Raw genomic sequence first — 72,089 nt, forward strand, 5'->3', positions numbered from 1 at the left:
GGCTACACCCCTCTTGCTAGGGAGGCCTTTTATGAGAACCTCCAAAACCAAACTTGACATGTATGATGGAACTTTGACCATGGAATTTGAAGGGAAAGTTTTGAAGTATAATGTGTATGAGACGATGAAAAAGACCAATGATTTGAGTTTTTGCTACTTTCTTGATAAAATTGAACCTTTGGCAAATCGAGTTTACCAATTGAGTCATAGGGACCCACTTGAGGTGGCCCTCACTAACAATGTCGAGAAGGAAGGTTTGCGGTTTTTGTTGTCTCATGATGTGCAGGAAAATATAGAGGCATTGGAAAAAGAAGAACCACTAGAAGAATCAAAGGAAGAAAAAGAAATGAAAGAAATTGAGGAGGAAATGTCGAGCAAAGGCACAGCCTGCGCAAGCCCCATGCGCAGCCTGCGCAATCCTGCGTAGCCTGTGCAGACCCTCAGCGCAGCCTGCGCAATTCTCAGCTCCACTAAGTCTTGTTTTTCTTCCTATTCTTTTAACTACCCATCCAAATTCCTACCCCTTGAAGCCTCCCTTGAAAGACCACTTCCTTCCATCATAAAGCCACCCACTCCAAATCTAAAACCACTCCCCGACCATTTGAAGTACGTCTTTCTTGGGGCAAACAACACTCTACCCCTCATAATTTCAAACCAACTTGAGGGTGATCAAGAAAGGAGATTGGTGGATGTTTTGCACAAGTACAAGGAAGCTTTTAGGTGGAGCATTGCGGATCTAAAAGGGATAAGCCCAAGCGTTTGCATGCACAAGATCCGTTTGGAAGGGGAAGCAAAGCCGGTTCGGCAACCACAAAGAAGATTAAACCCACCAATGATGAAGGTGGTGAAGGAAGAGATCATCAAACTACTCCAAATGAGAATCATTTACCCCATTAGAGACTCTCAATGGGTAAGTCCCACTCAATGTGTACCTAAAAAGGGTGGTGTGACGGTAATCGAGGGCAAAGAAGGATCTTTAATTCCCACCCGGATTCAAACCGGGTGGAGAGTTTGCATCGATTACCGCCGCCTAAATGCCGTGACTTTCAAAGATCATTTCCCTCTACTCTTTCTAGACCAAATGCTAGAGAGGCTAGGGGGAAGGAATTCTATTGTTTCTTGGATGGATATTCCGGATACTTTCAAATTCCCATACGTCCGGAAGATCAATCCAAGACAACATTCACATGCCCTTTTGGAACATATGCATACCGAAGGATGCCCTTCGGTTTATGTAATGCTCCGGGTACATTTCAACGTTGCATGGTGAGTCTTTTCTCGGATCTTGTAGAAAGAGTCTTAGAGGTCTTCTTGGACGACTTCACCGTCCATGGAGATAATTTTGAAGCTTGCTTGGACCACCTAACTATGGTTCTATCACAATGCACGGAGTCACACCTTGTGTTGAATTCCGAAAAATGTCACTTTATGGTTAAAAGCAGCATCGTGTTAGGTCACATAGTCTCAAAGAGAGGGATTGAGGTGGATGTGGCTAAGGTTGAAGTGATAAAAACCTTGCCATATCCTACTAATACTCGAGAGATAAGGTCGTTCCTAAGACACGCGGGCTTCTACCGTCGATTTATTAAGGACTTCTCCAAGATTGCTTACCCCTTATGCAAGCTTTTGCACAAGGATGTGGAGTTTGTTTTTGATGATGCGTGTAGGTTGGCATTTGATTATTTGAAGGAAAAGCTTGTGACGGCCCCGATAATTCAAGCTCCAAGATGGGACCTCCCTTTTGAAATCATGACCGATGCTAGTGATTATGCCCTTGGCGCGGTTTTAGGCCAAAGGGACGGGAAGGTTGCTCATGTGATACAATATGCTTCTTCACTTTTGAATGATGCTCAACGGAACTACACTACCACGGAGAAGGAATTCTTGGCGGTGGTGTATGCTATTGAAAAGTTCCGGGCTTATCTCTTGGGTGCCAAGGTCATCATTTATACCGACCACAAGTCTATAAGACAACTTGTTGACAAGAAAGACACCAAAGCAAGGCTAATGAGATGGGTTCTTTTGTTGAGTGAGTTTGATATTGAGATCAAGGACAAGCAAGGGAGTGCTAATGTGGTGGCCGATCATTTGAGTCGGATTCACATTAATGAGGATCTAGTGAAGACCATGGGAGTAGTGGACGGTAGCTTACCACATGAATCTCTATATTCTATGAAGGCCGTTGAGCCTTGGTATGCTAACCATGTCAACTATATGGTAACCAAGAAATTTCCACCCTCACTCTCATCAAGTCAAAGGAATAGGATAAAGGCCGATTCTAGATTCTACATATGGGATGAGCCATACCTATGGAAGATGTGCCAAGATCAAGTCATTCGGCGTTGTGTGCCGGATGTAGAGATTTCATCCATCCTCAAACATTGCCACGAGTACGCTTGTGGGGGCTACTTTGGACCTCATAGAACGGCACGGAAAATCCTAGAGTGCGGGTTCTATTGGCCCAAGTTGTTCAAAGATGCTCATACTTTCGTCACTACTTGCGATAGATGCCAACGCTTTGGCAATATCTCACGTAGGAACGAAATGCCCCAACAACCGATGCTTTACTTGGAGATTTTCGATGTATCAGGGAATAGACTTCATGGGACCATTCCCTAATTCTTATGGATACCTCTACATCCTATTGGCGGTTGATTACGTTTCTAAGTGGGTGAAAGCCATTCCCACGAGATGTGATGATGCAAAAACGGTGAAGGCATTTGTCAAGAGCAACATATTCTCAAGGTTCGGCTTCCCAAAGGCCATTGTGAGTGATAGGGGAACTCATTTTTGCAACAAGGTGATCTCAACCTTTCTTCAAAAATATGGTGTGCTTCACAAGGTTTCTACGGCCTATCACCCCCAAACAAACGGCCAAGCGGAAGTCTCTAACCGGGAGATTAAGCATATCTTGGAAAGAACGGTCAATCCCGACCGGAAGGATTGGAGCAAGAGGCTTGAAGATGCTCTATGGGCTTATAGAACGGCTTATAAGACCCCAATCGACATGTCCCCATATAGGCTAATTTATGGGAAGGGATGCCACCTTCCCGTAGAAGTTGAACACAAAGCCTATTGGGCAATTAAAGCTTTCAATAAAAATGTCGATGAGGCGGGATTGCACCGGAAGCTTCAAATACAAGAATTGGAAGAGCTTAGGCACAATGCCTATGACAATGCTAGCATTTACAAGGAAAAGGCTCGGTCTTGGCATGACAAGATGGTAACAAGAAGGGTTTTTAAGGAGGGAGAAGATGTTTTGGTTTTTCAAAGTCGTTTCAAGAATTTTCCCGGCAAGCTAAGGTCGAGGTGGTTTGGGCCTTACAAATTCAAGAAAGTCTTTCCACATGGAGCGGTGGAGGTAGAAGACCCGACCTCGGGAAAAGTGATAAAGGTCAATGGGCAAAGGTTGAAGCATTACTTCAAGGGAATTGAGTTGCAAGGTGAAGAGGATCTTCTTTTTGAAGATCCAATTTACAAAAATTAAATCTCCAACAATGACTTTGTCGAGCCATCGACATTAAATAACGGCAAATTTGTAAATATTCTATCCCAATTTAATTGCTTTCTTAGCGTAGTTTATTTCCACAATTTATTTCCACAATTTATTTACTTGCATGTTAATTTCGTTAAATTAATTTAATTTGCATTGACATGTAAAAAGGCACTTGAGGTTTGTTAAATGATGTAGTGATTTGCAAGAACCCTCTTGGAAGGCGTGCCCAAGAGGAGATGAGAGTCGGGTTTAATAGGCAAGATCATTGGAAGAAGTGTTGAAGAAGGATTAAGGGAAATAAGAGCAAAAATGTGGGCTAAGTATTGGAATTACAATTCAAAGAACCAAGAGCAAAACTGCGAAGCTAGGCGCAGCCTGCGCATAAGGCTTGCGCAGGTGCGCACAATTGCGCAGGCAAGACAGAAATTTGCGCAGCCTGCGCAGGACTGTAATCTCGGTTCTTTATTCTTCTAAATCCCGATTTATCCCTCATTCTTCATAAACTCTTCATCGACAAAACCCCCAAATTTCCTCTCTCATTCTCTCCAACACTCATCAAATCCTCTATTATCATTAACAAACCTCCATCTCTTCACCAATTTCTTCACCAAATTTATCTTTGTCATCAAAAACACCTTCAAACATCCCAATTTCTGACAAAAATCCCCCAATCTCCCAAGAACCCTAATTTTTCCGGGTTGATTTGAAGCTATTTCAAGTGGATTTCTGGGTTACCAAGGGATTTTTATGCAACATTCCTCTTCATTCAAGCAAGTTTGGGAATATTCGGGAAGGTATAACAACTTTCTTCACTCTCTTTGTTTTCCATTGATTTAATTCAATTTACATTGTGTAGTTGAGTTGGATTCTTGCTTGTAATTGATTATTTGGGGATTGTTGGCAATCATTTTCTGCTAGGGAAGGCAACATTCAACAAAATTACCTTAATCAATCGAGTTTGCACTAGTGCACACAAGGTGTTTGTTGAATTGCCCATTAGAAAAAATTTCAGACTTTTGGTTGTTTTTGAAATTTTTGAAAGAAAGCAAGATGGTTTTTGGACTTGAAAAGGGAAAATCAAAGAAAAAGGGTGAGTCCTCAACCCAACCTCCACCCGATGCACCACCTAGGCCTTTTAAAGGGGATGAAGGGTTACCCTCGCAAACCAAGACTTACTTTAAGTTCCTTGAGAGTAGACCCTTACTGATATCAAAATTCCTTCACCCGGGGACCTTGAGGGACATGGGTATCTTTGACCAAACCCTTGCCTTCCTCACTAAGGTAGGATTAGATAGGTACATGAACCTCCAACCACACACATACCCCGCCTACACCTTAGAGTTCCTTTCCACCATCCAAATCACGGGGGAAAGAGCGAGTGCAAGGGTGAGTTTTAGGTTGAACAAAACATGGCACACTCTAACCTTTGAGAGGGTGAGGGAAATTTTGAGGATTACTAAGCCACCTTCCTCCATTAACCCACCGGGAATGGCCTTGAACAATACTTGGTGTGCACTCACGGGGAAAACGCACATGACAAACAATGACAAGATCTCCTCCATCACAAACCCCCCCATCCGGATTCTTACACGTATGATTTCGTGCTTCTTCTTTACGATGAGGGAACCTACAAAACTAAATGAGGGGGTCCGTGAGTGCATTTGGGCGATGTTGCCCGAGGGGGAGGGGGTGCCTGATTGGGCAAAGCTTTTTGTGGTTGGTGCATCAAAGCAAAGAGAAAAGAAAGGGAGCATTAATTGTGGAGGTTTGGTCACTCTTTTTGTGGCTAGTTTGGTTGGTGCTATCCGGATGAGCAACCTCGAGTGTGGGGGAATAACCTTTACAATGAATCGAGGTTGGCGGAGACCCATATGATTCATCCCTTGGACACGGTTCCATGGAGTTGTCATTGGTTGGGGGAAGGGGGTGTCCAATATATGAAGCTACCAATGAATGGCCCCCTTCCAAGTGGACCAAGAGCCCGGGATTTCTTTTGCCCCGCCGAGAGCAACCTCCCCAACCCACCCCCACAAAGAATGCGGAAGAGAAGAGCGGTTGAATCTTCCCATGGCTCCCAACAAGAGGAAGAGAGAGAGGTTGAGATCATTGAGGGGGGATTCCATGAGATCCCACACATTCCTTCGTCCTACCAACCGCCTCAAGACACTCCTATGTTTGAGGCCGGGGGTTCCTCCACTCCAACTATGGAACCATGGCAACACAAAATGTTCCAATATTTTGAGGATACCCGAGGGACTTTGCAAGCAATTAGTGGGCGGGTTAAGAGCTCCCATTCTTGGAAACAACAACAAGGGCCAAGATTGGAGAGTTTGGAGCAATTTCGTAGTGCGTTTCAAGAGCACAAAAGGTTGGGAGATGAGGCCGAATTGGCTCAACAAAAGATGCTTGAGGGGATTTCTAAGAGGCAAGAGGAGTCTTATGTGTGGCAACAACAAAGCGCCAAGGCTTGGGCGGAGAATCAAGCAATGTGGCAAGAGCAAAACAAGTGGCGTGAACAAGTGAGCCACCAATTTAGGGTGCAAAACGAAAGGCACCACCAATACCTTGAGGATTCTTAATATGATGCTCAAGCCCATGAAGACTCCTTTGGCCTCATTCAAGGCCTTTTCGGAATGACTCTCCACCAAAATGAACCAACCTACCAACCCACCATTGATGAAACTCAAGTCAATGCGGCCTACATGAGGGCCAAGCAAGAAAAAGAAAGAATAGAAAGAAGAAGAAACAATTGGGAGGCATATGAGTGAGGAGAAGGCTCGGGCCCCTCCAACTAAAACTTTTGAAGAAGTTGGCACTCCTCCACATTGAGGACAATGTGAGATTCAAGTGTGGGGGAGTGAGAAATTGTAACATATGTAAATTGTCCTTCTTGTCAATGCAAATCAAAAAAAAAATGAAAATTCCGGCTAGGTGAAAACCCACAAGAGTGGGCACCTAGGCAAGATTGGAAAAGGTGGCCGAGGACGGAATGAAAACCCGAAAGGGCATTCCGGGCAAAATGAAGAATCAAGTTGCGAGCCACCGATGAGAGGAAAGGAAAAAGCTAAGGTGAAAACCCGAAAGGGCACCTTAGGCAAAATGAGGGATTTTCAAACAAAAAAATCGAAAAATTGAAAAATGCAACACCAAAAAGATGGAGGGATAAGAAGGGAGCAATAAGGAGGGTCTTGGAAGGAGGTTAGATTTAGGATTTAATTTCTTTTTGAGTCAAAGAAAATTGTTTCAAATTGGTGGTTTTTCATGTTGGCTACTTGGTTGTTGATCTTTATTGGTGTTTGGCCAACTTAGTAGCATAACTTGCATTGCTTGGAGTGATAAGGGGGTGATATAAGGGGAAGATGAATGATTTGGAGGATTGTTTAGGTCACTTTGCTATTGCCTTGGGATAAGGCAAGAGTGACCACTTCTACTTTGGTGATATAACAAGGGTGGGGTTGCGTGATGAGTCGGAGTTGGTGGTGTGTCGTGTCCTTGTTTTGAGGGAGACATAAGGCGGGGTAGTGAGTGAAGAGTTGTGTCAAATTTGAGTCAAGTTCTTTTCTTTTGATTGGTGGTTGTGTTTTGAGGGAGATATAAGAAGGAAGAGGAAAGGGAAGAGTGATCATTCACTCCTACACTCTCTTATAGATTTCATGTTTGCTTGTAAATGGGATATCACAAAGATATGTCTAAGCCAACAAATCCAATGATATAATCAATTTCTACTCACAAAGGTTGATACTTTAAACCAAGATATCAATAATCATGAGATGCTTCAACAAGTTATCATAAAAGCAAGGAACTTTGCAATAAACAAGCAATAGATGAACATTAAAGAGGCAAGGGTAATTACTTCTCACAAACAAAACATTCATCATGTCATTAAAACTTAGAAATTGAAATAAATGAAAGAGTAGAGATTAAGGAGTCAATACAATGATAAAGATGAAAGCTTGCAATGGATTACACCAAGTAGGGAAGGATTTAGCCTTCCATAGTTTTCATAAACCCAACAACTAAGGAAAGATTACAACTTTGAATGGAAATTGTCCTCTAAATTATTACAAGATTAGAACCCTAAAAATGAGATTAGATGAGATGATAGGATGGTAGGTGAATGCTTTAGGTCTTCAAACTCTTGGGTATATATACGGCTTCACGAAAACCTAGAAAGATTTCCAATTAAGAAGCCCAAAGAGGAGATTAGAAAACCCGTATAATAGAGGTGCCCAAGAACTGTTCTTGCCTGCGCAATCGTGCGACTGCAAGAGCTTTTGTTTGCAGGCTGCACAAGTGCGCTCGCATTTTTGGACTTCTAATTCCCAAGAGCTAGACCCCTTCAAATGCCTTCATTTCTTCTAATCTTCATTCCTATTTCTCCCAACTGGTTTTCGGGTTACAAGTGAGCTTCTCGTGCCTTGTCTTGAGCTTTGAAAGTTGCTCTATTGCCTCTCGGTTTCCGTGCATTAAGATCGAGTGTCCAACCGAGGTAAAGTGCACAAGTTACCACAACATACCCAATTGCCAAATGCTAGGAAAAGCATACTAAAAGACCCATATTAAAAGACACGAGGGTGATAAAATCACCCTCTTAGACCGACACAAAACATTACTATCAAACTCCCCCACACTTAGACTTTTGCTAGTCCCGAGCAAAACCCGAAACAAGCAAACATGAAGTCTATAAGAGAGTGTAGGAGTGAATGATCATAATCACTGTATTTTTTTTGTTCTAGTATAAGTTACTGTATTTAAGTAATGAAAATAATAAGAGAGATAAAGTGTTAATTAAAAAGATTAGATTAAAAATAAGTGTTGTTAATTATAAAGATTAGATTAAAATAAGTGTTGTTAATTATGGAGATTAGATTAAAATAAGTGTTAATTAATCTTGGGGTTATTCCCAATAATACTCCCGCCAAAACCGAAATATTCCCTCCCATTTTTCCCTCCAGCTTTCCCTCCAAACAAAAAAAAGAATCTTTGACTCACCTTTACACGTGGCAAGCGCTGATTGGCCCGTGTACCAAGGCCTGGTACACGCCGTGTATTCCTAGCATCTTTGAATGGTAACGGAAGCTTTGGCCCCTTGTTTTCATGTTTTTTTTGGGATATTCTATATGGTACCCCTCAATTTTTCGACTTTCTACGTGGTACCCCTACACTTTTTAAAACATACATGGTACCCCTAATTGTTGTCATTATCACTAAGTGTACCCCTAAACTTTATTTTCCATCAATTAAACTCAGTTTTAGGCGTTAGGTAATGACTTGGACGCGTAATCAAACTTGTCATTTATTATCCCATGACATAAGGACTCTATTAGGCTCAATATCTATCTCGATCCTAATATTTATTGATATATATATATATATATGGGCTAAAAAAAATTGACGGAAAATTTATTGATTCCTTGCCAAATTATCACGTCCAAAGATGGATATTGAGCCTAATGGAGTCCTTATGTCATGGGATGATAAATGACAAACTTAGTTACGCGTCCAAGTAATCACTTAACACCTAAAACTGAGTTTAATTTACGGAAAATAAAGTTTAGGGGTACACTTAGTGATAATGGCAACAATTAGGGGTACCATGTATGTTTTAAAAAGTGTAGGGGTACCATGTAAAAAGTCGAAAAATTGAGGGGTACCATGTATAATATCCCTTTTTTTTAGTTTCTACTTGTACTATGCTACCCTAGTACAACTGTTCAAGGTAGGCAGCACGCCACCAACCGGGACGCAGGTGGTCGTTCGTTATAAACGGGATGATAGATGGATGGTGGATTGGTGGATCTACTCTTATACTCCCTCCCATCCACACCAAAGGTTACATTGACTTTATCACACTTGTCGAGGCGCGTTTTGCAACGTGGTTATCTTTAGTTACACATTATTAAAAATTATAAAAATTTGATATTCTTATAGCTTTCATTACGATAAATCAAACAAAATCTCACATGACTATATTTTCTCTTATATATTACAGATAATACAAAATATTTTCTACAGTCATGAATAGTGCCAAAAAGTCAATGTAATCTTTGGTCTGGATGGGAGAGAGTATTCTTTTTTATCAATGTGGATCTTCTTTATTACTTTCTCTTCATTTTATCTCTAATACAATCTTATTCTAATATATTTTCTCTTTCCATTCAAATATTACTTTTATGAAATAATTACAACTACTAGATTGTCCAAAGATTTAATCTGAATCGTTTGAAAGTAACCGTTTTTTTATGAACAAATATACTTGTTTGACACTATTTATTTTCTTTTTATATTTTATTAAAATTCTTCTCATATACTTCCTCCATTCAACTTCATTCTACCATATTTCCTTTTTCATTCATTCAACTCCACTCTACCTATTTTTTACAAGTAAAAAGGAATGTCAAATGACCATTTTGTCCTCATACCCCATTACTTATTTACAATATTTGTCATGATGGAATACATGCTAACAAACTTAGCCAAAATTTTGTTACAAGTTAGTTATGGGTTGTTATTCTCTCCTTAAGTCGGTTTAACAACTAGTATATAAGCTAATATTATCTCATACATTGTATCAACTCTATTCACAATAATCAAAAGCAAGTATAATTCACACAACTCCTTTCTCTCATTGTTCTCATCAATTCTCTCTAAACTTTACAATATGATCAACTGATAATCATGATGAACTATCAAGTTCAACATGGTATCAGAGCAGGTTCAATCTGAACCTGTTTCTGCATAGCTTCCGCATAATCAATTCTACATTCGTTCATCTTCATCTTCAATTTTCTTTATCTTCATCTTTAATTCAAGAAAATGGCAACTGAAACCTCGCTAACAGAAATAAACATGAATGATCCACATTATATACATCATTCTGATACTCTGAGCAACAAATTGCTTGCTACCCCTTTTGATGGTACTGGGTTTGGTGGATGGAAAAGGGCGATGTTAATTGCGTTGTCAGCCAAGAACAAAGTCGGTTTCATTGACGGCACCATTCCCAGACCATCTCCTACAGCTGCTATTGCTTTACTCTGGCAAAGTTGTAATGACACTGTTCTTTCTTGGATCTTGAACAGTGTTTCTCCAGAAATATCAAAATCTATTCTCTTCAGCAGCACTGCCAGAGCAGCATGGGTAGAATTAGAAGAAAGGTTTGGACAATCCAATGGAGCTCAGCTGTATGGAGTGCAGAAGAAGCTTAATGATTTTTCTCAAGGTAATGACACAATAGGATCATATTTTACTAAATTGAAGACAATATGGGATGAAATTGATGGTATGGGAATGAATCCTATCTGTATTTGCACTTGTACTTATGGAGCAAAGGATAAGCAACTTAAGTTTCAAGAAGACCAAAGAGCTGTCCAATTCTTAATGGGTTTGAATTATTCCTATTCAACCATACGAGGCACTATATGTTGCAAAACCCTTTACCTAAGATCACTTCCATATACAATAGTCTACTACAGGAAGAAGGGAAAAGGGAGATTCACAACAGCACTGTCACATTCCAACCAGATTCTGCAGCTTTATATGTCAAGAACACAAATTACAAGGGAAACAATTGGAATAATTCTTCTAATAATCCTGGACAATTCAAGAATTCTGGTTATAATCAGAATAATCAAGGTTTTAATCATCAAGGAGGGGCAAATCATCCTCAGAATGGGAATTACAAGAAAAACAACAACAATTTTGGCAACAACAATAACTTTGGAAATTCAAGCAAAGACTTACAAGGAAAAAATTTCATTCCAGGATACAATCGATGTCTACCGATCGAAATTCACAGAGGCAGAGTCCACCTATTGCATATACTTTGTAACAAAGTGGACACAAAATCGATAATCGAAGCATCTGCAGAATAAGAACAGAAGATTTGCAGCAAATGTGTTTAATCAAGATGGTGTTCAGGGCTCTTATCAAACTCCAGTTTCCAATGATATTGAACAGAATCAAAGTTTAGCCAACAATCAGAATCTAAATAATCATTCTACTGGTCCTGCATCAGCAGCAAATTTTGCTGGTAATGTCACTTCTAACTATTTTAATGCTTTTCTAAATTCATGGATTCTTGATACTGGTGCAAGTAATCATATGTGTTCCAATAAGGCATTATTTTCTGATCTTAGACATTTAGAAAAACCCTATAGCATATCCCTACCTAATGGCCAAATTGTGTATATTAACAACATAGGGTCTGTTCCTGTTACTCCAGGCTTTTCTTTACAAAATGTGTTATATGTGCCTTACTTTCAGATTAATCTTTTATACATTAGAAAACTTACTAAGAAACTTAGGTCCAATGTTAGCTTCACCCATGACATGTGTTATTTGCAGGACTCTTCCAAGAGGCTCTTGGTCCTTGGTAAAAACTACAATGATCTATACTTACTGCAACCTGGTGTCAATCTTACCGACACACACAGTTTTTCCAATTCTGTTGAAATTACCATTAATTTTCTTGAGAACACTAATAAGCATAGTTCTAATTCAGCAACTTCATCTGTTTCTAGCACTGTCTGGCATCACAGATTAGGTCATCTACCTTTGTACAAATTAAGGCAACTACAGTGTAATTTTTATTCTTGTCTCATTTGTGCTAAAGCTAGACAACATAAATTGTCTTTTTAGTTGAGTGATTCTATCTCTTTTGCACCATTTGATTTGATTCACATTGACTTATGGGGTCCCTATCATACTCAGACTTATAATGGCTATAAATATTTCCTTACTATTGTGGATGATTTTAGTAGGTGTACTTGGACTCATCTTTTATCCTGCAAAAGTAATGCTTTTGTTTTCATAAAAAGTTTCATTGCCATGGTTGACACTCAGTTTAGAAGAAAGATTAAGACCATCAGGTCAGACAATGCTTTTGAGTTAGGTACTAGCAATGTTTTATCTCAATTTCTTCTTGATAATGGAATAGTTCATCAAACAACTTGTTTCCATACTGTTAGAAATTTTTAATCTCATTATTCAACATATTCATATATGTTACATTTTAATTTAGTCATAAAATTAAAACTAGATCTTATGCATGCAAACTAAAATAGACAAGAGAAGAAATCGTCATTCTTACTATAGTAGTTTCGGATTTAGGGCACAAGTGAGTTCTCCTTCTCACTTGTTCTTGAGCTTTCCTTACAAATGGAAGAACAAGGATTCAAAGATAGAATCCCTCCTTAAAGCATATACCCAAGATGACCCTTAAAAGACTATTATTATTTGATCTAGAATAATTATAATCTTACTAAAATTGACCCAAAAACTATTGTTTTGATCTCTATTATTTCGGTATAGAGAGGAAGGATTTTGGAGATTTTATCTCTCTAATTTTTCATAAGATGTAGAGAGTAAAATTATATATCTTACACTAGAATTATAATGTAAAGTAGTGAATGAATTATTAGAGAGAAAAATCCTCTATAATGGCCCTTTGAAAACCGGTTGGCATGGGGAGGGTAGAGCCAATGCATGAGCTTGTAATTCTTCTCAAGAAAAACTAGGTTTGCATGGCTACAAGCTAGTTATAATCATTATGCTTTCCACTTAATTATTTGACACAATTTAAACATTATACTCCCTCCATTTCTCGGCACTTACATAAAATGGGAGGTCCATTTTATATTTTGTCATTTGTCAATTGTCACATGTTACTAGTCATGTGAAATTGTCATGTATTTTTAACATATTAAAAATCAACGTATTAATAAAAATACGTCATGTATAAAATCGACTTAGTAATTCATAATTACTTGTAACAAAGCGGTTTATCAATTATAAATCACAACGTCTTGTTTTATAATAAATTATTCATTCATTTCCAATTGTTTCCGTAAACAATAATTTCATCTAAGCAATAGAACAATTCGATCACTTAGACCGCATCTTATTTAATCAAATTACAATGAGACACGTAAATATTACTTCCGAAATCGTCCGTCAATTTAAGTAATTTAATTAACTCGTATCGTCATACGATCAATTAAATATTCAATTAAGAGTATCATCCTATAGGTATGACCTTACGGGATCAACTGATCACCACCGTCGTACGACAGTAATGTCAAACTCTAGTCAGCCAATCCTTATCGATATGTGTGGACCAGTTGACTGTAAAATGTTACTTCCCACATGTATTCTTAAATATGAGATTTAAACATGTGATCATCATGATCAACAGTTGTGATCGCTTTATTGTCGGAGGACACTTATTCCAACACTCTCCCACTTGTCCTCGACAAGTGTGCGTCACCAATTCTCTTGTCCTATTACTATCTCCCACTCAATGCAAGGTGTCTTTCAGGTCGTACTTGCAAGTGATCATATCGAGAGTGGTTTCCTCGATCTGGAGAATAACTGATTGACCGGAATTATCCACCATGGATACCTTCCGAGCGTGGCCACGCATTTCCAGTTCATTACTCCTCGAGTGGCCCTGAGATATTGTTATAACCCTGACAAGGGGTGGACAATTCCTATTGCACTTATTCCCTTCGACTAGCCACAACCATCATAACCCAAAATATGCCCATTTGACCCCATTTACGAAGGTCGTAGTAACATAAATCAAACTTAATCTGAAACTGTGCCACCTTAGGCGAATAGTCTTTAGTCAAAAGAATCGACTCATTAGAATACTATAGTAGCTCTCGCCACGACCAGGCTATATAAATTTGCCAGAACTCTATAAGCGGTCATAAGGCCCGACAAAGTGTTCCTAACAGTCTGCCTATGTGATCGACTAGTCATCTCACATGACTGCATGGCACTTGAACTTGCCATCAATCGCATCACACTCTAGTCACTTCGAGACGTCACTTCATGTAAGTGACTATGGGCGAATACAATGCTAATCCGTGTTCACTTTAACGGGGTTCAATTGTCTCTACAACCCGTTTGGATGTAACAAAGTATATGGTGAGTTAATAACTCAAACGACGAATGTCGACATCATATTCGGGTAGTTAATACCATATTACAACCTTGTGATGTATGTCGTAAGTGTGCAAACACTAGTCGTTTGCAACTTGAGTTTAACATACCATGTGTCCATGTGTTCAAACTCTTGAATTGCATTTTCCTTTATTTTCATGTTTGTCTCACATAGCATGAACCTTACCAAGTACACATCTAGGTTCCCAACCTAGGTTCAGGTTCTTTATCTTGAAAGAACTTTCTTGTTGTTTATCACATAACCAACGAATTATGGTGGATGATATAACTTGTACTGGTCAAGTGTTCTACTAACTCGCAATGCACTAGGTATACGTTTTGTAGGGTCTTGCAACAATTGTCAAGATGATTAGCCTAGCACTTCTCATAAGTCCTAGCATATTAGAAAATATTAGTTTTGAGTAACTTCTTACTATAACAAGTATCTTTTCAAACTTCTTATTTCTCCTTTTAGCTCGAATAGTTTAGGATTTTCATAAATCCTTACGCGTTTTCGAACTTCAATATGTGCAACTTCTTGTCACATAACAGAGTGTTCTGTCAAACACTAGAATATCTCATTAGTTCTCCTCGAAAATTCATGACGATTCTTCTATGGCTTGCCAATGACTCATCATGCTCTTAAGCATATGATTTATTATTGAACATGTGCATGATTATTCTAATGGCGAAAACATTAGTAATCTTTAATCATGTGATCAACCATTCTCAGGTTCAATGAATAACCATGACTGCTTATGGTAATTCCATTTTCATTGACAGGAATAACCTACGTTTCTCGTTGATTTGATGTGTATATCTCAATACCTATCCAACATCCCATGATGTGATTGGATTCATCATAGTCCATTTTCATCCAGAATTGAAAACTCAAACACTTCTTTGTGAAAGATATTACTAGCTCGTCATTCTCAATGAGTAATGAGTTATAAATTTTACAAGATGATTGCTCCCACTAAATTTCATGTCTTCACATGATAATTTCAAACTCCCACTTAATTCCAAATGTTTTGCAATTGACTACTCAATCGAAACATTTGAAGAATTGAAATACATTTTCCTTTGCCAAGTTATTAAGATTAAAACCATATATGTTCCCAACATATCCTTTCAAAATACCTATTTTGAAATGGTTTCCGTCTTAAACTTTATGGATAGAGATTTTAATCTCTAACTCATTCATTTTTATAATGATGCGTAGCAATATCATTATTTAAATGTGAAATACCATTTAATACACGTCCTTCTCAAAATGCCCTTTTCCGGAAGGAGGTTTAACCATTTCATTTTCATAATGAGGTTAAGTAATGACACTAGCGTGGTTAACAATTAACTTAGCTTTTGTAGATATCGGCATATCTTTCTTTGCAACTTTGTTTCATCTAGGCTCTTAAGTAAATATCAATATTGAAACTCTTGGTCATATTTTGTTCATAAACTAGCCAAAACTCTAGTTAAGACTTTTCTTTACTCATTATCTATCTTCTTTAGTCATTTTCTATCAAAACTTTATTTTGGTCTCCTCGTGTAGTTATCTTACGAACATATTCTTTTGATTACTTCACTTGGTCTCTTTTGTCATGTAGATCTCATCAATTCGAGACCATAGATCTCATCTATTCATGTATACTATTTATTTAGGTATACAAATCATTATTTCTTTCGTAGATCTCATTTACTCAAGCATACAAATTATTCTTTGTATTTTGTGTCTCTTCATTTTTCTCCCACTCTATCTTTAAAATAAATACACTAAATATTCAAAGATAGTTTATGAGACACAAGTGATGATTTTGAAGTAGAGGGAGGACTATCTCATAGATTGACTAATAGATTTTAAATTTGATGAGTGTACTTGGTAATTGACATTTCTTTAGAAGAGTTCATCAACTCAACGTCACTTTATAATTGATCATACACAAGCCTTAAGCTTGTGGACATATAATGAATCCCATCATTATAGTTGTCTATTGGATCACTTTAAGTAGATGATCATATGTTTCTATGTGCAAGCATATAAAGACAATTTTTTTAGAACAAAGAAATACGATAAAAGGGGTGACTTGGGTTGCAAACCAAGCCACCATAATCCAAAATACAACCATTGTTTAGAAAGGATCAACCATTTCCATGTCGAACACGGAAATCAAAATAGTTCTAAAAATCCGAAACACAACTTAAAATAAGACAATAATAAAAACCAAGCTTCATTGGAAGCTACTCCTAGCTCCTTGATGATTTCTCAAGCTTGCTTTTCTTTTCCTTTGTCTTTGCTTGGAGGAGGCCCTATTTACAATAAAAAGGGGATACATTATCACAAATTTGTATCAAAATACCATAGTTGAATTAGAAACATAAAAGAAAGGATAGTCATTTACCTACTGGAGTGATTTTTCCAGCTTTGATGTCACCAAGGTACTTGGAACAATTCCTCTTCCAATGTCCAACACCATTACAATAATGGCATTTGTCAAGAGGACCCTTCTTGGTTTTGGAAGTTCTAGCTTCAAAAGTCTTAGCCTTGGTGGACATGGGAGCTTGCCTCTTACCCTTTTTCCCATTCTTTTTGAACCTCCCTTTGCTCTTAGTGCTTATATTAAGCACGTCCTTAGGTAGGTTAACATTTAACCCCATATCTCTTTCGGCTTGTACAAGTAACGTGTGCAACTATTCAAGAGACACGTCCTTGTCTTGCATGTTAAAATTCACCCGGAATTGAACATATGCTTTGACTTTGGATAAGAAGTGTAGAATCCTATCTACAATGAGCTCTTTGGGGATTTCAACCTTTTGAAGTTTCAATGTCTCGACTAGCTCCAACAATTTGAGCACGTGAGGGCTAACCTTTTGGCCCTCCTTAAAATCGAGATCAAAGAATGCCGAGGCCGCCTCATATTGGACGATCCTCGGAGCTTGCGAAAACATTGTCACAAGTTTGGAATAGATTTCATAAGCGGTGCCCATTTTAAAGGCTCTCCTTTGGAGATCCGCCTCCATCGCAAAAATCAACACATTTTTCATTGCGGCGGACTCTTTGTGGTAAGCCTCATATGCTTCCCTAGTGGAGGCACTTGACCTAGCATTAGGTTCGGGTGGAGAGGCCTCGGTTAGGTAACGAAGCTTGTCGTCACCTTGGGCGGCTAATTTGAGTTGGGCATCCCAATCGGAGAAATTTGGCCCATTCTTTTCAAGTTTACAACGATCCATGAAGGATCGGAGCCATGAAACATTAGTGAGAGGTGCGGCGTTGGTGTTTGGTGCGGCCATTTGTTATGAGAAATAAAAGTGGTCTACAAAACGAAAATAGAAGGAATAAAATATTTGTCGTTTTCACAATAATAATAATACTTGTAAATTTAATTTAAACAAGTTTTATTGCATTTATCTAGTGACCTCTACCCAACTTTGATAAATGATTCCAAGACCCAAATTCATATTAACTTGGGCACGGTAGGGCCGATTCATCCCTTATCAATATAACTCGGTGGATTAACGCTTTAATCGATTCTACTTTTAGAACTCTTGGTCGATAAAATAACATTAATATTTATCTTTAGCCCGGAACACATGCGACTACGGTCACAAATACTTCCATTGAGCTCAATCCAAATTTCGAATAAATGTGTCCATGATCCAAATCCACATCAACTTGGGCACGGTAGGGCCGATTCATCCCTTATCAACATGAATTCGGTGGATAGACATTTATCACCCACTTCCCCTACGTAACAAGGCTTGTACCCCGGTAGGGCCGAGCGCACTCCTTCATGAAATAAGTTGTCATGGTTTCTACTTTTTGGTAAGGCTAAGTCTCAATTGTTTATTTTAGCGAGAGGTCATGTCAATTTATTATCTATCACGTTTTAAGTGAACTAAAGCGGTCAACTACAATAATTGTAATTGACACGGTCGATAAACTCGATAAAATGATAATGCATGTTTTAGTTATGGCGATTTAGCAATGCATGCAACATATAAATAAAATCCAAAGCATAAATAAAATCCTAGTATGGTCTTCCTAAAATAGTAAATCTAATAAACTATTACAAATTCGGAAACCAACTCCTTTGGTCCCTTGAACTTCAGTCTTGGCACGCATTTCAAGGCAACATTCTTTGATGGATCGCCTTTTCGAGTGGCACCGTCTTCAAGGTACTCCGGAATAAATAAATTACATAATTTCCTATTATACATTTGTAATTAAAAATAAAAATAAATCTATTAAATTACAAAATGGTGATACGAGATCACAATAAATTACAACCGAATCGATATTCCCATACATTTCGGGTAATACCAATTAAAACTAAGGCCATACTAAGTAAATTTACATAATTCAAAAATTACATAAAATTAAAATATGACAATCATGAATAAAATGCAGCATTATAATATGTATGAACATGCCCAATTTTATGCTAAATCGCCTTTAAAGAGCCAATATCGTATATTAATCGGTTTTTACGGATTTACGTGATTTAACCTTTTAAAAATCACAATGATTACATAAAATCATATTTATGTACAAGTTAATTACCCTAACCATCTTAGGACACAAAATTAGTCTCCACTAACATTTGACAATAATTAACCTAGATTTCATAATATTGTTCATAAATGGACTCAAAAATACAAAATTATGACATAAACTTCAAATTAAATCATAAACATTTCAAATAATTTCAAAATTTGAAATTTAAACTCATGAACATTCTGGAAAAATACCATGACACTCATAATGTTTAAAAACTTAGGTTAAAAATTTCAAAAATTTATCGAGAAAAACAATGTTGCGGTTTATCGGATTTATCTATTTTGACCCTAAAAATATGAGAAAAAATTATATTCATCAAATTTTCACTTTTAGATCTGAAATATATGATAAAATGCAACATGTGACGTTTTTCTTTAGTCATGAAGTATGTTTTAGCATTTTTACTAATTAAAATCACTATTTATGTGATTTTTAATCAAAAATTAATAAATCATGCTAAATTTTCATGACCAGATTGTAAAATTCATAAATTCATAAATCTAAATTTTTTAAAATTGCATGTGACAACATACTAAATTTTCATGACCAGATTCGAAATATAACTCATATTAACCTATTTACACATTTAAATACGATTTTAACTTGAAAAATCCATATCTCGAGCATAACAACTTATTTTATTATGAAAATTAACAGGCCATCAGTAGATAATATATGTGAAAACATATCCAAAAACCACTATAAAAATCGAAGTTTAGCTATTTTTAGTCCAAAAATGATATTTTTATCATAAAAACCACATTTTAATGCCATTATTATATAAAATGAACAATAAAATCCATAAATAAATCAAAATATTCTAAATACATTTTAGGAACAGAAAATTTAACATGCAAATAAATTTCGTGATATTTCATAATAAACACAAATTTATAAGTTTTGTTTGTTAATCTTATAACTCGGAAAAACAATAACCGATTTGCATGCAAACAACCTAAGGCTCTTGATACCGCTTGTTAGAAATTTTTAATCTCATTATTCAACATATTCATATATGTTACATTTTAATTTAGTCATAAAATTAAAACTAGATCTTATGCATGCAAACTAAAATAGAAAAGAGAAGAAATCGTCATTCTTACTATAGTAGTTTCGGATTTAGGGCACAAGTGAGTTCTCCTTCTCACTTGTTCTTGAGCTTTCCTTACAAATGGAAGAACAAGGATTCAAAGATATAATCCCTCCTTAAAGCATATACCCAAGACGACCCTTAAAAGACTATTATTATTTCATCTAGAATAATTATAATCTTACTAAAATTGACCCAAAAACTATTGTTTTGATCTCTATTATTTCGGTATAGAGAGGAAGGATTTTGGAGATTTTATCTCTCTAATTTTTCATAAGATGTAGAGAGTAAAATTATATATCTTACACTAGAATTATAATGTAAAATAGTGAATGAATTATTAGAGAGAAAAATCCTCTATAATGGCCCTTTGAAAACCGGTTGGCATGGGGAGAGTAGAGCCAATGCATGAGCTTGTAATTCTTCTCAAGAAAAACTAGGTTTGCATGGCTACAAGCTAGTTATAATCATTATGCTTTCCACTTAATTATTTAACACAATTTAAACATTATACTCCCTCCATTTTTCGGCACTTACATAAAATGGGAGGTCCATTTTATATTTTGTCATTTGTCAATTGTCACATGTTACTAGTCATGTGAAATTGTCATGTATTTTTAACATATTAAAAATCAACGTATTAATAAAAATACGTAATGTACAAAATCGACTTAGTAATTCATAATTACTTGTACCAAAACGGTTTATCAATTATAAATCACAACGTCTTGTATTTATAATAAATTATTCATTCATTTCCAATTGTTTCCGTAAACAATAATTTCATCTAAGTAATAGAACAATTCGATCACTTAGACCGCATCTTATTTAATCAAATTACAATGAGACACGTAAATATTACTTCCAAAATCGTCCGTCAATTTAAGTAATTTAATTAACTCGTATCGTCATACGATCAATTAAATATTCAATTAAGAGTACCATCCTATAGGTATGACCTTACGGGATCAACTGATCACCACCGTCGTAAATGCATTTACGGTAATGTCAAACTCTAGTCGACCAATCATTACCGATATGTGTGGACCATTGATCAAATGTTACTTCCCACATGTATTCTTAAATATGAGATTTAAACATGTGATTATCATGATCAACAGTTGTGATCGCATTATTGTCGGAGGACACTTATTCCAACACATACTCCTCAGCAGAATGGAGTAGTAGAAAGAAAACGCAAACACCTATTAGAAAGAGCTAGGGCTTTGGAATTTCAATCAAATTTGCCTACTAAATATTGGGGTGAATGCATTCTTACTGCTACTTATATTATCAATAGATTGCCAACAAGAATTCTACAAGGTTTGTCTCATTTCCAAGTTTTATTTGGTACAGCTCCCAGTTTAACTCACATGAGAAGTTTTGGGTGCCTTGTATATGCTTCAACAAACAAACTTGGTAGAGATAAATTTGCACCTAGGTCCATTTCTTGTGTGTTTCTAGCTTACCCTTATGGAAAGAAAGCATATAAATTGTTGAATGTGGAAACTAAAGCCATCATTTATTCTCGAGATGTCATCTTCCATGAACATATTTTTCCTTACGTTGCACATACTGATGCTAATTACATACCTGTACCTGTTACTGACTCTCTCACAGAACCAAGTTTTACCATACCAGATCAGGTTCAAAATAATACTCATTCTACTTCTAATGCTTCACCAAACACAACTATTCCTCAAAATTCTAATGTTTCTCAAAATTCTGATGTTTCTCAAAATTCTACTGCTATTTTAACTAATACACAAGCAGGTCATAATACTACAGTGCAAAACAATCTAAGAGTTTCCACCAGGTCTGTCAGGCCACCTTCTTATTTACAGGACTATGTTTGTCCACATAAAAGATCATGTAATTCTATTTGTTGTCATACACTAACATCCTTGTGTGAGAATGTTTTTTTTCCTAGTTCTTTTTGTGCATCTGTCTCTGGTATACAATTTCCCTATACAAGAACCACGAAATTATGCTGAGGCAGCCAAGTATCCTGAATGGCAAGAAACCATTGCAGCAGAATTCAAGGCTTTACAGGTCAATTGAACCTGGTCACTAGTTCCTCTTCCCACTGGCAAGAAAGCTATCTCTTGCAAATGGGTCTTTAAAGTCAAACACAAATCTGATGGTACCATTGAGAGGTACAAGGCCAGATTAGTAGTCAAGGGTTTTACTCAGAAGGAGGGTATTGACTACAATGAAGCATTTTCTCCTATTGTAAAAATGACAACCATCAGGACACTGGTTGCAGTTGCAGTCAAGAAAGGTTGGCAATTAAGCCAACTAGATGTTAATAATGCATTTTTGCATGGAGATTTACATGAGGAGGTCTATATGAAGGTCCCTCCTGGTTTAGAGGTTTCTCAACCAAATATGGTTTGCAAGTTAGAAAGGTCTCTATATGGCTTAAAACAAGCCTCTCGACAATGGAATGCTAAGCTTAGTCAAGCACTAAGAAAGAAAGGATATCAGCGGTCCTTGAATGATTATTCTCTTTTCTCAAAGAAGACAGATGGCAAGGTTGTTTACCTGGCCATTTATGTTGATGATATACTAATGATTGGAGACAATACTCAAGAAATTGAAAGTCTCAAGCAATATTTGGATGATGCTTTCAAGATTAAAGACTTAGGAAGCATAAATTATTTTCTGGGAATGGAGTTCACCAAAGTTAAGAGTGGTATGGTTATCACACAAAGAAAGTTTGCTACTGAACTACTTAAAGAATTTCATTTGTGCGGATGCAAGGCACATTAATAGTCCTTTGGATGCCACACTAAGGTGAATCTTTGATTCGAAATCTAATACCCAATCTAGCAGACTACAGGAAAATTGTTGGAAAACTAAACTATCTTACAAACACAAGGCCTGATATTGCATTTGCGATTCGATTGCTTAGCCGATTCATGGCATTTCCCGAGGATCAAGACTTTGTTAGTCATTTTGCTCTCCATGTCTTGAAGTACATTTCCAAAGATCTCAATCAAGGCATTCTCTTGAATACAACAGCATCTTATCATCTTGAAGGTTTTTGTGATGCTGACTGGGCAACCTGTCCTGAAACCAAGAGGTCTATCAGTGGATTTTTACTCTTCTTGGGAGGATCACTTATCTCATGGAAATCTAAGAAACAACAAACAATGTCTTTATCTTCTGCTGAAGCAGAATATAGGTCCTTAAGAAAGCTCACTGCAGAACTAGCATGGTTGAGCAGACTCCTACATGAACTTGATGTCACTGATATCTTGCCTATTCCTGTAAAGTGTGATAGCCAGGCTGCTATACACATTGCCAAGAACCCTGTCTTCCATGAGCGTACAAAACACATTGATCTTGACTGTCATTTCGTGCGTGAGAAACTCCAGGCAGGGCTCATCAGTCTTTCCTATGTTCCTACCAAGCAGCAACCGGCTGACATTTTTACTAAAGCTTTACATAGACCTCGACACAATCTACTTCAATCCAAGTTGGGTCTGTTGTTACACCCTCCAACTTGGGGGTTGGGGGGGGGGGGGCGTGGGTTGAGGGAATACATGCTAACAAACTTAGCCAAAAGTTTGTTATAAGTTAGTTAGGGGTTGTTATTCTCTCCTTAAGTCGGTTTAACAACTTGTATATAAGCTAATGTTATCTCATACATTGTATCAACTCTATTCACAATAATCAAAAGCAAGTATTATTCACACAACTCCTTTCTCTCATTGTTCTCATCAATTCTCTCTAAACTTTAAAATTTGATCAACTGATAATCATGATGGACTATCAAGTTCAACATGTCACTCATACCCCCACTACTTCTACATCAAACTCCACTCTTTTCCACCCATACCCCACTTATTTACATTATATTCATTACTTATTTACAATATTGTCCACCCAACCCCACCCTTCTTAATATTTGTGCAAAACATAAATAGATAGAGTGGAGTTGGATGGAGTGGTATATATTAAACAATGTAGGTATGAAAATGAGATTAATAAATTGAAAAGGCTGATCCGAGACTTGAAATTAACTTTAAGTGTAGAATGTGAATATGACCTTAAACCCAAATTGACTTAACCTAACCCAAATTTAACCTACGGTTTGCCTCTTATTGAAGAGACCCAAAACTGACCGGCCAAAATCGCAACTAAGTTAACTAATTTGTCAGAACTACTCGTTAGCCACTATTCAATTCAATCCAATTATCTTCATTTACAATTTTGAAAGCAAAGATTTATTTTGAAACATATTATGTTTAAAATACGCATTGGTCCACTAGCCTAAATCTTGTTCACTTCTACTTTTGTAAAATGAAATTATCAATATTTTATAAAATAAAAATAGATAGAAACATATTTTAATAAACCGTGCATTCACCAATTCGTCAACGATCTAAAATCGATCCCTTACCAATCTCTCCCATCATATTTAGGGCTAGTACATTCTTTGTACCAACTAACTCCATCTACTACGATGAATAAAATTACAAAATTAAAACCATTGCCACCTAAATCCATCAAAAATCATGTCACCGGTTGCTTTAAAATCAAACAAGGGGAGGTATAGCATGATTCATGAATAGCATAAACTTGGTGATGGATTATAATTAATCAAAGGAGACTTAGCAGATGACAGTATGACAGCATAATTCATCAAAGCCATCTCTAACTTAACCAACCTACCTATGATGGTCCATGGCTGTGTAACGCCTCAATCCGCCTGATGACTCAACAATGAAGTAATACGAGATCAAGTAGATGATTAATTACTTTTAAACTTAAAAGAACCAACATAAGTAAATGGGCTTAATATGAAATTGTCACTTGCAACTTCAAAATCACGATGAAATGACACGGAAAACAAACACAACCTGTTCAAATAATCGACCAAACCTGAACCTGGCTTGGCCCAAAGGTTGTTACTAGTACGACAACATCCCTAACCTGGTAAGATAAAACCCATTGATTCAATTGCCAGAGCTCTAGTAGCAAGGATCATCGATAGTCATATTTCATCCTTTTGAGTTTTGATATTCATTCATAAGATGTTCTATCTACAACCGAGCTCTCTGCACGATCATACATATCACAAATGACAGTTGACAGAAAAAACTTCAGGTTGTTTACTAGGCTTGGACAGACTGAAAGAACTAGCCGGAAAATTTTGCACACATTTGCACTAATTAACATCAGAAGTCTAGTTATCACGATATCTATCTTAGCAGACAATAGTCACAGCTTCGACAACCAAGATATGGATAGATGATACCAAAAAGCCACCATTCCAACATATTTTCAGGCTTGGGGTTGCCCTTGGACTCCTTGATTTTCTGTTGAATCTGCTTTGTCAGATAAACCTCGGATCTTCACATCATAGTAAACTTCTTCGACTCTCTTCAAATCATATTTCATACCTGTACAGAGGATACAGAAGAACACACACAACTTCTCAAAATCAATATAGAGAAATACAAAGAGCAAAACTCCATGGCCTGGATTTTTCTAATGAAAAAACAAATCAACGCACCATCAAACTTCTTGCGCAGAAAGTCATTACGAAGATTAAGCATCCTAAAGGCGGCATGAAGCTCGGTTAAAAAGTTTAACACCTTCCTTGGTGAATCATAGTCTCCGTATGTTACTCTGTTCACCACATATCGAGGCTGCAGCAAGAGAAGAATGGCAGATTACACCTTTATTCTAACAAATGAAATACGGGTTCTTCTGTAGAATACTCCTATTTTTTTTAAAAAAATTCTATGACTAATCCACCAATCTTTCATTGTTGACAAAAACATTTCTTGTGAAATGTGAATCATAATTGCCAAGTATTTGATGACTCAACAAAACATTCCTATATACCTGAGTGGCAGGTAAAAGAGATGGAATAGAACACTTAGCTATGTTGAAGGAATATTTAATTGGGTCTGAGGCTAGAGGTGGCAATCGGGTCACTCGGGTCGGTTACGGGTCGGGTCAAAGCGGGTCGGGTCATATCGGGTTTGGGTTGTGACGGGTTAGCGGCGGGCCGGGTCGGTTACGGTTCATGTCGGGTCGTTTTCGGGTCGGGTCATCAACGGGTGACAAGTCGGGTTGGGTCAGTATTGGGTCAGATTATAAGCATATATTTTCTCTTATGTATTTAGTTTTAGATGGGTAATTTTATGTTTAAACGTGTAGGTGTATTAATTGTAATTTTAAGTGAAAATAATTAAGATTAATGTCAATTTGGTCTTATTTACACAATTATTAAGCTAATTCATTATCGGGTCATATATCGGGTTGAGTCAATATCGGGTCACGGGTCGGGTCGGGTTCGGGTTGGAAAAAATAAGGATGTTATCGGTTATCGGATCGGGTTGGGTCGGTTTCGGGTCACCCAATTTTCGGGTTGTGACGGGTCGGGTTCCTCGGGTCGGGTCAGCTAAAGCTAGCTCTATCTGAGGGCGTATCAAATGCTCCCTCCGTCTCAGTCATTTGTTTACCTTTATATTCATTCCGAGGAGTATTTTAATCAAAGGTAAACAAATGAACGAGACGGAAAGAGTAGAATCTTAAAAAAACACAAGAACACACCATAGAAAATCTCATTCTCCGTACATGGTAAACAAGGAATATAATTATACACAAAAGCTTGTCAAAAACATTGTATACGTAAAGGCTATAGCTGCCATTTCAATACTAGAATTGCATCCACCTAAGACTAAACAACATTAACCAAAGTTAGAGACACAATAAGAGACTAAAGCCAAAACAAATGTTGATAATAAAAACAGCCACCTGGCTGGGACACTGACAAAAGCTACTGTTTCAACAGAGTCCCTTTTAGTTACTCAGGAAAAAAAAAAAAAAAAAAAAAAAGCAGAGTTCCTTCTAATAATTGACTGAATATATACGATCCGATATCTTCATGCAACAGTAGAAAATACAAAGATTATCTAATAGGCAATGAAGTCTAAATTGAGAAACAAATTACCAGCTCATTGGACATAAAACACACCCCTGCAGAAAGCAAAATATCTAAGATTAGTATGTAATTATATGTCAGCCAAATAAACAAGTAACTAAATCACTAGTGGTCGAAAGATCAACAGAACAAATTCATTATTCCATATATGAAAAGCAGAGCTCAATGCTAATAGACTCGCCTCTTTTGAAGAAAACAGATACCCCTAGCAGGGGCGAAGCCAGGATTTAATTTCCGGGGTAGCAAAAAAAATAATTTAAAATGGAATATGCAGATAGTGGGATTCGAACCCAAGGCACTAGGTTGGAAACCAAAGTCTTTACCATTGAACCACAATGTCTATTATATATTTAATGAGATAACATTTACTTATCATCTATTCAACAATATTTGGGGTAGCAAAAATCCGTCTTCTAAACCAATTTTTTAAAGTTTGGGGTAGCGACCGCCACCCCTTGCTACTAGGTAGCTTCGCCCCTGACCCCTAGGATACAACTCCCCACCCCACCTTCTCCATTTCGCTTCCTATCTACAGTAATTTTTTTATTAGGTTTTTATTTTTTTTATCACAGTTTAATCATCAAAACAAACAGATCTTTAACTTCACCTTAAATCTAGAGCAACTTCCCAGTTTGCTCTTAGTGGCAAACCAGTTGCATTCGTGATCAGTTGTTTACTGACAAAAAAAAAACATATTGTGAAGATACTTGATAGATATGAATATCTTGCATAACCCTATAGTCAGCCTATCATGACGACAAAAGATAGGTTTTCAAGAGCCGATAAGCTGATGTCAAACATCAATCCACTGACTTCCAATCCGCCATTCTTAAACTTGCATAGATGACTTTCACAATCGAGAACTATGGCATTCACCCCTAAATGTTCTACATTTCAACCCACTTCAACTGAATTGATAAGAGGGGAATGTTCCCCAAACCCACCTTGCAGACAGCTCTTCATTGTTTTGCAGATTATATCTTTTAGCAAGTAAAGAGAAAGTGTGGTAAGACTTAAGAGGGTAACATATGCTCACAGATAAAAGGAGAGGGACGAATACTAACACATCTAATCTTATTAAGAAAACCTTTATGAATACTTTCATTCTCATAATTAATCGGCGGTTTCAAATTTCCTTATATCCTATTCCAAAACTTTAGGTTCGTCATGTTGAGTAGCTTTGTAACTTTGTTTGACAAATTCTTTCTTCTGTCGTAGTGTTAAGAGACTTTCCCCACATTGCACATCATTCATATACCTCAGCTTTATAAATATATTTTTGAAAACACGCTTACACACTTGTGTGTGCAAATTAAGAAACTACATTTACAAGATGATAACATAAACTCAAATCATGCAGGAGTATAAAAATCTGCCACCAGAAAACATTTTGATTGAAGGACATGCATCCTGCTCACCTAGATTGTGGATTGAAACATTAACATAAGATAGAAGGAACAATAATTAATTTATTTTCAAAACTGAGTGAAAAATGAACACATCAATGCCAGTTAGGTGGACTTGAGCCTATATCAGCACACCACAAAGCTGTCTAAGGGTGGTTAATACCAGACATTCAGACCTCTGTCTCAGCCATAGCCCATCGTGAGCCACTTAGATAATTTTGTTTCACCTCAATCAATGACGAGTCCAAAGGGCCTAGTATTGCCATTCCGAGACACAGCAGAAACAAAAAATGAAGACCAGGAGCTAAAAACATTCTTTTACACAAACATACGAGACAATTATCAATAGCTAGAAGTTCACGCGATTAGAGGAAACAGATATCTCCACGGAAAATCAATGTAAAAAAAGTACACCAATGATGCAACACTACTTTACACAGTGAAAAGGATAATTTAGACTCAGATTGGAGTTGCTCCAAAGAAAACATATTTAGCACATAACACCTCAAATAGGAGTGCATTCACCAGAAAAATAGCTAATTTCTTATCCAACCAAATAATACACCCGAGCCAGCAAGCAACGTTCAGTCAAGGGGACTGCTAGTGACTGGTGGGCTGGGATATCCACTGCCACTCTATAAACTGGCGAACAATATCCTTCCAACAATGTTACCTCAGTGCCTTAAAAGGCTTCGCCTATGGCAGGTAGGACCGTAGGGGAGGCATATAAGCAACATTACCGTTAAGCTCATAACACATAGTCACATACGTTGTTCCAAAGATAACCAAATGAAGTGCACAAAGCCAATTGAGGAATCATTTAATGTTGCTACATTGTAATAATGGAACTTTATGATGGTTAATGTTACCCAATCCTAAATTATTTTGGACTACATACAAACACAGAAACAAAATGTGACTTAGGCTGTCGAACAAAGATACATGACGCACGAGGAAAACAAATTTATTTGGTTGCCAAATGTTTAAGCTATTACTGATGTTGAAGCCCTCCAAATATGCAGCACTTGATCTTTTATGAAACTTAACCTTTGCAAACGTGAAAACAAATAATAAAACAATGGTTATCGGTATTATGCAGATCTTTGGTAAGTGCAAGTGAAAAGGAACGAAAAATCTCACGTGGGATAATAGCAGTCATCTAGCAACGGCAAAAAAGATCAACTCATCAAGTGCCTTCATATGAAAGGTCCAAGAAATGGTTTCCCTCTTTTGTCTCAAATACTTTTGACTTGGAACATAATGAAAAGTGCAAAATGGCAACAATTTTGGTAAAAATTTTTGAAAAAATTTAAAAAAAGAAAAAAAAAAGCAGTCTGCCTAGTTAGGTCTTGTTCTTTTGGACTGAAATTGTCTGAACTGAACTGAACTTAATGGAGCTGAACTGAACTTAACGGAGCTGAACTGAAATAATAATAAAAATATTATACTAATAATAATAACAACAATAATACCAATAATAATAATAAATATTATATAATATTATTCATTAATAATAATAATAATAATAATAATAATCTAATAAGATATATAAAAAATAAAATAGTAATATAATAATAAATATAGTGATAATAATAATAATGTATTAGTAATATAAATGATAAAATTATTAATAATAATATAATATATTAATAATAATAATAATAATAACTAAAAAATAAATAATATAATAATAATATAAATAATAATAATAATAGGTCTAATATAATTACATAATCACTTATTAATATAATAATATTGAATATAATAATAATAATAATAATAAATATGTGATTAATAATATTAATAATAATGAATATATTAATAAAATAATAAATATAATATAATAACTTATTAATATAATAATATTAAATATAATATTATAATAATAATAATAATAAATATATTAATTATAAATATAATAATATAAACAATATGAATTAATTATTAATAAATATAATAGTAATATAATAAATATAATAATAATAATAATATTAACAATAGTAAATAAATTAATATAATAATAATAATGATATCAATAAGAATATAAAATAAGAATAATAATATTAATGTTGAAATAAAATAATATGAACTGATCTGATCTGAACTGAATTGAATGGAGCTGAACTGAACTTAACTTAATGGAGCTGAACTGAACTTATTAGAACTGAAATTAAGTCCAAAAGAACAGGGCCTTAGTGCTTTTCCCAAAACCATTTTTGACTCCTTGAACTAACCCTGTGATTGAAATAACTAAATAAATAAAATGACGAGAAACTAATCTCCATGAGGTAGTGTGTGAGCTTTATCAATCCAGAATTGTTTCCAAGTCGAAATTAGCATCCAGATTGGTAAGAGAACACAGGAAGGAAAAAAAGGAAAAAGGAAAGGGAGTGAGGCACACCAGCCAGAAAAACAAGTGTATAATTTATGTCTAGATTAATGGAGTCACGACATGAAGTAGATACTTAGATAAGATGCATAGGAAGTTCTCACCAACTAGATAATCTTCAATGTCCAGACCAAAATCAGGAGTATTCACTGCATAATAAGGAAACAAAAACATTCACCACATTAGACAGCCAAAAGGCTATTATGTCCAGCAAACAAAAGGATAACATGAACAAGTAGGTAGTGAAGTAGTCCACACATCAAAAACGTGGTCATGCCGAGTCCTAACATCATGGACCATAACTATCTACATTGACAATTTTATAGAAATAAAAGATGATCATAAACAACGCTCACGTTCACCCTATTGGCCTATTCGGCATACTGCCAGACAGTATCAAGCAACAGAACATAAAGAAGATAATTAAACCATACATCCAAGCTTCTCTTGCGCCTCGGGATGCATAAGCAGAACTCCGGTCTCTAGCCAATGCATGAAAGTAAGCAATGAGACAACTGTCTGAGTCTCGCTCCTCCAATCATTATGATACCTATAGATTAAGCAAACTACAATGTCACAAAACAATTCCATTCATCCTGACAGAAATACTAATAGCCAAAACTCAACTACCAACTGTTGAGTTGCTAACCTGTAGTACTGTCCAGGACACTCTTTTAAAATTTCAGCAAGCCGGCTGAAATTCTCCTTAATCACACTGATTTGAGTATTACCCTTCTCCAACACCTCTGTATTATACAAATAAGAGACAGAACCCGGTAAGAATAATATGTACTCCGTACTACTTATCCGTGGACCAATGCCAACCACAAGTTCCGATATACCATCACATTCATCAAACAAATTCAAATGAATGTAAGATTAGCAACTTTTCTAACAACATTTTTGAGTATCAATAAACAAAAATAATCCAATCAGAATACGACTGTAGGGGGTTGCATATCGAACCATTTTCAGGTCAAATCATTAACTGTTAAAACTACAACCTCAATGATAGCCTACAAAACGCTTATAGATGGTTTCCATTTTCCAAATACTGCTTAAACTACCACAAAAACCCACATTTTGTACTTTAGTCACACAAACAAAATTAAATAAAGAACCGAAAACATTAACAAATACTTTTTCCGTCTCATTCCTTTGTTTACCTTCGATTAAAACACTCCCTAACAAAAAAAACGATAGGGACGGAGAGAGTAACTCAAAATATACCAGTAATAGGACGAGATTGATGAACAAGAAGAAGATTAGCATGCATAATTCTAGCAGCAGACTCGATTTCCAAGGCAACATTTCGAATCCTCTCTCGCAAATTGCTGGAATCGTGAAGGTGGGTCCTGAAGTTCTCGAACTGGGCCTCCATTGCAGGGATACAGGAGGAGGAGGAGGAGGAGGAGGAGTAGGGTTTGTTGAAGAAACGAAACGGGGCGTTTCGGAGAGGAGAAAGAAACGGAGGAGGAGGATGGTGGTGGTTGAACAAGGGAAGTGGGTTTAGAGAGGGGTTAGGGTTTATGTGGCAGAGTGCTACTCTCATGTACGCATTTCGAAACACCTTCATTTTTCTTTTCTCGTATGTGTTCGTTTGACGATTATTGTTTTGCGGTATTTTTTATTCTCGATGAGCGTCGAGCCGTCGACTACCAATCTAGACTAGTCACTAGTGTAACACCCGTCAAAATTTACGGGGTTATTTAAATTATACTAAATTTTATTTGCTAAAGTTGTGAGACGAATGTACTATGTATTCACTATTTTTTAATCAATATTATATATTAATTTCAGAAATTAAGGGACTTTAATGTAATTAAAGAAAGTTATACAAATTAATTATACTATATAGTTTTAAATCACTAGCACCATGTGATGGACCCGATTAAGGGATTTCAATGCAAATATTATATAGTTTGGGTTAAAATTAAATTATATAGAAGCTTGATAATTTTCCTACACATTTGTAAGAAACTAAAACATGGTCAATTTCTTTAAAATAAAATAATTAATTAAGATGGTGGTCAATTTCCTTAAAATAAAATAATTAATTAAGATTGTCAATTTCAAGGAGACTAAAAGAAAGAAGATGCTTGGTAATTTTCCTAAATATTTATAGAAGACTAGAAGATGGTCAATTTCCTTAAAATAAAATAATTAATAGTATAAACATGCACACTTATGGTATTAATTATTATCATCATAAAATTATATATTAGATTTAAAATCTATGCAATTTTATTAAATTTTATAGTTTATTAGATGTATAGAGATGTTAATTATTTAACATCCAAAAATATAATATAAGTAGGTTATAAATAATTCAAGTTAGATTCCATAATATATAATATTGCATAATTCTTTCTATTTGATTTAATGCATATGTGTAATATATTTTTATAAATATATAATTCTCTTAAAATTGCATGCCTAAGTAGTAAAAGTAATTTCGTCAGTAAAGAAAAGAATTGTAGTAACATTGAATATAGTTATAAGATAGTAATCACTCATTTGAATAGTAAAAGTAACAATATTATCATCGAGATTAGTGAAAGTGGTAGAAACAATAACGGGAGTAACGAAATAATCAATATTAATGCGGCAATAGTGAAAGTAAGAATAATTACGGCGGGAGTAGTGAAATTACCAATATTAATGCGGCAGTAGAGACAATAACAATAACTACGGCGAGAGTAGTGAAAGTAACAATGATTGCGGGCAAATAGTCAAAGGTTATTACTATTATTTCATTAATAAGTGTAAAATATTAATAAGGGGAGTAGTGAATTTGACTCAAAATTTATTTCATCGTAATTTTAGGATATGTCATAAAAAATATAATAATGATAAATTTATGGGTTATGCAACTTTAAGTAATTTTATTTTATGAAAAAAAAATTAATGGTAAGTAGAGGTAGCCCGGGCGAAGCCGGGCACCAATACTAGTCATTATAAATATATATTAATACGGCGATAGCCTATATTTTATACATATATATTCTTTGTGCTCCAAGCCCACTTAAGTTAACATACCAATGGCAATTATTTAACTTTATTTTTTATGAAAAATAAAATTGCGTTGGTCTTCCTTATTTGTAAGATACTAGGTTTTGTGTCCGGCTTCGTCCGGGCTACCTCTATTTACCGTTAAATTTTATTTTCAATAAAATAAACTATGTTGGAGTTGTCTAACTCACACGTTTACTATTTGTAATATATTTTTCTACGGCATATCTTATAATTATGATGAAATGTAAAATTTATTTTCAAATTATGAGACATGTTCACTACCCCGCTATTAATATTATTACTTTCACGACATTCTTTCTTAATATCATTACGTTCATTACTCCCCGTGGTTACTATTGTTTCTTTTACTAATTCCTCTATTTTTTTTCTGTTAAATTTAATATTCCCGTTAATTTTATCCGACCTATATTTAAATAAATAAAATATTTCCTTGAGTCGATTGGTTATTTAGTTGTTCATACTTTTTCCCATTGTTACCACCGTTACTTTCCACTACATTCGTAGTTACTTTCACTACTTCCACTATCATTATTATTGATACGGTCGTTATGTACCAAAAATAAATACCTAAATATAACTAACAGAAGCTAGTGATAAGTAGGCTCGATCTTCACAGGGAGGCAAGATAACTATCTGTAAGTCCGTCTATCTAAGTCACAAATAGGGGGTTTGTATTAAGTTTTGTTTTCTAAACTATTGAAGATTAAGGGTAAGAGAATTAAAGCAAGAGCAATAAAGCAGGAAAATAGTAGATAAGTGATCAGATAAAAGAGTATGTCAGGATTTCGGTACACCAAGACAGTTTACTAACTCAGTCATAAATAGCCTAGACAATCTACTGTGAGAAGGGCAAGGGAAAGGTCATTTCGCTCCGCTATCCACCCTACACTACTAGCTACTACTAACTTAACTTTCACCCTCATTAGGTAGTCTACTGCTCATAGCAGATTTGTTCTCTCCAATCTTTCGATCCAGGAGCGAATTTAACCAGATTAAGGTTATTTAGAAGCGTGCACTCAACTAAACAAATTATAATTATATTGTTATGGGGACAGATTCTCACAAATAAATTATCTAGTCATTCTATAACATCGTCACTTTACTACCGTGGCTCCCCTAATCCTAACATAAGGGGAATTAGCTACTCATGTTCTTAATGCAGTCAACAATAATAACGATAAGCATACTAATAATAGACATGATAAAGAAATAAGAACAAAGCATAAACTAAAACAAGAGAATGATTAATGAAGCAAACAAAGAATTAAGATTAAAGGGAAAGGAATAATTACAAGGTTTGAATCCGGAGAGAAAAGAGGCAGAGAAAAGTTTCAGCAGTAATTAGAGTAATTAAAAGTGTGCCCAACGTAATTAAGAGAAGCTAAAAAATATTTTAGACCTAATGACGACTTCCTTTTATAGGGATGGTAGGCTATCACACACCTATGCAAAGATAATATTTATACCCTAGGTAACAAATTAATGTAGTACTTAGGGGTCGAACCCAAAGGAGACGGGAGTTTATAATTTAGTTGTTATGGATTAAATTTTACCTTGCTGGATTAACGTTTGCTTTGGTTGATTGGTTTGATGTAAAGTAAAAACAACAATAAAAATAAAATGTCTAGGGAGGTCGGGTCACACATGCTAATTATGTAAATTATCATGTCAAGTTAGGAAGTTGATTATACGATAAATGTTTAGGCTTAAAGACACCCACCTTACGATATTAGTGTCAACCATAGACCGGGTCCTAGAGAAACTCCCGTCCATGACTAGGTCGTCCTACTACACATACTTAGTCTAATTCAATTCTGTGCCTCTCGACTTTTAGAATGAATTAACAAACTTAATCAACGATTACGGCCAATAACCAAAGATTAAACGCTGTGGCGCAAACATGTGATAGAAACAATTATACAATATCAACTTATCCTCATTTTGACATTTACATATTACTTAATCAAGCATGGCTTCCTTTATTCCCTAGACAAATGTAACTACTCAAACATGATGAAAATGTAAACTACACTAATGATAATTAAAATGATAAACATAATGAAAATAGGAAAAGAATTACCTTGAAATGGAAATGGAAATGGAACTTGGAAGAACAATACTTGAAATGTAAATTGTAAATGAACTTGAATGGAAATGACATTGGAATACTTAAGGTAAAATGTTTGTAACATAAAACTAAAACTAATCTAAACTAAACTAAGGACTAAACTAACCTAAGACTTAGAGAGAATATTATGTGAAAAATATGTGTAAGAGTCGTCAAGAGATGTCCCAATGGTCGAGCATAGGCTCCTATTTATAGGAAAACAATAGGAGTAACGCATGCACCAAGGAGGAGCCAACCCCGATCGGATTTGGCAACCCCGATCGAGGTCGTAGTGTCCATTATATTTTCTCTTAATTCCGTCCTTAATTGCAATATGGTATCCTATGTTGACGATTAATGCCTTGTTTAATGGTGCGATTAAGAGCATCTTAATAATTTCCAAGCATCCTAAGCTCTTCTTAGCATCCAATATTTTCCACCATAATTTGGACTTTGAATTTGGGCTTGACTTTGCACATTGACTTTGCTTGTATTTTCATTTTGATCCAACACTTTCTTCATGCAAAATCCATGCACTTCTAACACTTAGTCCAAACTTGTGCTCTTACTTAGCTTATTTCTTCTAGTAGCTTATTTGTAATATTTCAGCTCCAAAAAGCTTAAGCACCTACAAAATGTGACAAGACAAGCAAAGATACTAGAATACACATATTAGCTCATAAAACACTAAGATAAGTGCTAAATGACATGTGAAATAAAGCTAATATAAGGGGTTAAAATGTATAGAAAATGCACTTATCAAAGGAAGTGAAAAATAAACAAAAATAAACCTAAACACGAATTAGTTAACCCGTGTAAACACGCAAACCACTCGATCGAGGCTTTTTATTCCCCTCGATCGAGTACTTCTCCAGCCAAATCTCTCGATCGAGCACTCCCAAATAAGCTCATTTCGATCGAGTATAAAAACCACTCGATCGACCTCCAACTTCTGCCAAAACACTCGATCAGACTCCAGAAGCTCTCGATCGAGTAGATATCTAATGAATCAGCCTTGACTTCGTCTTGTCAGCTTCCTAAGACCTTCCTTCACGCTTCCCGAGGTACGACCCATGCTCTAAATCTCCGCCTCCTTACAATGCGTGCTAAATGGGATGAATAAGATGCGATTCCACTACTTTTAGGTCCATTTCTGTAATTAAGACAAAACAAACCAAAGTAGCCAATTCGGGGCATTTTGCAATATAAAACGATACAAATGGCATAAAAATACGTGCAATAAGAGGTAAAAAGTCAATATAAATTGCACGTATCAAATCTCCCCAAACCGAACCTTTACTCGTCCTCGAGTAAACTAAATGCAAACTAATGGAACGGATATGAAAACTCAGAGCTAGCTATAACTTGTTCACTTGAACATTTATTGCAATCAAAAATTAACAGTTATAGCTACAGCAACCGATACGCAAACGAGTTGTATGATGTCTATAAATAAGTTGACCTGTCGACCTTGCAAGACCATTAAAATCGGACTCTCACGGGCCACTCTTCTGTCATGTAGCAAAGGGTGAAAATGTATGTATAAGAGAAAAAGAGAATCAGTCACTCACCTAAACTGCGACCTACATAACATGCATGCAACAAAAATAATAGACGATTCCAATCACTACACATATATTCCAACCAACAATTCCGTCACAGCCGAGGGCTTACAAATGATATGGGAGAGTGAGGTTACAGGTAAGAAAAAGGCAAAATAGATTATGGAAATGAGAAGGTAAAGTGTCAAGGTAGCACCTAAACAGGACCATATAAGACTATCCAATTCTCATCTGACTAGAAATAGAACACAAATGCCCTTCTTTGGCACAAAACTCACTACCCAATAAACAATCTCCTCAAAAAGATATAAATAATAACGGAGGACTAAGACCGTCATAAACTTCCCTTTTTTAATACGGTCTTGTTTTTTCAACTAACTTTTCCTTTTTTTTCTTCTTCTTTTTATTTTTCTTTCTGAATCATGTTTTTTTTTCTTTTTTTTTTTTCATTTCCACGTTTCTTTTTTCATTTTTTCTGACTTCACGTTTTCATTTTCCTTCCCACGTTCTTTCTTTTTCTACCAACTCCGTACAAATAAGAATGAGCCAAATTCGCAACAAAATGAAATGTACCAAAAGAATTACACTAAACTAGCTTGACTGGCAGGCTTAATTTGGGTGTAGTTAATGGGTCAAAAGGCTATTTTTGGCTAAAGTGGAGCTAAATGGATGAAAATGAAAGAAAGGGGAAAAATTGTATGCACCTCCCTGCATGTGACACCGACCACATGTAATACTACGGATTTTATAGGCTGGTACTCGACCGAGTATGGCTTACTCGGTCGAGTAGTGTGGGTTGTGTAGTTTGTTTGGCTACTGCCGAGGAACACTCGGCCGAGTATACTGAATACTCGACCGAGTAGAGGATACTCGACCGAGTATACTCTATACTCGACCGAGTATCCGGTCTGGCGAGTAATATTTCAGCGGTTTGATTCGGGAGTAATTAAGGCATTATATAATTTCGATAATCAGTTTCTAAACACTATTTACAAAACCAAATCAACGTACGACGCTCTAATCACTCCGAATCTCTCCTCTGTGTGTGTGTGTGAACAATCATAGAGATCGTATTCAATCCTTCATTCTTCCGTCGGTAAGTCTTTATCCCAATGTTTGTTGGTGATTATTCTAGGGTTTGTCTTTAATCATGAATTGGGGGAAATGGGGTTTTGCAATTATTAATTGTGTTATGTGATTATTGTTTAGGCGAAGACTTCGTAGAGGAGCCATTCTATTTGCTTGACACTCTTCACTGCTGATGTTGTTAAGGTAGGGTTTCCTTACTCAGTTACTGTTAATTGAATTAAGATGTGTTTGTATTGTGTTTTACCGTTCTCTGCTGATCATCGGAGTGTTGGTGTGATGGTAGTGGTTGTGATGGTGTTGAGAGGTTTGTGGTGGAGTCACTTGCGGGAGTGGCTTCACGCCCTAGTTCGCCCTCCATGGAACCCGTCACGGGAGGGGATGTCCACATTAAGGGACATGGTTATCGCTCGTTGATGAGCGGGATTTTAGCGGGGATTGGCTGCGGTTCCCCACTGGCGGCGTGAACTACCTGTTGCGATGGGTAGTCTGGCAGGGCTATACACTTTGGTGTGTAGTCGGTTACTGTGTGAGATCGGGAGACTGGGGATGGAGGATGAGCAGCTGGTTACTTGTGCCTTGTATTATTTTGATTGAGCAGTACTGACCCCGTTGTTGTTTTGTAAAATCTGCGGTGATCCATTCGGGGATGGTGAGCAGGCTGTGACAGGTAATGCATTTGGTGAGCTTGGGGCGGTCATGGGAGAGTCGTCACGCCCGATTTAGTATCACCATCATGAGTCTTAGCATTTGTTTTGTAATTGATAGCATTTGGATTTACATTATTGGATTTTGGAACATTATAACTTTTAATACTTTACTGTATCTTAATAAATGTTTTTGGGACTGTTGCTTTTGATATGTACTAACCTCGGGCAACCGGGATGGTAACAGCCTTTCATGCTGGGGTAGTCCTGGCAAGGTACCTTGGTATGAGGGGGTATTACAAAGTGGTATCAAAGCAAACGATTCCGGCACCTAAAACAAATGAACCCAATGAACTTAGGGAGTCTAAATAAAATGAACCCGGGGGAGAGTTGTTTGGAGTTACCGCAAGAACTCGGGAGACGTCCCGGAGTCGCAATATGACCCTCACGAACTCAAGCCGGTCACAGAGGGAATGTGTTAAGTGTTTGTTTAATATATGTGCGTGGTATGTCAAAGTTGAATGGCTTGAACATGTGGTAGGAGGTGTAATATGTGAAATTCGAGAAGGATATTGAGAATTGGTAGAAAGGCGAGATGAAATTGTTATGTGACATCATTGGAAACGGTTTTGGCATGATATGTGTTTATTATGTGGCATTCAGATTTATAACGTAATGTGTTTGATTTTTGGGTAGAAAGCATGATAGGATGTATTCCTTACTATTTGTAGCTCGTTTTGGCATGACTCGGCCGAGCAGGGCAGGTACTCGACCGAGTAGGGGGTACTCGGCCGAGTAACCAGGCACTCGACCGAGTGTTGTTTGGCAGTGAGTAGTAATGGCTACTGGATGTGTTTATTCGACCGAGTACTTAGGTGTACGCAACCGAGTAAGGCATACTCGACCGAGTATGTTTTATACTCGACCGAGTATGTTTCTTGTGAATTTGACATTGGCTACTGGAGTGGATTACTCGACCGAGTATCAGTGATACTCGACCGAGTAGTCCTGCATACTCGGCCGAGTGCTTCTTTGGTGGAGGCTCATTACATTTTGAGCCGTAGACTTTTATGCTTCCGTTTATTTACTTCTTATCAGCTCAAAATATCGCCAAAAAGAACTGCCGCGCAAATTCAAGCTGATGAGATGACCATAGATGAGATTGCTCGTATGATCGAGCAACAAGAGGCCCTTCTTGAGGCTCTCAAGAATGTGGGAAAGGGGGCGGAGAAACTTGTGGATGTACCCAACTTAGCATCATCATCGCCCGCTTTAACCCACCTACCTATGAAGGCGTTGGGGAACATAAGTTGCTCGAGAACTGGCATCGTGAGATGGAAAGTCTCATGGAAGTGGTCAAGTGTCCGCAAGATATGATAGTCGAGCAGGTAGTGTACTACCTGAGGGGCGAGACCGCTATTTGGTGGCAAAACGTCAAAGAAGATGCCAGAGCGTACTACCAGGCTGAGGGTTTAAGGGCTATACCATGGTCGGGTTTGAAGAGTGCTATGAGGGAGCAGTTTGTGCCGGAGCATATCCGTCACAAGTTGAAATCTGAGTTCGATTCCTTCACTATGACCGATGATATGACCGTCATAGAGTACTATCACCGGTTCCTTGAGTTGTCTTGTTATGCTGAGGACATGCAACTAGGGCAGAGGGGTTTGGCTCTTCGCTTTGAGAGAGGTTTGTCAGCTAAGATCATGAACCGTTTACCAGCTGGAGTCATCACTGATCTCAAGGACGTGTATCTGAGGGTTGGTCAAGCTGAGAGAATGGTAGATCTCTCAAAAGAAGCTACAGAGATGACTTCTGCTGAGAAGAGAAAGGCTGATAGTGGGAACAACAATCAGTCGGGTAACAAGAAGGGAAAATTCAACCAAGGCAAGGCTTTTTCTAGTGGGGCTGGTTTCTCTGGAGGATCTTGAGGATGGGGTAGAGGCGGTGGTTGGAGTGTGAGTGACACCTCCAACCTGTCATGCTATAACTGTGGTGGCATAGGCCATAAGAGGCGAGACTGCACGAGTTGGCTCGGGAACTTTTCAGGGGAACTTCTCACAGGGTCCGAGTCAGAGCTTTGCTAGTAATCGGCAGGGTGGATCTTGGGGTAACCATGGTGGACACAGAAACAATGGCGGTTTTAACCGCAATGGTGGAGGATCATATCAGCCCCCGAACAACAGTGTCACCCAGGATTCGGCAGCCAAACTGAGTACTTCTAATGCTTCGGTTCAAGAGGGAGGCCAGAAAAGCAGCGGGAAGCTCTTCATGATGGATAAGCAAGAAGCTCAGAACGATGCACATGTAGTTACCGGTACCTTTCTTGTTCATAATGTACTGTCTTTTGTTTTGTTTGACTCGGGGGCAACACATTCTTTTGTGTCTAGAAGTCATGCTTTGTCTATGGGCTTGGGGGAGTTTGAGCTGGTAAAGGACGATGTGTTTATACCTTCTGGGGAGTCAGTGTCATGTGTTAAGTTGTATAAGGGAGTGTCTATGTTGGTTGGAGGGGTAGATTTACCGGTAGACCTGCTAGAGTTTCCTATGGACGGGTTTGAGGTGATTGTCGGGATGGATTGGTTGGGTAAGTATGATGCCAAGATAGATTGTCGGCAAAAGAAAGTGTCTTTAAGGGGTCCCAAGGGTATAAGAGTGTCTTATAAGGGGTTTGTTGTGAAACCTAAGTGTAAGTTTATAGCGGTAATGACCTTAAAGTCATGCTTGAGGAAGAAGTGTCCTTTGATTCTTTGTCAAGTGAGAGATCGTCGAGTAGTACTATAGACAGCTGCTGATATACCTGTGGTGGGAGAGTTTGATGATGTTTTTCCTGAAGAGATACCAGAGTTGCCGCTAAAGAGAGATGTTGACTTCAACGTAGAGCTTAAACCGGGAACATGCCCTATATGTAAAGCACCATATCGTATGGCACCTAAGGAACTAGCTGATTTGAAGAAACAGTTACATGAGTTGTTAGACAAGGGATATATCCGGCCAAGTGTGTCACCTTGGGGAGCTCCAGTTTTGTTTGCGAAGAAGAAAGATGGGAGTATGAGGCTGTGTATCGACTACATAGAGCTTAACCGTGTCATAGTGAAGAACAAGTATCCTTTGTTTAGGATTGATGACTTGTTTGATCAGCTGAGTGGAGCAGGTGTGTTCTCTAAGATCGATTTGAGGTCGGGTTATCACCAGTTGAGGATAGCTGATGAGGATATTCCAAAGACAGCTTTCCGGTCCCGTTATAGCCACTATGAGTATGTGGTAATGCCTTTTGGTTTGACCAATGTACCAGCAGCTTTCATGGATTTGGTAAATCGAATTTTCAGTCCGTTTTTGGATAAGGTCGTGGTTGTCTTCATTGACGACATCTTAGTCTACTCTAAGACTAAGGAGGAACATGAGGAGCACCTAAGGATCGTTTTGTAGACTCTGAGAGAGAACCAACTTTATGCCAAGTTATCAAAGTGTGAGTTCTGGTTAGAAGAGGTGGCTTTTCTGGGTCATGTCATATCTAAGAAAAGAGTATCCATGGATCCTAGCAAGATTGAGGCTGTGACCAAGTGGGAATCGCCGAAGAGTGTTGCTGAGGTTCAGAGTTTCTTGGGCCTTGCTGGCTACTACAGGAGGTTCGTGAAAGACTTTTCCACCATATCACGGCCTATGACTGCTTTGATGAGGAAAGAGACCATATTTGTTTGGGATGAAAGTTGTGAGACGGCGTTCCAGACCTTAAAGGAGTGTTTGACCACAACTCCTATTTTAGCTTTGCCAGAGGGATGTGAGAACTTTGAAGTATATACCGATGCTTCAAAGAATGGTCTAGGTTGTATGTTGATGCAGGAAGGGAAGGTTATAACGTATGCTTCGAGACAGCTGAAGCCATATGAGGAGAACTACCCTACTCATGATCTAGAACTGGGTGCAGTTGTTTTTACTCTTAAGATTTGTAGGCACTACCTTTATAGGGCAACCTTTAAGGTGCTTTCAGATCATAAGAGTCTGAAGTATATCTACACTCAGAAGGAGCTTAGTATGCGATAGAGACGATGGATGGAGCTGATCGGGGACTACGATATGGAGATCATCTATCACGAGGGTAAGGCTAATGTTGTTGCAGATGCTCTGAGTAGGAAGAGCGTTCATTCGCTATGTACAGCTATGTCATTGCTGAAGCTAAGGGATGAGATGTCTAAGATGGGGATCTTTATGATAAGGAAAGGGGATGCCATCGGGGATTTGACGATCGAGCCGGATTTGTATGAGAACATCAAGACTAAGCAAGAGCTTGATCCTAAGATCCAAGAGTAGAAGTCTAGAGTGGAGAGTGGCACAGTTTCCAGGTTTTCTATCCACACAGATGGGAGTGTTCGTTTTGATGGGAGATGGTGTGTTCCTGAGGATGTAGATTTGAGGAAAGTGATCCCGACAGAGGCTCATTGCACTCCTTATTCGATTCACCCAGGTGGTGATAAGCTGTATAAAGACCTTAAGAAGACCTTCTGGTAGCTGAATATGAAGAGGGATGTAGCTGAGTTCGTGGCTAGGTGTTTGACCTGTTAGAGGGTCAAGGGTGAGCAGCGGAGGCCACAAGGTAAGATTCAATCCTTGGAGGTACCTGAGTGGAAGTATGAGTCGATTTCTATGGACTTTGTGGTTGGGTTACCTAGGTCACAACAAGGTAATAACATGATCTGGGTAATTGTTGATCCGTTGACAAAGTCAGCTCATTTTGTTCCTATGAAGGATACTTGGTCCAAGATGCAGCTGGCCTTGGGTTAGAGGAGACATGTGGTTCAGTTACATGGTATACCTAAGGATATAGTGTCGGATCGTGATGCGAGGTTTATATCCAAGTTTTGGCAAGAACTGCAGGAATTGATGGGTACTACCTTGAAGATGAGCACCGCTTTTCATCCTGCAACTGATGGTCAGACTGAGAGGACTATCAAGACCTTGGAGGATATATTGAGAGCATGTGCCATGGAGTTTGGGGGAAGCTGGGAGGACAGGTTTGATCTGATCGAATTTTTGTACAACAACAGCTATCATACCAGTATCGGGATGGCACATTTTGAGGCTTTGTATGGTCGGAAGTGCCGAAGTCCAGTTTGTTGGGACGACGATTGTTCGGGCGATGATTTTAGGACCACACAAATGTGCGAGATATGGTTGAGCAGGTTCGGTTAATTTGTCAAAATATGAGAGCAGCTCAAGATCGTCAGAAGAGTTATGCCGACTTGCACCGCAGAGACATAGAGTTCGCAATAGGTGACAAGGTCCTTTTGAAAGTGTCACCTATGCGAGGAGTGATGGGATTTGGAAAGAAAGGCAAGTTGAGCCAGAAGTTTATAGGTCCTTATGAGATTTTGGATCGCATAGGCGAGGTAGCTTACAGGTTAGCTTTGCCACCAGCTTTGGATAGAGTCCACAATGTCTTTCATGTTTCACAGCTCCGGAAGTATGTGAGTGACCCGTCACATGTACTTGAGGTTGAGAATATCGAGCTTGATGAGTCCTTGTCCTATGCTGAGGTTCCTAAGGACATCCTAGACCGCAAAGTACGTAAGACAAGGAATGGTGAGACCGTTTTACTCAAGGTACTTTGGTCCAATCACAACATGGAAGAAGCCACATGGGAACCAGAGGAGGCTATGCGAGAGCGGTTTCCTAACATTTTTGATCAGATATGGTTGGTTACGGGGACGTAACCGTTGTCTTTTTAGGGGGTAGGAGATGGTCGCATGTGTGTTTTTGTCTTAGTTTGAGTCGAGCTAGTCGGGTTTGTGATATTTTGTGCTAGTATATTGTTAGTAGGTTGTGTCGGGAGGTCGTTTTGTTGTGTTTGTTTTGGGTAGAGTGTGAACTTCGGGGACGAAATTAATTTTAAGGGGGAAGACTGTAATACTACGGATTTTATAGGCTGGTACTCGACCGAGTATGGCCTACTCGCTCGAGTAGTGTGGGTTGTGTAGTCTGTTTGGCTACTGCCGAGGAACACTCGGCCGAGTATACTGAATACTCGACTGAGTAGAGGATACTCGGCCGAGTATACTCTATACTCAACTGAGTATCCGGTCTGGCGAGTAATATTTCAGCAGTTTGATTCGGGAGTAATTAGGGCATTATATAATTTCGATAATCAGTTTCTAAACACTATTTACAAAACCAAATCAACGTACGATGCTCTAATCACTCCGAATCTCTCCTCTGTGTGTGTATGGACAATCATAGCAATCGTATTCAATCCTTCATTCTTCTGTCGGTAAGTCTTTATCCCCATGTTTGTTGGTGATTATTCTAGGGTTTGTCTTTAATCATGAATTGGGGGAAATGGGGTTTTGCAATTAGTAATTGTGTTATGTGATTATTGTTTAGGCGAAGACTTCGTAGAGGATCCGTTCTAGTTGCTCGACTCTCTTCATTGTTGTTGTTGTTAAGGTATGGTTTCCCTACTCAGTTACTGTTAATTGAATTAAGATGTGTTTGTGTTGTGTTTTACCGTTCTCTACTGATCATCGGAGTGTTGGTGTGATGGTGGTGGTTGTGATGGTGTTGTGAGGTTTGTGGTGGAGTCACTTGCGGGAGTGGCTTCACGCCCTAGTTCGCCCTCCGTGGAACCCGTTATGGGAGGGGATGTGCACATTAAGGGACAGGGTTATCGCTCGTTGATGAGCGGGATTTTGGTGGGGATTGGCTGCGGTCCCCCACTGGCGGCATGGACTACCTGTTGCGATGGGTAGTCTGGCAGGGCTACACACTTCGGTGTGTAGTCGGTTATTGTGTGAGATCGGGAGATTGGGGATGGAGGATGATCAGCTGGTTACTTGTGCCTTGTATTATTTTGATTGAGCAGTACTGACCCCGTTGTTGTTTTGTAAAATCTGCGGTGATCCATTCGGAGATGGTGAGCAGGCTGTGACAGGTAATGCATTTGGTGAGCTTGGGGCGGTCATGGGAGAGTCGTCACGCCAGATTTAGTATCACCATCATGAGTCTTAGCATTTGTTTTGTAATTGATAGCATTTGGATTTACATTATTGGATTTTGGAACATTGTAACTTTTAATACTTTACCGTATCTTAATAAAAGTGTTTGGGACTGTTGCTTTTGATATGTACTAACCTCGGGCAACCGAGATTGTAACAGCCTTTCATGCTGGGGTAGTCCTGGTAAGGTACCTTGGTATGAGGGGGTGTTACACCACAAACCCGAATTTATGCAAGAAAAAGGCAATCAAATCTCATAAAAGTGCAAAAGTGATGAACATGCTATGCAAGGAGTACTACTCTCAATTCCTACATGAACTGGTCATGAATGACACCAGTTAAAAGGCTCTAAAAACTCAGAAATTGTAAAGTAGTTTGCCAATTTTTCAGGTCAAGTCTATATGATCAGCTTTATTTTATGACATTAACTCGTAGATATGCGCATGACTAAACTAATAACTGTCAATTAGATGCAAGGCTCAAGTGATATGACAAGTTAAAGTGCAATTTCATCATGGAAATCTACCGTTCCGACTCAACCTATATGCAAAATGAAATGTGAAATTATTTTGAATTTTTCTAATTTTTTTGGATTTTTGATTATTTTTTTGAAATAAAATACAATGCAAGCAAAAAAATAATGCAATAAACGTGAATGCAAAACAAATGCAAATGCAGACTCAAAGGATGCAATACCCTCCCCAAACCAAAACGAACAACGCCCTCGTTGTCCTCCAGCATACACCAGCAGTATATATATAGGGGAATGTGATAAAACAACCAATAAATGAATGAAAAACAATAAATAAAAAGGAGACGCAAATAAATAAAAAGAGCAAAAAGTACATACAAAATGACGAACTTGTTGGAATATGTGTCCTTAACAATAGTGCGATCACATGTTTAAATCTCATATTAAGAATACGTAAGGGATGATTCATTTATATAGTCAACTGATCAGCATTAATCGGTAATGATTGGCTAACTAGAGTTTGACATTACTGTCGTTTGACGGTGGTGATCAGTTGATCCCTTAAGGTCACACCTAAAGGACAATTCCCTTAATAGACAAATTGATTAATTGTATGACGATACAAGTTTCCTTAAAATTGAACAATTCAATTGTGAGAGAGATTATTTATATCTTATTGTAATGGGATTAAATAAGATTTATTTTAGTAATTGAAATACTTTATTACTAAAATTGTTTATTGTTTGTGAAACAATAGAGATGAGGATGAATGGTTAATTATAATTACAAGATGTTGTGAATTATAATTATATGACCCATTTTATTTATGTGATCAAGGATCACTAGTCAATTGTTGTATGTAATCTAATTAATTTATAAAATGATACTCCCTCCAATTTCATTTATTGTTCCCCTTTCCCTTTCCATCCATTTTCCTTATTGTTCCCTCTTTCCTTTTTTGGACAACTTTGTGTGATCCAAAATCAATTTGATGTGAGATCATGTGTATTGTGTGGTCCAAATTGATTTCCTTATTTCTTATGCCAAAAAGAAAGGGGAACAATAAACGAAATTACAGGGAGTATTTATTTGATAAATATGCATTAAATTAATTAATAACATGTAACATATTACATGTGACATATTGTGTGACAAATGACAAATTGACAAAATAAAATGGTAGTCCATTTTATGTTAAATGGACCGAAAAATTGGATGGTGTAGGGCGTGAGGATGATGTTATTTTATTAGTTAAAATAGATGTCATCATGGCTAGTGCACACTAGCTTACACACCTATTGTGTTGAGAAGAAAAAAAGTAAAAAGCAAGATGCCAATTTTTGGCTCTACCCCCTTGTCTGCACCGGTTTTTCTACTCTCTTTTAAGAGAGTTTTGTTCTCTTATAATCAACACAACACTACCATATTCATTCATGCATGCAATTTTCTCTACTACTCTCACTACTCTCTAAAATGGTTTAGAATCCTCATAAATTGTTCAACACAAATTCTAAGTACAATATTAGATTATTAGTATAGTAATAAGAATATTATTAGAATTATTTTAAGGGTACTAGTGTATTTAATTAGTATACTAGTTTAAGGGATTAGTCTTGGATCCAATCAAAGGAGAATCTCTACATTGGGATTTTTGGAGGATCATCCATCATTTTAAGCTCAAGAACAAATAAGGAAGGTGGCCTTATTTGTGCCCAATATTTCGAACCATATAACAATGTAAGGGACATTGTTTTTTCTTATTAATCTCTTATTTTGTTATGCATGCACTAGATCTAAAAGAACACAAATTAAGATGTTAATTATTTCACTATTAGAAGAGTCTAATAATAGGTATATGAACCTAACAAGTGGTGTCAGAGCATAGGATGTTGCATGCATAATCGGTTTGGTTTTTCCGAGTTAAAAGTAACTTAATTAAAACTAAAAATTTGTGATTTATAAGAGTAAATCACGAAATCATGATGCATGTTATATATTCTAGTCCTAAAATATTTTTAGGTCATTTTTATGATTTATGGTAATTTATTGTTCATTTTTATGATTTTTAGTGAAATAATTACATTTTTATGAGTAAAATGAACTTTTATTCACTAAAATAAGTTAACCTTCACTACTGGCCGTGATTTTTTAGTATGACCTCACATGAATATTTTATGTATTGTATGTAAAATTTTATATTAATGTGATTAATATTTCATGATTTATGATTTTTATGTGATAAAAATGGCATAAATGGAGGTTAAATGACTAAAAATGGTTAAACTTAGTTTCTGATCTTAAAACTTTTATATGAACTCACATGCATATTTTACAAGTTGTGTGTAAAATCTCGTATTAATTTGATTTATGATGCATTATTTATGATTTTTATGAGATAAAAATGGATTAAAAGAGGTAAAATGGTTAAATATAGTTAAACTTCGAACCAGGCCACATGAGATTTTAATATGTTGTTACATGCATGATTTACAAACTGTATGTAAATTTTGAGATGATATGATTTCCTTTGCATGATTTATGAAGTTTTAGAGTAAAAATTGCATAAATAGTGACTATTTTAGCATAAATAGCTAAAACGAATTACATGGCATGAGAAAATTATTTTAGATTGCATAAATATCCCACTTATCATATCTAATGTTTTAAAATTGATTGGATTATTTTTTGGATAATTTAGATGTTTTATGAGATAAAATCGATAAATTGCAACTATATTTTCTCAAAATTAATTCGGAAATTTTAACCATGATTTTTGACATTATAAGTGTCATGGAATTATTCCAGAATGTTCAAAAATTAAAATTCAAATTTTGAAATTATTATAATTTAATTTGGATTTATTTTATAAATGTTATGATTTTAAGGTAAAAAAATGAGCATAAAATTAAATCAAGTTGAATTATTGTCAAAAATTGAGTGATGACTAATTTTTGAGTCCTAAGAGTGTTAGGATAATTAACTTGAGCTTAAATGTGATTTAAGTGTTAAATTGTGATTTTAAGAAGTTATGATCACGCATTTCCATAAAACCGGGTTATATAAACGATACAAGTTAAATAGGGCGATTTGGAACATAATTTGGCATGATAGATACATATTATAATGCTGCATATTTCAATTGTTGAATGTTTTTTATTTATATAATTTTGAATTATGTAATTTTATCTTAGTATGACCTTAGTTTTAATCAAAATTACCCGTAATGAAAGGGAATATTGATTCGGTTGTAATTTAATGTGTCTCGTATCACTTTTATTTTTACTAGTTTTTCCATTTTACAAATTTATAATAGGAATAGCTTTGTATTATTATTATTATTATTATTATTATTATTATTATTATTATTATTATTATTATTATTATTATTATTATTATTATTATTATTATTATTATTATTATTATTATTATTATTATTATTATTATTATTATTATTATTATTATTATTATTACTATTACTATTACTATTATTACTATTATTACTATTACTATTACTATTATTATTATTATTATTATTATTAATATTATTTTTTTTTTTTTTTTTTTTTGCAGAAAGGTTAGGATCATTTCTCATTAAATAGGAAAGAAGTTAAAGTACAAGATCCAAAAACTTCTACAAGGGAACCATGGAGGTCACCTTAGCCAAGAAACAACAAAGTAAAAACGAGCCATACAAACAAACTACTCCTGGATATGACTCAAACGAAGAGTAACAAGGTACTTGATCTTCCAAATGATGCTTGCAGGTGAAGTATTCACTCCTTTGAACACCCTTCTGTTGCGTTCATTCCATAACTGATAGATGGTACACAAGAGAAGACATCTACGTTGCCTCTTTACCAAGCTCTTCCCCCTATTATGGCCCTTATACCACGTAGATATAGCAGTCATACTGATCATAGAAGGAATAGCCAGCCACTGTGCCACAGTACACCAAACAACAGCAGAAAAAGAACATTCAAAAAAAGAGGTGTGAAGCACTTTTAGATTGGCTCTCACACAGCACACATCTGTTAGCTATTATCAAACCTCTCCTGCTCAGATTATCCAAAGTAGGGAGCTTATTCTGAATTGCAAGAAGGCCAATGATTTTATGCTTTGGATAGTTGAATGAGTCTCCCACAGTTTTGTACATGGGAAGAGTGGACCCTTTCTGCCTTAGCAAATCATAAATCCGTTGCTTATAATCAGGATAGCTTAGCAGGTTTTTAGCATTGTCAATGGTACCTGCTACCTGTATTAGAATGTCCCTGCAAGCAATAATATTACTCCAAAACCAGGAATGAGCAGCAGTAAGGCAAAAATCCCAGAAGTTTGCACCCCTAAGAATGTAAGCCCTAACCCATTGCACCCAGACATTTGGAGTGTTAGTTTCAAGTTTATGAATCCAAGACATCATCTGAGACTTATTCCAACTCAAAATCTCCTTAATATCCACTCCTCCTTCCCTGCCAGGCTTGCAAAGACTGTCCCAGCTTTTAAAAACCAATCTTCTCTTCCCATCCTCAATCCCCCAAAGGAAGTCCTTGCAAAGTTTATGTATTTTCTTAGCAATCCCTTTAGGTAATAAGATGCTAGCTCCCCAAAAATTTTGAATCCCAAAGATAACAGAGTTGATGAGAGCCACTTTGCCAGCATAACTCAAAAGGTTATTAGCCCAATGAGAAATCTTACTTCGAATTTTATCCATCATAGGAATAAACATTCTTTGAGTAAGCCTAGCTCCAAATAAGGGGATGCCTAGATACCTAACAGGGAAATCTCCCTCAACATAGCCAGTAGTGGAAAGGATTAGCTGCTTCACCATAGGAGAAACCCCTCCAAAATATAACTGAGATTTCATAGGATTGACTCTAAGCCCTGACCAAGCAGCAAATTGAGCCAAGCAACAGTCAACAGCCTGAATAGAAGGAAGATCCCCCCTTGTAAAAACCAGGAGATCATCAGCAAAAACTAAGTGTGTGAGCTTAACCTTCACACACTTGGGATGGTAAGAGAAGCCAGGATAAGTAGGAAGCCTTCTGAGCAGTCTAGATAAAATTTCCATACAAAGAGTGAACAGATAAGGGGAAAGAGGGTCCCCCTGACGAAGCCCTCTTTTTCCAGGGAAAAAACCAGTAGGGCAACCATTCACATTGAGAGAGAAGTAAGAGGAGGTGACACAAGCAAGGACCCAGGCAGAAAATTTAGCAGAGAAACCAAATCCATGAAGACAGTTGGCCAAAAAAGACCAACTGACAGAATCAAAGGCTTTTTGTATATCCAATTTGAGGATACACCTAGGTGTGAGAAGACTTCTATGATATTTAAAAGCTAATTCATGAGCCAGCATAGAATTATCAAAGAGATCCCTCCCCTCAATAAAAGCTGCTTGTTCCAAACCAACCAAATCCCCCAACACAATTTTTAGTCTGTTGGCCAAAATTTTGCTGACCACTTTGTAAAATACAGTGCAGCAGGAAATTGGCCTAAAGTCCTTAACAGTCCTTGGTGCCTCATTTTTAGGGATTAAAGCAATGAGAGTAGAATTAGCAGAGCGAGGCATCTTACCCTTTCTGAAAAATTCCTGAACAGCATCAGTGAAAGCTTTACCAGTAATGTCCCAAGTGTCTTGAAAAAATCCAGAGGAATAACCATCCACCCCAGGGCTTTTATGCCTATTTATAGAAGAAAGAGCATCTCTAATTTCCTCAATAGTAGCCATGCCATCCAAATGAGTCCCACTAGGAAGAGTATTAGTGGAGAAAAGATCATTTGGCAGAGGGGCATGACTCTCCTCAGTCCCATGTAACTGAATATAATAGTCCACAAAAGCTTGAGCCACCTCATTTTGCCCCTTACAAATATGACCATGGGCATCCTCAATAATACCAATAGTATTTATACTTCTCCTAGCAGCAATACTGGCATAAAAGTACCTAGTATTAGTGTCACTAAGAGTAAGATGCTGAACCTTAGCCTTTTGAGCCAGAATTTTCATTTCAGCAGCCTTGATTTTAAGATAAGACAGAGTAAGAATCTTCTCTTTAGCCAAAAGAAGTTGATTCAGAGGGGAGCTTTGAAGAGCAAAATGGCACTGAGTCAGTTCAGCTTTAGCCCCAGCCACCCTCTTAGTAATTCCAGAAAACTCAATAGCATGAATGGACTTCAAAGGTTCTCGCAGCCCCCTTAATTTAGAGAACAAAGAGAAGATTTTAGTACCAGGCACATGTCTATTCCACTGGTCTGCAATCAGCTGAGGGAAGCCTTGGGAAAGAGCCCAACAAGTTAGATATTTGAAAGACCTAGGTCTGGAGTAGTTCTGAGGAATAGTAAGGACAACAGAAGCATGGTCAGATACACCAGCAGGAAGAAAAGCCACAGTTGAGCAAGCAACTTGTAGGAACCAATGAGTATTAACCAATAATCTATCCAATTTAGCCCATTTAGGAGAGCTATCTCGCTTATTGTGCCAAGTGAAAACCCCTCCAGTGTAAGGATGATCAGAAAGAGCACAATCAGTAATACAAGCCCTAAACTCCAGCATATCCCTTTCATGAATAACACACCCCACTCTCTCATCAGCATTTAAAGAAACATTGAAATCACCAAGACAAGCCCAAGGAAGAGTAAGGCCTATAGAGAGGTGTCTCAACCTATCCCATAACACCAGCCTTTCAGAAGCCCTATTAAAAGCATAAATAAAGGTAACCACAACCTTCAACTGAGTAGCATGAGATAGAAGGGAGCAATGCATAAACTGAGCCCCACTATCTAAAACCTGCACATGAACAGTTGAAGGATTCCAAAAAATCCAAAGTCTACCACCAGAGTGCTTATCATAGTTAGTAACTAAGTGATAATGACGAAATTTCTTCATGTGAATATTACCAACATAATTTGATTTTACATGGGTCTCAATAATACCTCCACAATCAACCTTATGATGTTGCAGAAAGCCTAAAACCTCCTGCTGTTTTAGGGGGTCAGTCAACCCCCTCACATTCCAGGAGGAAATGATCATTGAGGTGAAAGAGGGGGAGGGGGGGGAGGTTGCCCTCCGGCTCAATCTCCACAACACTGCCAACTTCCAATTCAATATGAACATTCTCATGTTCCACATCAAGGTTAACAATAACAGGAGCCTCCTCTGCAAGCACGAATACTTATTAGCTAGAGTAGTAACCACAGTATCAGTTTGAGGGATTGAACTTCTTTTTTGAGAACCCTTCTTAGCAGGTGTACTACTAGAAGCTTCAGTAACCTTTGCAATCGGGACAGCAACAGGAACATGTTCCTTAGCCTTATAAACCTGCTTTGGCTTATTCCTATTGCATCTATCCTGAGTGTGACCAATTTTTTTATAGGTATGGCAAAAGTGTGGCACCCATTCATAAGCAATCTTTTGGAGGACAGTACCTCTGTAGGGAGTTTGGAGTGTCATAGCCTTTGGTAATTCCTTTGAAAGATCCACCTCGACCAAGATCCTTGCAAAGGCAATCTTACTCTTAAGTGTAGTTGGTACATCTGCACAGATAGGCCTATCTACGAAGCTGGAAACCTTACTAAGTGCAGCCTGGGACCAAAAACAAGGGTCAAGATTTGGGAACAGAACCCAGATAGGAACAGTGGTCAGTTCAGCCAATTCCTCAGCTACCGTGGGTGACCATGGCTTAAAGACCAGAGGGTAACCATTAACATTCCAGGAATCTGTCTGTATAGCATCCATATCTTCTTTAGACAGAAATCGAAAATAATACCACCCACGAGAGAAGTAGAGAACCTCAGGTGTAGTGATATGGTTCCAGTGCTTAGAAATTAGGGAATTTAATTCCACAATTGAAGTTTGTCTACCCATAACTGTCCCCACCAAAGTACAACTCCAGTACTCAATTTCTGTAGCAATATCAGCTTCATCTATGGTCACCTCTTTTTCCCCGCCCCTGACAAACGACAAGGTCATCCCCTTACTAGATGATTTCAGGGCCTGAACATAAGGTTTCTTCAAAGGAGGGTTTGGAGCCGCGGTATTAGCCACAGGAGTCTTCACAGAGGGAGGAATAGAAGATACCTTTTCTAACACAGCTGACGTGGAAGCCCCATCAACTACCACCGTCGTCGTAACTGGAGACGAAGGTTCCATGAAATCACCAAGAACTGCAGAGCCCGGAGAACGATTAACAACCACATCGTGTTTCCCTGCAACAACCTTTTCTGTAGATCTAGTTGTGCGACCAGCGACCGGAATTTTGGGCGGCCGGCCCCTCGGCATGCCGACGAGACTCTCAAGTTAGGGTTTTGAGTGTACCACTCGAAAATCGCTTAATTTCAGAGAATTTTTAGAGAGAGAGAGGAGAGAGACCGGATATTATTATTATTATTATTATTATTATTATTATTATTATTATTATTATTATTATTATTATTATTATTATTATTATTATTATTATTATTATTATTATTATTATTATTATTATTATTATTATTATTATTATTATTATTATTATTATTATTATTATTATTATTATTATTATTATTATTATTATTATTATTATTTGTAATTATGGAGCTTCTCCAAGACGGTGCCATTCGGAAAGGCGTTCCGATAAAGACGGTGTTCTTGGGAGGCGTGCCATTTGAAGATTCAAGGGACCAAAGGAGTTGGTTTCCGAATATGTAATAGATTATGTGATTTTCTATTTTAGGAAGGCCATACTATGAATTTTTATTGCTTTGCATTTCTTTTAATATGTTGCATGCATTGCCAAATCGCCATAACAACACATGCATATCATATCGAGTCATCGACCGTGTCAATTATAATTATCGTAGTTCACCACTTTAGTTCACTTAAAACGTGATAGATAATAAATTGACAAGACCTCTCACTAAATAACAATTGAGAATTAGCCTTACCAAATAGTAGAAACCATGAGTCCCAATTTCATGAGGAAGTAGGCTCGGCTCACCGGGGTACTAAACTTGTTACGTTGGGTAAGTGGGTAATAAAATATTATTACATCGAAATTTGGATTGAGCTCAACGGAAGTATTCGTAACCGTAGTCGCATGTGTTCCGGGCTAAAGATAAATATTAGAGTAATTTTTATCGACCGAGAGTTCTAGAAGTAGAATCGATTAAGAGTTAATCCACCGAGTTATATTGATAAGGGATGGATCGGCTCACCGTGCCCGAATTAATATGAATTTGGATCTCGAGATCATTTATGATAGTTGGGTAGAGGTCACTATATAAATGCTTAAAACTTGTTTAAAATGTTTACAAGTATTATTAAAACGATAGATGTTTATTAATTCCTTCACTTCCTATTTTTGTAGTCAAAATCATTTTTCACAATTGCAATGGCAACTCCAATTTCATCCGCGACCACTAGCTCCAACACTCTCACCAATGTTTCATGGCTCCGATCCTTCATAGATCGTTGTAAACTAGAAAAGAATGGGTCTAATCTCGCCGATTGGGACACGCAACTTCGCTTGGCCGCGGAGGGTGACGACAAGCTTCGTTACCTTACTGATGCTTCTCCCGCCGAACCTAATGCTAGGTCTACCACCACCGCTAGGCAAGCCTATGAGGTTTACCAAAAGGAGTCGGTCGTGATAAAAAATGTGTTGATCTTCGCCATGGAGGCCGAACTCCAAAGAAGTGCTATAAAGATTAGCACCACTCATGAGATCTATACGAAACGTGTGACCATGTTTTCACGAGCTTCGAGGATCATTCAATATGAAGCAGCATCCGCATTCTTTGATCTCAACATTAAGGAGGGCCAAAACGTTAGCCCTCATATGCTCAAGTTGATGGAGCATGTTGAGACTCTAAAAATGCATAAGGTAGAGATTCCCGAGGAACTCGTCATTGATCGAATTCTTTACTTCTTAAACAAAGTTAAGGCATATGTTCAATTCAGGGTGAATTTTAATATGCAAAACAAGAAAGTCTCCCTTGATGAGTTGCACAAAATGCTTGTGCAAGCCGAAAGGGACATAGGGCTAAGTGTTAGCACCATGAAGGATGTGCTCAATGTTAACCAAAAGAGCAAAGGGAATTTCAAGAAAAGTGGTAATAAGGGAAAGAAGAAAACTCCCAACAAAAACAAAGGAAAGGCTTGTGAAGCTAGCTACTCCAAGCCCAAGTATAGTGCCTCATCCGGGGACAAGTGCTACTATTATTGTGGTGTTGGGAATTGGAAGAGAAATTGTTCAAAATACCTTGGCGATATCAAAGCTGTAAAGGTTATTCCAGTAGGTATATAATTATCTCTATCTTTTATGTTTCAATCTCAACTTTGGTATGTTGATACAAGTTGTGATGATTACCCTTTCTTATTGTAATTAGGACATCCTAGCAAGGATAAAGGCAAGGAAAAGCAAGCCTAAAAGATCTCGAGGGAAGCTAGATGTAGCCGACCATGGTGCTAGATCTATGGAAGCTTGGCTTTATGTTGCTTTGTCTTTATTTTCATATTGTATTTTGAAATTTTAGAACCTTTTTGATTTCCTTGTTTGACTTGGAAATTTGTTTGTATCCTTTAAACAAGGGTTGTATTTTGGATATTGGTTACTTGGTTTGCAACCCAAGTCACTTGCTTTATCATACTGTTTGTTATAAGATTATCATCATACACTACTTGGATCGTGAAACATAAGATCATCAACTTAAATTGATCAAATAGACAATTATAATGATTAGATCATTATAAGTCCATAAGCTATGAATTTGATTCTCCTTATGCTATTGTTACTAAAAGTAACAACTTACTTATATAAGATCAATTATAAAGTTATGATGAGCTATTGAACTCTATAGAGGATAATTTAATTTGCCAATTGGCTACACCATTTATAAGACTCCATAGGAGTTATGGGAGGGCTTAAGACTTCTAGTTTATTCATTATATGGATATGAGTCAGTATGAGTTGTCGAACTCGGTTTTGGGAATTAGCAATCTAAAATGAACATGTTATTTTGGAAGGCCACCCAGAAGATACCTGAAATAGAGAATCTATTCAACAGATGACATGGATAAGACTCGCATATCACATTAATCAAGCTGCCATGATAGGGCTGGTCTTTTATGAGCTAATGCGTTAGTCTAGAAAAACTTCTAATACTTCGCCACATGAATGTTTGTGACTCACAAAGCTATCTCTCAAGAAGATAGATGTATTTCTGAGAGATAGAGTGGGAGTAGATTAGATCGTTACAAACATGTCTTAAAGTTAATGTGTTACTTTGTGAACGTAATGGAACTATAATCTATAAAGATAGAGTGGGCGTATAGTTCAGTGGGAGTTTAGCACACATGTCTTGTTGTTAAAATGTTGCTTTGCGAAAGCAATGGTATAATGACCTTGTCCCAAATCGACTTTGTTACATACGAGCCATAGCATTACAATCCAAAGATTGTTACTCAAAGAGTAGATTTACTTAAAGGCGAGGGTCTCCTTAAAGTGAATAGAGCTTTAGAGTATATATGAGCATAGATCGACATGAAGATGTTGATCAAAATAAATTATGTTAGGAATTGCCACATTTCATTTGATGATAAATGGCAAGTGATAATTAAAATTCGCTTTTCTAAAATGGGAATTTAGAAAAGGAATGTGTTTGGAACACAAAATCTTAGATAAAGATCTAAGAATCCTAACATATTATGCGTAGCTTTCTTAAGTGATCCGAAAATGGTCTTAAGCAAGCATTAAAGGATTATACTTTTCGTTCATGTGATAATTGAGAATGGTATCATTCACATGATTGAAGAATCATGATTATACATGAAGTTAAGTGGGAGCAAGAATTATTTTTCCATGTCTTATATGCTGATAACATATTACTTATTGAGAATAATGTACCAATGCTCTCTTCTGTAAAAGAGTGATTGGGAGACTAGGAAAAGGTGCGATATATTCTACGATTTTTGAATCTATGTGAGAGAATATTGGCATAGAGTTAAATGTCTTATGATGTTAAGATCTTTCAAATCTGTTTAAAATCAACAAGGTTGAATAGGTTATTCATGTTGATGAAAGTGGAATTGCTATGATGGAGTCATAGTCGTTCACTGAACCTATTAAGTTGTTGATTACATGAAGTCGATTGCTAATGTTTCCGCCATTAGAACGATCATGTATGCCAAAAGACGCACATGCTGTGATGAACTATATGCTTGGAGCATAATAAGTCAATAACAAGTTAATTCATAAGATGGTCTTGTGAAAGCCTTAAAGAACAATTGAAGATTTGTTCATATGTTTGGATGATGTACTAAGTTATGTGTTAAAGGGTTGCACTAGCTTTAGTTTCCAAATCGAAAAGGATTTGTCGAAATCCTAGGCTAATTTTATTGATTAAGGAGTAAGAAACTAGAGAAGTATTTTAGTTTCGACCATTGCAATTTCTACAAAAGGAATCTAAGTAAATTGTGATAAGTTGGTCAAGATAGGGATTAAGAGTGAATCCATCTACAAATAACTACACAAGTTATGTGATAATAGTGGGAGCATCTTTCAAGTTAAAGAGCCCAAGTCTAATGAGAAGACTAGACCTATACTTAGAGATAAATTCAAGTTATTAGAGATAACATTGAATAGAAGGAAATAACAATTGATAAAGGTGGAATATATGGATATATGGTATATCCACTTGCCAAGCTTTTATTGCAATTTAACTAGTGTAAAAGGTACACTAAAGATTATGAGATATGAAGTAGTAATAGTGTATTGACTATTCATATATGATAATCGCATTTATCGTTTGAGTTTTATTAAATTCACCCGTTACTTTGTTAAATCCAAATGGGTTGTAGAGACAAATTGAACCCTATTAAAGTGAACTGGATTGACATAGTATTGGCCCCTAGTTACTTATAGAAGGTGACGTCTCAAAGTGACTAGAGTGTGATGCGATTGATGGCAAGTTCAAGTGCCATAGAGTCATATGGGATGACTAGTCGATCACATAGGCAAACTGTATGGGACACTCTGTCGGGCAGTGACCGCTTATAGAGTTCTGGTAATTCATAAAACCTGGTCGTGGCAAGAGCTGCTATAGTATTTTTATGAGTCAATTCTTTTGACTAAAGACTATTCGCCCATGTTGGCACAATTTTCTGACTGGCGTTGATTTATGCACTACGACTGTCGTAACTGAGGTCAAATGGGTATATTTTGGGTTATGATGAACTATGGCTAAATGAAGGGAATAGTGCGATAGGAATTGTCCACCCCCTTGTCAGGGTTAATTGAAATCTCAAGGCCACTCGAGGAGTAGTGAACTGGAAATGCGTGGCCACGCTCGGAAAGTATCTATGGTAGATAATTCCGGTCAGACAGTTACACTCTAGATCGAGAAAACCACTCAAGATATGATCAAGGGCAAGTACGACCTGCGAGACATCTTGCATTGAGTGGGAGATTGTAATAGGACAAGAGAATTGGTGACGCACACTTGTCTCGGACAAGTGGGAGATTGTTGGAATATGTGTCCTCAACAATAGTGCGATCACATGTTTAAATCTCATATTAAGAGTACGTAAGGGATGATTCATTTATATAGTCAACTGATAAGCATTAATCAGTAATGATTGACTAACTAGAGTTTGACATTACTGTCGTTTGACGGTGGTGATCAGTTGATCCCTTAAGGTCACACCTAAAGGATAATTCCCTTAATAGACAAATTGATTAATTGTATGACAATACAAGTTAATCAATTCCTTAAAATTGAACAATTCAATTGTGAGAGAGATTATTTATATCTTATTGTAATGGGATTAAATAAGATTTATTTTAGTAATTGAAATACTTTATTACTAAAATTGTTTATTGTTTGTGAAACAATAGAGATGAGGATGAATGGTTAATTATAATTACAAGATGTTGTGAATTATAATTATATGACCCATTTTATTTATGTGATCAAGGATCACTAGTAAATTGTTGTATGTAATCTAATTAATTTATAAAATGATATTTATTTGATAAATATGTATTAAATTAATTAATAACATGTAACATATTATGTGTGACATATTGTGTGACAAATGACAAAATAAAATGGTAGTCCATTTTATGTTAAATGGACCGAAAAATTGGATGGTGTAGGGTTTGAAGATGATGTTTTTTATTAGTTAAAATAAATGTCATCATGGCTAGTACATACTAGCTTACACACCTATTGTGTTGAGAAGAAAAAAAATTAAAAAGCAAGATGCCAATTTTTGGCTCTACCCCCTTGCCTCCACCGGTTTTTCTACTCTCTTTTAAGAGAGTTTTGTTCTCTTATAATCAACACAACACTACCATATTCATTCATGCATGCAATTTTCTCTACTACTCGCACTACTCTCTAAAATGGTTTAGAATCCTCGTAAATTGTTCAACACAAATTCTAAGTACAATATTAGATTACTAGTGTAGTAATAAGAATATTTTTAGAATTATTTTAAGGGTACTAGTGTATTTAATTAGTATACTAGTTTAAGGGATTAGTCTTGGGTGCAATCAAAGGAGAATCTCTATATTGGGATTTTTGGAGGATCATCCATCATTTTAAGCTCAAGAACAAATAAGGAAGGTGACCTTATTTGTGCCCAATATTTCGAACCATATAACAATGTAAGGGACATTGTTTTTTCTTATTAATCTCTTATTTTGTTATGCATGCACTAGATCTAAAAGAACACAAATTAATGGGCCGTTTGGTTCAAACATTAGGAATGGAATGGAATGGATTCTAACTCCATATGTGTATGGAGTTAGAACCCCATACCTCTTAATGCTTGTTTGGTTCACCTTTGGAATGGGTTCAGATCCTTTTGTTTTTTTTTTATTATAAATAATACCTATAATATTATTTATAATTTCAAGTAACTAATACAAGAAACTAACAAAAATAAAACTTCAAAATAATCGATAAAAAATCAATACGACTAAATAAAAAATATTCTTGAATTATTTAAAAAATTTTGCAATATAATCATCTATCACTCTGTTCGTACGTAGATGATTACAATCAATCATACTTTGTATGATGATCATTTATAATGATCAACGCTGCAAATACTCAAACACTAATCGTTATACAAAGCATGTATGATCATCATCAACGGTGATTATATTGCTAAATTTGTAATGATGGGATAACATTGCAATTAGTCACACTAATCGCACTTTCGTATTGAAAAAAAGAGTAAAAAAAAGGTAGAAAAGTATTGACAATGAAAAACACGAGAAAAAAAAATGAAGAATAGAAGTTGGCGAGATGGATTTGGTAAAATGTAATGTTTGGATTTTGTTTATTTTTTATTTTTATATTCTAGGGTTTGTATATGGGGGGAATGGATTTAGAATCATGGGGGTGAGACTAAGGTATGAGATTCTAGGGGGTTGGGGTGGAATTAGAACCCCTTGGGTTTCTAACTCCATTCCAAAAGGGGCCAACCAAACATTGGAATGGATGAAATCCTTTCCAATCCATTCTAAATGCTCCAACCAAACACCCCCTAAGAATTTTATTATTTCACTATTAGAAGAGTCTAATAATAGGTATATGAACCTATCAGAACTTCCCCAAACCAGCCAGAAATCTGAGGAAGTGAGTAGACCAGCAGCTACTCGTCAGCAGTCTCCTCCTCCTCTCCTACCACCGTGAAGTCAGGATCCCGCTCCTGCTCCCTCCCCCTCCTCTCGTCAGCTCTGTCCCTCCTCTCGCTCGTCACCGTGTCCGCCTCACTCTTTGGCTGTGGGTACCCTACCGCCGGGAACCGGTAGAAAGAAGGGTGTGGCCAACTCTCAGGAATGGGACATCCTCTCCTCATGTGATACTCGTACAGAGGGAAAAAGGTAAGTGCAATGTCCCGCTCCATACGAGCCTGCCTGATAAGCAACTCAAGAAGCAAACCGTCACGGCGACCTTGGTCAATGACCTCGGACGCCTCAAAAGGTGGAGGAGGAATAAAATTAGCCGGATAGACCGGCTGTGTAACAGAAGGAGTGAGAATAGGGATCGGTGTAGGCGTGGGCGTGAAAGACTGCCCAGCCGTAGTCGGTGTGGATGCCTCTCCAGTCTCAGGTCTCTTCCGCTTCTTAGAAGCGGAAGTAGTGGTAGGTGGAGCGAGTGGAAATTTGTATAAAGGCAAAGGTGGAGGCAACCTACCCCTAACAGTGGTCAAAGGTACAAGACGGGGTAGGTCGGTGGAAGGTAAGGTCACGGACAAGGAACCACAAATCTTCCAAGTCCGCTGGTCAGAAGCTAGCTAAAACATCGCCAACATGGCAGGGACATCTAGGTACCGTTCCCTATCTACAAGTGTCAGGTCACGAGGGAAGTCGGGGAAGATAGAACAGGCAAGGTAGGTGGCTATGCCACCACAGACAATGGTGTCCGACTTCTTCTTCCCAACAGTATTAAAATACTGAGCTGTCATATAGGCGATGTTAAGAACGAAAGGGCCCTCGCTATCAATGTTTAGATAGCCCCCGAGAATCGATAACTCAACATTATTAATGTTGTTAGGCTCTTTACGGCCAAAAATCGTCCCTCCAATAAGACGTAAAAAGTAGCGGGCCGGGGGGAGGTGGACATGAGCGAGTCTGCGCTCCTCAAAAGGTGTCTGTGCTAAGGTCCGCCAAAGTATACGTCGGACCTTCCTAGGTGGGTCCGACTCACCGTGGGAAGACAGACCTAACCTACTACCAAACTCAGCTAAGGTCCAGGTCGTAGTCCAGTTAAACAACCGGAAGGAGACACAAGAGCTGTCTAGGTCAGTGGCGTAGGCAGCAGCAGAAAAGGTGAAGGAGCTGAAAAACTCAAGGGTCAGCTCCTTGTAGGTCAAGGCACTCATAGTGGTTAACCCAGCCATCCCCGTCCCGTTCAAAATCTCGACTACAGGCTCGTAAATTCCTAACTTCTCAAGGGTATTTCGACACAAGAATTTAGTGGAAGCAAAATCACAGCGCTCTAAATCATAAAAATGGGTACGATGAAATGAGTTAACGAAGCGTACCTCTGGATAATCAGGATGCGGGTCCAAGGACTCATCAGCATGGAACGTGACACGTCCAGCAGCGGGTGTGCCTCGTCCTCGACCCCGTCCACGCCCACCAGTACCCGAAGAAGAAGCTCGTCCAGAGACTGAGCTGGGTACTGTGGCGACTCATGTCAACAGGACAATGGGTGACGACACATCAGGGGTCGTCACCGTAGAGGGTACGGTACCAGCAGAAGTAACACTAGCGGTAGCGGCAGTAGAAACAGCAGAAATGACGGTGGCAGCAGTAGGGACCACCGTCTCAGTCAGGGATGGGGTAACAGTGGAACTAGTCGAGGGCATTGTGTTACTATCCATCCTAATCAATGAAACAAGTGCACAAATTAATTGAAAATGAAAAACAATACAATTTCCCCTAATTTATCAGAATTTTTCGAAAAAAATCGAACCCTAATTCCTCAATCAGGTCGAAAATTAAGCAATTAATTAACAAGAAATAAGGGGAAAACTTACTTGTTGATTACCCACAAGAGAAAGCAAATAAATCGACAAGAAATTGCAACAAATCAGTCGAATTAAAACTCGACTTGCACAAACCCTAATACCCAATTTAATCCGCAACAAACACGAAATTGAAAGGGGAAGGTGAGGGCTTTTGTCGAAATAAGCACAAGAAACACGAAGTGGGTGATTGATTTGGTAGTAGGTAAGAAAAATGGAAGAATTTTAGGGTTTTTTAGAGAGTTATCGCGAAAAAAAGAAGAAGGAGAAATGTTAGAATGAAAATAGAAGAGGAAAAGACGACTTCCTGCGTGTTATAAGCATATTCACTCGATCGAGTGTTTTGAAACCACTCGATCGAGGACTCTATCTTGCATTCTACTCGATCGAACAAATATTCCCTCGATCGAGAATTCCTCCTTTTTGACAGTTCGATCGAGTGACTGAAACAACTCGACCGAACACTTTTGCTGGGCTATCCTCTCGATCGAGTACAAAAAGCACTAGATCGAGGTGTTTTCCTATGGCACACACCCCAATGCGATATAACTTCCCCAAACCTGCATAGAAACACGCAAAACACTTCCCACAAATACCAGATCACAAAAGTATGCAGTCTATATTTGGTTTTCGCTAAAACTAACTATGCTACTCTCTAATAGTCTAAAAACGCAATTAAAATGTCTAATAAAAATTCAAAATTACAAATTGTTACAACGGGGCATTCCCCGCTTATCGTCCAAAACACTGTAGTAGCCCACAAGAGGGCTTCTGACTAGAGGAGGTCCTTTCAGCAACGAAGTTTATTTTTAGGGGGGTAGAATGTGACACCTCATGTTGTGAGTTTATTTTGAGATACATTTCTGTGTTTGACTTTATTTTGCGATGCATTTTGATAATTTGATATAGCTTGATAATAATAATTGGTTAATTATGTTGCAATGATCATAAGTTGGAATGGTACTCAGTTGCATGGATGTTTATAGAAGTTTTTGTAGTATTTATGGGTGAACTTCGGGTCGAAGTTCATTTTAAGGAGGGAAGACTGTAATACCCCATAATTTGATAAATATTTATAAGAATAATTTATGTAATTCAAATAATTAATTATGACATTTTTAATAATGATTGCAAATAGGACGTTAATTAAATAATAAAATAAATAAGCGAGTCGGGAATTGTACTTAATAGCAACTGAGCTTTGGGCCGTGTGCCATATGTGTGTGGGTCGATTTTATTGGCCTAGTATGAGTGTTGGTCGGGAATTGTATCGGGATTGAATAATAAAAAGAATAATTAAAAGTAATAATAAGAATAATAATAATAATAGGTAATGGCAATAATAATCATAACAATAATAATCCTAATAATAATAATGTTACGGTAATAATAAATTAATAATGTTAGTATGTGATAATCCTACTTATGGTAAGACTAATATAATTGTAATAGTAATAAAAATATAATTTATAATAGTAATAATAGTTGTATAATAGTAATAAGATAATAGTTTCCTGATTTGTGTCTTAAACAAATAAAACCTAGCCCATAAATACAAGGTAATCTGAAAAATAATTCTTAAAGATAGAAGAAGGAGATTTAGAAGACAGAAGGAGCAATTAGCGATAAAAGGTAAAACCGTCTTAAACATAATTAATTTTGTTATAAACTTTTGTCCGTGACTTTCATGACCACCGTGTACCACTTTATAAACCACCATAGGACTCGTGACTTTGACCTAGGACGACCTTGGCCAATTGTGACTCTGGCCGGACCCATCCTTGACCGTCTTTGACCTTTCTGGGGTGGTTTTCGCGGTGGTTATAGGTGGCGGGTTAGGGTTTTGCGAGTTTGAAACGTGGTACTTCGACCCCAATACGAACCCTTATTTGGACCCGACTTGATCTGGGCATGGTGGGGTTAGGATCAGGGGAGTGAGTCGACACCGTGGTGGTGCTGTGGTGGCTAAAGGCGTCACCTTTGTGGTGGTTGTGACTGGAATCGCAAAAACAGGGAAGAAGGGGTGTTTGTTGTTGTTGTCGGTGTTGGGTTATGGTTGTGGTTGTTGCAGTGGGTCAAGGGGATGTGGGATCACTCCTGGAACCACCCTTGGTCAGTGGTGATGATGGTGGTGTCTAGAGGTGGTGTGGTGTTGTGTAGGTATTCATGTCGGGTTTAGAGAGGTAGTTAAGGAGTGAGTGTTGAGGGTTGTGGGGGCGGTTTGGCTGGTGGTTAAGTGTTGCTGGTGGTGCTGGGTACGGTGGAGGATATGGTGACCTTTAATGGTGGTGGTGGTCGTAGGTAATAGTTTAAATATTGAGTTTGTATATGTCGGGTTTTCGGCATTGGTGGTGTTTGTGGTTGTTGTTGCTAGGCGTGAAAGGGAGCGGTGTTGGGTGTTGCTACTGGTTGTTTGGGGGTGGCTGGCTAGGTCCGTGGCTGAGCTAGTTTGGTAGTGTTTCATGGGTTTAAACAGGCTTACATGGATAGGGTGTGAGAAAGTTGGCTAATTTTTAATTAATTATTATACATATCGTCTTATAATTTAACTAGTTAGTAATTATAGTTATCGTAATTATTTTTATAATTAGTTTAATTATTTTTATAATTAGTTAAGTTAGTAATCATAATTATTATATTTTCTAGGTGACGGTTTCGTTGAAGGGTTCTTTTAATTGGATTGCGTTATTTTGAGTATTTGTTTATCACGTAGGGATAAATCCCACTTAACTCTCGTATATGATTTGTGTATGTTATTGTACGATATGGTAGATGATATATTGAGGTGAATTGTTTACATATTGATATTGTTGTATTTGTTGGAAGGGAGAAATTATATTATACTGTGTTGTTATTATTATTGTTGTGGACGCATAATTATGACGAGGTGAGTTTAATTGTTATCGTTGATTATGAATGTGGAATTGTGATGGGAGGTATTGCGGTTAGATGTACGTTTTACTCTGCGGTGAACGGTAATATGTACATTGTTGAGGGAGGGGTACTATTACAAAGTGGTGGTACGTTGTTAAGGGAGGGGTACCATGGTGATATGGGCACGTTGTTAAGGGAGTGTGTTATATTATGAAAAGGAGCACGTTGTTAAGTGAGTAGTGCCATGTGTATGGAATCTAATTGTCTATTATATGTTCTTATTGTTAGTATTTATTCCTACTCAACCTCGTGTTGACAGTGTATTCGTGAATACCTGTGATGAACCGTAACTGGGGAGCAGTCTTGACAGGTACTTAAGATTAGTTGAGTTGGGAGTTTATGGGGACACGTGAGGACTCGACCAATCTACCTAGAAGTCTAAATCATTTAGTTTACTAATCACTTATTTATTTCCGCTGCGAGTTGTAATTAATTTTATATTGAATTTAGTTTGGTTAATTTGTAATAAACATGTAATCGCTAATTTTATCTAAAGTACTTTGGTTTGTTGAACTTTATTATTCACTACCTCGGGAAACCGAGATGGTAGCGCTCTCATTTACTTGGGATGCCTAACTAAAGGCTCCTGAACAAATGGGGGTGTTACATGGTCACTCATGACCAAACCTTATTTCTCCAACACTAGAAATAGTGTTTAAATCGGTTTGGGGAAGTTTGATCATAAGTCATCTAAGCTAATTCAAATTAGCTTTCTAGTTAAAAGAAAACATGTATCACTTAGTTTAGTTTAGATTGCATTACTTGTAATATATATCATGTAATACTTGCATTTAGTCTGAGTTCATGCATTTGCACTTGGAATAGTTTCATGCATTGCACTTGCATCTATATCCAACCGCTTTGTCCATTGAGGACAGTGTCCATGCTAGTGTGGGGATGGAAATTTATAATCCAAAAACTTATAAAAATCTGAATATTTTTGAAAAATATGTTCTTTAATTTCATAAAAACAAAACTCCTCAAAAATTTGAAAAACTACAAAAACAAAAAACATATTCTCTCATTTAGTAGTGTAGAATTGTATATACTTGTGTATTTTTATTCTCTTCTCACATAGTACCACATTAGATTTGAGACATTAGTAAGGAAATATGAAGACCTCTTGGTATGATCGTTATAATCCCTATTTCTCTTCCATCTCTTTTCATTATTCATATGAGGAGGATATGCTTACATGTCGAGGAGGATGTGTGTGTTTTTGATTGTTGCGGTTATGTATCTTTGCGTTGTTTGGAGCTTGCATTTAGATTATGTGGCATGTAGTTGGTAGAAGCATTTGCATTAGTTATTTATATGTAGGTTGCATCATGGCATATAGTTGCATTTAGGAATAAACTTTGGAAAATGCCTAATTGAGAAACTTGGCAAGTGTGCATAAGCCATTGTAGATACTCTAAAAGTCATATACGTGTCGACTAGAAATATGCCTTTACGTAGTCAATCTATGTTTATTAACTGACCCTTATATCCCCTAATCTAAATTCATCATGAACCGGATTCCCTGAATTCGTTTTATATATTTGATTCCGACTAAACTATAATTGATCTCATCGAATTGTGACCCAAATATCCTTTATCTATTCATAGGTAACCTCCTAGTAATCGTGTTTTCTCTGTAGGTTCGATTCTTCTTACCACTAGCTATTGCTATTAGTACTTTGGATTATTTTTTATATTCGCGATACACCTAAACCGCCCTTTTAAATTTTGGCACAGTTGCCGGGGAAAATGGTGTATTACCTGCTTGTTATTTGATTTTAGGTTATTTTCTTTCGTCTTAAAGAACTATTGTTCCTTAAATAAGACAGTTATCATATTCTTCAATTATTATTTTTGGTTATGCCCAGAACTTCTCGCGGTTTAGCATCGCTACGTTTTGATATTGAAGCAGAAAGTTCCTTATACAGACGCAAACACTTTTTAAAGGAGATCAGTCAGACGGTTCGTACTGAAATTATAGGGAATTTGCATGAGGAGTTCGCTGCAGAATCGTCATTAGTTGAAAATTCCCACTGGATTTAATGTTGGAGTATGTGTCCTCAACAATAGTGCGATCACATGATTTAAAATCATAATTAAATCTCATATTAAGAATACGTAAGAGATGATTCATTTATATAGTCAACTGATCAACATTAATCAGTAATGATTGGGTAACTAGAGTTTGACATTACTGTCGTTTGACGGTGGTGATCAGTTGATCCCTTAAGGTTACACCTATAGGACAATTCCCTTAATAGACAAGTTGATTAATTGTATGACGATACAAGTTAATCAATTTCTTAAAATTGAACAATTCTTTTGTGAGAAAAAATATTTATATCTTATTGTAATTTGATTAAATAAGATTTATTTTAGTAATTAAAATATTTTATTACTAAAATTGATTATTGTTTATGAAAAAATTGAGATAAGAATGAATGATTAATTATAATTACAATATGTTGTGAATTATAATTAAATGACCCATTTTATTTACGTGATCAAGTATCACTAGACAATTTGTTATATGTAATTTAATTAATGTATAAAATGATATTTATTTGATAAATATGCATCAAATTAATTAATAACATGTTACATACTACATGTGACATATTGTGTGACAAGTGACAAATTGACAAAATAAAATGGTAGTTCATTTTATACATAGTGACTGAAAATGGAGGGGTTATGGTGGATTATGGATGATTTATTTTATGCGATAAAATGATTACAATCATGCCTATACTTACTAGTCTTACACCTACTATTTCTTGTGAAGAACAAAAGGAAAAGCAAAGACCATGCATTGGCCTTGCTCCCTCACTCCACCCGGCCTCACTACCCCATAAGAGCATCTTTTGCTCTTGTTTTATACTCATTCATTTTTACATGTATTCTCACCTCCTTCTCTCACAACTCTCTCTAAAACTTGTTTTAGAAAACATTAGATTATTCTTTCAAAATTCTAATAATAAAGGATTACTAGTGTAGTAATAAGGATAATATTAGAATCATTTTAAGGATACTAGTATATTAATCTAGTTAGTTAATATATTAGTTTAAGGGATTTGTTTTGGGTGCAATCAAGAGGAGGATCTCAATACTTGGGATTAAGGAGGATCATCCATTACATTTAAGCTCAAGAACAAATAAGGAAGGTGACCTTATTTGTGCTCTTATTTTCGAGCCATATAACAATGTAAGGAACATTGTTTTTCTAATTTAATCACTTATTTAGTTATACATGCACTAGATCTAATGAACACACATTAATATGTTAATTATTTCAGTATTAGAAGAGTTTAATATAAGGTTAATGAACCTAACAATTGGTATCAGAGCATAGGATGTTGCATGCATAATTGATTTATAGTTTTTTCGAGTTATTAGTAACTTAATTAAAACTAAAAATTTGTGATTTATTAGAGTAAGTCATGAAATCATGATGCATGTTATATATTCTGGTCCTAAAATGTGTTTAGGTCATTTTTATGATTTATGGTATTTTATTGCTCATTTTAATGATTTTTAGTTATTTTATTACATTTTTATGACTAAAATGAAATTAAAATTCTAAAAATAGTTAAACTAAGTTTCTGACCTTGAATTTTTTATACGACCTCACATGCATATTTTACGTCTTGCATGTAAAATTTCGTATTAATGTGGTTAATATTACATGATTTATGATTTTTATGAGATAAAAATGAATTAAATGGAGGTAAAATGGTTAAATATAGTTAAACCTCGAAATAGGCCATGAAATTTTAATATGTTGTCACATGCATGTTTTACTCACTGTGTGTAAAAGTTTAAATGAACTTGATTCATTTAGCATGATTTATGAATTTTAGAGTAAAAATGACATAAAAAGTGACTATTTTAGCATAAATAGCTAAAATGAATTGCATGGCATGAGGAAATTATTTTAGGTCGCATTTATATCCCACTTATCAGATCTAAAGTTATAAAATTCATTTGATTAGTTTTCGTATACTTTAGATGTTTTATTTGATAAAACCGATAAATCGCAACTATATTTTCTCAAAATAAATTCGAAATTAACCATGATTTTTGATATTATGAGTGTCATGGAAATATTCCAGAATGTTCAAAAATTTAAAATTCAAATTTTAATATTACTGTAATTTAACTTAGATTTATTTCATAATAGTTATGATTTTTGGGTCAATATGAGCATAATATTATATCAAGTTGAATTATTGTCAAAAATTGAGTGATAACTAATTTTTGAGTCCTAAGAGTATTAGGATAATTAACTTGAACTAAAATTTAATTTTAGTATTATTTAGCGATTTTAATAAGTTAAAATCGTGTATTTCCATAAAACCGGGTTATATAATCGATATAAATTAAATAGGGCAATTTGGCACATATTTTGGCATGATAGACACATATTATAGTGCTGCATATTTCATTGTTGAATGTTATATTTTATTTATATAATTTTGAATTATGTAATTTATCTTAATATGACCTTAGTTTTAATCGATATTACCCGTAATGAAAGGGGATATTGATTCGGTTGTAATATAATGTGATCTTGTATTCTCTTTTTATTTTTTTACTACTTTTTTCATATTACAAATGTATAATAGGAATAGCTTTGTATTTTTTATTATTATTTGTAATCACGAAGTTTCTTCAGGACGGTGCCATTCGGAAAGGCGTTCCGACAAAGACGGTGTTCTTGGGAGGCGTGCCACTTGAAGATTCAAGGGACCAAAGGAGTTGGTTTCTGAATATGTAATAGATTATTTGATTTTCTATTTTTAGGAAGGTCATACTAGGAATTTATTATTTTTTTTTAACATTTCTTTTAATATGTTGCATGCATTGCCAAATCGCCATAACAACACATGCATTTCATATC

The 72,089-nt window shown here is 36.7% G+C and overlaps 2 protein-coding genes across 2 annotated transcripts; one reads left to right on the forward strand and one right to left on the reverse strand.

Annotated features, from left to right (window-relative positions):
- The first annotated feature begins 10,312 nt into the window (after positions 1 to 10,312).
- LOC141590089 (uncharacterized) lies at positions 10,313 to 12,475 on the forward strand. The gene is made up of 4 exons (XM_074410700.1): positions 10,313 to 10,864; positions 10,972 to 11,151; positions 11,366 to 12,022; positions 12,137 to 12,475. The coding sequence occupies exons 1-4, from the start codon at positions 10,313 to 10,315 to the stop codon at positions 12,473 to 12,475; spliced, it is 1,728 nt and encodes a 575-aa protein (XP_074266801.1).
- A 12,579-nt stretch (positions 12,476 to 25,054) lies between these two features.
- Positions 25,055 to 32,513, reverse strand: LOC141592163 (uncharacterized). Its single transcript, XM_074412758.1, has 7 exons — positions 32,078 to 32,513; positions 31,497 to 31,593; positions 31,282 to 31,397; positions 30,952 to 30,996; positions 27,062 to 27,087; positions 25,613 to 25,748; positions 25,055 to 25,499 (listed from the first exon to the last, which is right to left on the reverse strand). The coding sequence occupies exons 1-7, from the start codon at positions 32,421 to 32,423 to the stop codon at positions 25,381 to 25,383; spliced, it is 885 nt and encodes a 294-aa protein (XP_074268859.1). The 5' UTR covers positions 32,424 to 32,513; the 3' UTR covers positions 25,055 to 25,380.
- Positions 32,514 to 72,089: the final 39,576 nt, after the last annotated feature.

Source organism: Silene latifolia, chromosome 7, assembly GCF_048544455.1.
Source record: "Silene latifolia isolate original U9 population chromosome 7, ASM4854445v1, whole genome shotgun sequence".
In the NCBI taxonomy this organism is placed as follows: domain Eukaryota; kingdom Viridiplantae; phylum Streptophyta; class Magnoliopsida; order Caryophyllales; family Caryophyllaceae; genus Silene; species Silene latifolia.

Bases quoted from the DNA above. Each gene is read 5' to 3' on its own strand.
- LOC141592163 (XM_074412758.1), bottom strand. From the start codon at position 32,423: ATGAAGGTGTTTCGAAATGCGTACATGAGAGTAGCACTCTGCCACATA. The intron at 31,398-31,496 runs GTTAGCAACTCA...CTTAATCTATAG, and splicing joins TGTCCTGGACAGTACTACAG to GTATCATAATGATTGGAGGA. The intron at 27,088-30,951 runs GTGAGAACTTCC...TGCTTTCTGCAG, and splicing joins CATTGAAGATTATCTAGTTG to GGGTGTGTTTTATGTCCAAT.
- LOC141590089 (XM_074410700.1), top strand. From the start codon at position 10,313: ATGGCAACTGAAACCTCGCTAACAGAAATAAACATGAATGATCCACAT. The intron at 10,865-10,971 runs GTCCAATTCTTA...AGTCTACTACAG, and splicing joins TTCAAGAAGACCAAAGAGCT to GAAGAAGGGAAAAGGGAGAT. The intron at 11,152-11,365 runs GCAAATCATCCT...AAGCATCTGCAG, and splicing joins GTTTTAATCATCAAGGAGGG to AATAAGAACAGAAGATTTGC.